This window comes from Synchiropus splendidus, chromosome 12 (genome assembly GCF_027744825.2).
Source record: "Synchiropus splendidus isolate RoL2022-P1 chromosome 12, RoL_Sspl_1.0, whole genome shotgun sequence".
Classification (NCBI taxonomy): Eukaryota; Metazoa; Chordata; class Actinopteri; order Syngnathiformes; family Callionymidae; genus Synchiropus; species Synchiropus splendidus.
The window spans coordinates 11,365,535-11,423,274 of NC_071345.1; the positions used below are offsets into that span (position 1 = coordinate 11,365,535).

Consider the following 57,740-nt stretch of genomic DNA (forward strand, 5'->3'; position numbering starts at 1 on the left):
ATGACATGCCTCTGCGGAGTAGAATAGTAGTGAAAATAAATTCGATTTGTGCTCAAGAATTAAAAAAAAAACGTACACAAAGAGTTATCATTGTATAACAGTGTACAAAAACAATTGTAGCAATAACTTTTAATACAGTTAAACAGTTGCTTCGTTATTATTATTATTATTATTATATATAATTATTTCACTGAAGAATAACATAAAATTAAAGCTCACCCGTTTCCAACTCACATAGGAGGAGCCTTCTTTTTGGCATTTCAGGTCATACTACAAAACAACCCTTGCATCAGGTGAAAAACCCGCGCTTTATTTTTTTAATGCTACCACCCCCTGGTGGGGAGAGACGCGCATTGCAACAGCGACCTGGTTTTGATTGACAGTCAAAAGTGTACCTCATCTCTATCAAAGTCGTGGTTCTGTTTCATCCACCAGGACGATGAAGAACCGACAAAAGATGGAAACAGTTACTAGTTTCATGATAGTGTAATAACGTTATGCTTCCATTAGGAGGCTGTGTAGTTGATGTAGGACCAGGAGGGGATGCAACCAACACCCTGAGATAAAATTCAATAAAATCTGACAAACAAAACATTGATTTCATTTTTTTAATTCATGAACTTATTTTATTGTTAATTAAACAGCTGTCAGTTTGACCTCGATATGCAGCTGCTTAAGAGAAAGAGTGAGATGGTGTAATTACAGTGAGCAGAGGCAGAGCACAGAGAGCTCTTGTCCTCACTGCATTCTTCTTCACAGTAACTTAACACCACTCAGCTGTTCCTGGGGCGACATGTCAGGCCAGGAGCCTCGGCCTCGGACACAAACACTCTCTGGCACACGCTGAAGATGAGCAAATCGCCTGGTGCTATTGTAACACAGCAGCTGAGCGACTGAAGCGGAGCAAATTTAAAGATTTATGGGCTTTAATCCATCATTGAAATTACAGAAAAATATCTGAGAAACTGAACGGATGTCATTCTAGACGTGAAGAATTCCAAGCATCCACATTTGCCTGCACACGTCCAGGGATAAACGTCGAGGCTACTTGAGATCTCTGCTAGATCTTTCATGCGAGTAACGTCTGTCAGTCCGTCATTTTACAGTCGTCGCAGTGAAAAGAGGTGAAAAGAAAAAAAAAAAACATTGATGAACAGACTCGCGAGCAGGATGGAGAGAAAGGAAACGCAGAATTTCAGTCAGACCACATCAGTTCCGATGCATCTGTCTGAGCTGTGAAAGTTCTTCTGTGTTCGCTGGAGGATGTGGTGAGCTCGCCTGCACGTCTCATGCCGTAAGGCTGAACTCACAAAGCCTTTATTCTGCGCACTGGTGTGCATAATGCATAGGTTGTGGTTATATGTGGAACACAGGGGTGACTTTGTGCAGGATTCTCCGAAAGCAAGCGACGGCCGACTGAGCAGGGAAAACAGTGTCTGCCTGAGAGCTCACAGTACTTTGCTGCTGATTAATTATTTATATGCGCCGTTGACCCAATGAGGGAGAAAACCACTGAGAAGGCCTCCACCCATTTCATTAAGGCATTATGTCTTTCCTGTTCTACACCGCTCAGTGTTACGCCAAGGTGCCACGATCTCTACAGGTCGCTACAGTCTTCTCTGCACAGAGGGATGAGGAGACAGACAGAAGGTTCCCAGTTCCTATCTATCTGAAAAAGACCTCTGTTCTTCCAGCAGGTGTGCGATGTTCTGGCCTGGTGGCCAATACAGTTGTACCCCCTTCAATACATTTTTGTTTCTTCAAGAACTGTGCCAGAGAATCTTCAACAGAAAGACGACCGTTTCCTTTAATGTCCTCCAGAAATAATGTTTTTGGAGCACAAGAGACACTTTCCAACAGGATCCAGTTTGAGTATCTTGGGGTCTCGTTCATAAGTGAGGCAAGGATGGATTGTCGTACCTTCCGTCAAAAACACTGCAGTCTGTGCTGGCGAAGAGAGAGCTGAGCCTAAGCACAAAGCTCTCAGGTGAACAAAATCTAGACTTCAGAAGCAAGAGCTGTGTTGGCAATAGTGGAAAGCATGCTCTTAGCTCGGAGGGCGTCTGGGCGTCTGCAAAACATGAAAAGGACTATTCCGGTATATGTCGGCATCTGGTGGCCTAACTAGGGTCGAGAATCTGGCGTCCATTTTTTCATGTTTTGCAGACGCCCAGACTCCAAGCTAAAAACCATGTCATCGCCACCAAATCCGCCAACTTTTGGAAACTGGGTCTAGAGTGGGAACTTTGGTTGATGAAGCTGGCATCAGTGCCGTGAAAATCTGCCACTGGAAACAGTGCCGACACCAAAGAGCTTGCATACCTCAAGTATTCATTTTTGAAACTTTGAGGCGGGCAACAACTTTGCTGGTTCAGACAGGCAGTAGAAGTACTGAAAACGTCAGCTGTTAGAGAGCATACCCGCATTCCTGTAGGGGTGCAGCAAAGTCAAGTCAGGGACTACAGATCTGTTGGGCCTTGATACAGTATGTACGTATGTATATACATATATGGAATACACTCGGCATCCATGGCCAATTGCCAGTTGCCCCAAGCCTGATGTCAAGGCCATACCAGGGCGCGCTTTCTCAGTGGTACACTCCAGGTACTGGAGGCTGTGATACTGGCACTGTTAGAGCCCCTGTGGCTGAAGTTGGGCTGGAGGAGGTAGCTACAAAACTTCCTTCATGCCCAAATGTGTCCCACCACCCGTGGGGTGGGGTCACAGGCAAGACACCCGCATCCAGGAGAACGGCAAGTCCGAGCTTCTCTGTAAGCAGGAGAACACAGACGGACCAAGATGTTCACTTTGTGGTTCCGTAGTGTTCTTGAATCCCACGAGTGGCGGGATCTTCTTGTTCCCGAGCAACATTCAATGCTGCGTCTCCACAACGCATCTGTCAAGCAGTTTTTAAAGCAGATGAAATTAACGCAGAGCTTTGGTTTCACTTGCAAGCGAAACTGAAAAACAACAAATGTTGGTGGACGACTGTCGAGACGCAGAATTAGATGTTAATCTCTTTGTTTACCACCAATCAAGTAATTAAAACGCGCCGTCTGATTGAAGCTCATTAATAAACAAACACACTTGCAATCGCGGTGACTTTTAACCGGTTTTAATTAACCCTGATTACAGCGTAATTACAAGTTTTGGAAAAAAATAAAATAAAATAAAAATAAAACAACCCACGAAAAAAGTGGAGAAATTCAACATTACATCATGGTATTAACTCTCCGCTCGCCATCTGAGTGTTACGTAACTGCTGGGGTGGAGGGGGGTGGGCGAGGCACCAAAAAAAAAAGGAGGGACAAAAACAATACACGTCTTTTTCCTTTTTTTCCTTCTTTAAATTGACCCCTCAACCTCCAACGAAACTTGAAAAATATACAAGAGTAAGAGGATAAACAGAACATTACAAAACAAAATGTACAATACATAACAAAGAAGATAACATCAGTTCCTCTCTAACTTAAAAAAAAAAAAAAAAAAACCCTGCGCCCCGCCGCGTCCCTCGCTGTCCACAACGGCTGATCTCGAAAAGTTAAATTACACATTTCAGTTACATCACATTGGTAGAACCAAAAAGACAGAGGGTGATTCAGGGAGTTGAAGGGAATGGAGTTACTTATTGGGGGGAGAAAAAAAAAATCACAGAAGGTGATGTACACAACATAAAAAGCAACAGCCTACAGAGCGAAGGAATATAATTGTAATAATAATGCCATGAGGAGGGCAAACGCTGCGGTGAGAAGAACAACAGGGATCAGTATCAACACCAGCAAGAGATCATTTGTTGCATTAATATTCATATTGAAAATCAATGACTTTCTTGTTTAAAAAACGTCTAAGAACAATACGTGTTTTTGACCATGCCACAAAGGAATGTGTCGACTTCTTTGTGTGTCGCCAATTGTAGTTAAAAATGTTTTTTCCTAAAGATTGAAAACTAATGTGGAGCAAGTCCGATTGAATCCTAAAAATGGTGATAAATGATGGTTGTTTTTTGGTTCTCACATGAATATTAAAGGAACAAATGACGAAAGTGACTCAAAGGAAATCAAGGCAACCTAATTCTTCTGAGGCCTAAAAACACCTGTTCCCTCCAGTCAGTTCGGGTCACGAGCCAGCAGAAGAGAAAAACATTCCTTGTCTGTCGTCTCATCTTTTCTGGAAAATGAAGAGTTGTAATGAGGCAGCTGTCAGTTTAAATGTGGACTCAGGAGTGTGGGCCCTCATGTCAGGACATGCTGTAAGTCCAGACTGCAGAGGTCTGATGAGGAAACTCGATCAGTGCGGCTGCGCGCATCGCCCGGGGGTCGTCTAGTCTCGGTCCGGTCGCTGGCTATCTGAAGCTGCGAGGACCCATCAGACCCCCAGGGCTCCAGGTCGCAGTCACTATTGATGTGCGATCATAAACTGAGGTGAGGGCATTTCAGGACAAGCGTCCACGTGTCATGTTAAAACGCATTACGCTTCACCTCAGAAAGATTATGCTAAAGGGCCTAAAAGAAGAGGCGGGATTATTAATTTACCAATAATCCTGTTAGCACACAGACGGGATGTGCAGGCCCCGGTGGAGCAGAGGGCAACAGAATGGAGCCACCAGGAGCAGTCTGGACTTTTTTCCTTTGAGTCCATCAAACTACAGTGAGCGAAAATGGACCCCAAGCACTGGACGCCAATCTCCAGTGTTCTTTGATCGGCTAAAAAAACAAAATCTGTCGTTAAAATGCTCTTTGAAATCTTCTTTTAATAATTCATTTTTAGAATATAATTCGTATAAAGATACATCTGAAGGTGTGTTAGAGCTCAGTTTTGTACATGCTATAAAAACAAGGCAGAGAGAGGCAGTGTGTGTGTGTGTGTGTGTCTCAGTGGACCTCTGCTCTCTCAGGCTTCGGACCAGGATGACATCATGTAAGAGAGCTAAAGGCAGTGTGTGTGTGTGTGTATTTGCTGGTTTAGTCTAACACCATGATTGTTATAGCAGCGTAAGCTGGTGAAGAAGGATTTGTCGCTGCCCAGAAGTGTGGTGGTGGGTGGGGTCCAGGGGTTTGTATTTTCAGTCTTGTGTTAGTTGAGGTGAGATGGCTAGTTAGCTGCTGCTGCTGCTGCTGTTGCCCCACTGTGGTCCGTGTTTTTTTTTCTTTAGGCTCCGCAGCTCTTTCTCCTCTGGTTGTGTCGTCAGTTGTGTCAGTGCGGGGACTCTACAGGTGGTCCGCTTTAGAGAAAGAGTTGCAGGTCAGGAACGAAAGGAGTGAGGTTTCTTTTCTTTTGAAGAAGTTCTAGAGAGAGGATACTTTCTTTTTATACATCGCGATATCAGTTTTCTGCTCACGTGTGCACATCAATCCGACAATATACAGCTATAAGCTTCCCTGAGCAGAGCGGGCCAGGTTTAAGAGTTAAGTTATCAGTAAGCACTCGGCGGCCCCTTCCCTACCCCCCCATCTCTGGAGCCCCCTCCTTATTCTTTTGGGATCTTTCGGTATAATATTTTAGAACTTCTTCATCAGGTCACTTCAGGGCTGTGTGTCGCAGGTACAGGCACTTGTAGAAGTCTCTTCCGGATTGAAGGGAGATTGTGCATTCAGTCTTAGTCGAGTCTCCAGGCGAGGGAAAGGGGGGATCCACCAGGGAAACGTGAGGTTTGTTGTGCCCAAACGCCCAGTATTCCCTTGTTCTTCTCTTCTGAATGCAGCACTATTGCTGACACGGCTCGATCCCTCATTCGACAAAAAAATAAAAAACGTCTCAGCAGTCTTGTGGCGTCGGACTGGTCAGAGACTTCAGGGCTCCAGAGGGACCTTCATTTACACACTTGTGCCACATCCAGATGTGGAGCTTACGAGTCCACTGCCATCAGCACTCTTTGTTTTCAAGCGACAGCTGCGCGGTGGCACGATGCAGCTCCGCGGTCACCCTGCGATGAGAGGACAACGGTGCGCTCAAAGACCCCTCGTACGCCATCGGGGGTGGGCTTTCACCTTCTCCGCTGCCTGCCCCGTCTTCCTCCATCTCCATCTGTCCATTGCTTTGCCTCTCTCGCTCCTCCTGAGGCCGAACTTTTTTGTCATCCGACTCTTCCTGTGAGGCCTCCATACGCTGGTCTTCACTCCAGCGTCTCTTGAAGCGCAACTTGAGCGGGATACACTTGGTCTGAGGGGGAGGCGTGGTGCTCTCTGCCGCCTCCACAGGCTCCGTCTTGAGGGTGGACAGCCCTCGGGACACGCTGGAGTATCCGTGTGGTGAGGTGAAAAAGGGCATGAGGCCAGGGGGAGGCGGCGCGGGAGCTTTGAAGACGTCCTCGTCCAGATCCTCATCGGGATGAGGCTGATGCGGGTGAGCTGCGGAACCATTGGACAGATGGTGGTGGTTGGCAGCTTTGGAGTGATGTGGATTGAAGAGCTCAAATTCCTCGTCTCTCTCGTCTGGGTCTTCTTCACTAATGTCCGTCACCTCCACCTCCTCTTCCGACTCGATGTCAGAGATGGGCTCCACCTGAACACAAAAGAAACAGAGGGATTTAGATTGGAGACATTTTTAGAAATACAGGCTACAACTTCTTCTTTTGAGAGTTCTAGAGAATTCTACTGTTTTGGCTCTCGCCATTCTGTTGCGTAAGACTCGTACCTTAATTTTGGGAAGTCCTGCACTGTTCAGGGACTGTGTCGAAGAGGAGGCAGAGATGAGACCGGACCCACTTGCCGAGCTCAAGTCGCTGCCGAACGACAGCGAGGAGCCAAATCCCGAGGTTGATGACATGGACCCAGAGCCTGAGCCCGAGGAGAGCGAGCTCTGCCGGGCTTTGCTCTGACTGTCTCTCTGCTTCCTGCCCAGAGGCGGAGGTTGGAGCTTGAACTTGAAGGGGGACAAGTGAGGAGGTTCTTCACCGAGGTGGAGAGGGTGATGCATTGGATGGGAGTGAGGGTGCGCAGAGTGAGGTGGGTGTGGGTGATGGTGCGTGGAGTGACCGAGGGGCGGATGGTGGTGTCGCTCCCCACCCCTCTCGCCCCTCTCTGCGGCTCCTCTGTCTCCAGCCAGCGCTTGCTTGTCAGCGGAGGGCCGGTGAGGCTGAGGAATGACGATGTTGGGGTACTGCAAGAAAGCCCGCGGGCTCAGGCCGTAGTTGTAGACTGACTGTGTGTGGGCCTGCAGGTAGCGTTTCATGTCCTCAGGGTTGAAGGAGAAGTGGGAGCCGAGCATCGGTGACAGAGTTGGAGACGGGGTGTACGGTAAGTGGGAGGTGGGGGTCATGCTGAGAGCTGGAGACAGAGGAGGAGCGAGGAGCCCGGCTCCTCCTGGTCCTGGCAGAGGAGACACAGGGAAGGGGGACAGAGGCTCCGGGTGAATACGATGTCCAGAGGGACCGCGAGAGCCGGGGTGAGCAGCTGGGTTGCCTGGCCCACCGTAAATGCGGAACAGGGACTCGTGAGATAGACGTGGATGAATGATGCTCCGGTATCCTCCGCCTCCTCCGCCTCCACTCACACCTCTCTCCCCCCTTTCCTCACCCCCTCCCACGGTTCCCTCCTCGATCTCGGAGTTGACGGAGGTTCCGTCGCTGCAGTCGCTGACAGAGCCGCGGGCGATGCGCCGGGCCACGGAACTGAACATGCCACCCGGACTCCGCAGGTCCTCGTTTGGAGACAGAACTTCGGACGGGGTGGATGGCGGAAAGCGGAAATGGGTCCCGGCGCCGGTCGGAACTGGTGGAGCGCTCTGAGGGACGCTGCTTCCTGGAGACAGAGAGTGAAGATATTAGAGCGGAGGTTGCGCTATGGTAGAACTGTCCGCAAACAGAGACCAGAGCCCGGTGCAGGACGACTCAGACCAGGTGTGCAGGTTCAGGTAGTGCCCACTTGGTTTTAAACTTGGCTGCAGTTGGATCATTCCAGAGGCACTTTGTTACTGCACTTTAACTGCTGGGTCTGCAGTCAGACTCCACCACAGTGCCAACATACTAACAGAGTAGCGCCCCCCTCAGGCAACACATTTGACACCAGCAGTTGAACCGATGAGAGCTTAAATGGCTGGTAAGTCACGTCGGCATTATTGATAAAGAATTGAAGTCAGATCATAGACACACATGCAACGTCACAAGACACACTAAAAATAGTCAAACACACACTCACCTGTGGAACCCATGTCGATGAAGGGATAGTTGACCAACACAAGCTTGTTGAAGTTGAACTTATAGGTGAACCTCTTTCCTTTGGTCTTATGGAGGATCCTCTTGTTGTAGTAATACCTAAGAAAAAGCGAAACACAATTTAGCACGTCGGCCAGAGTGAAACTTAGTGGCGCGCACTGAAATGTCAGAACACACATCTGACTCGACTGCTGGTGCCGAGGTCAGGGAGGCGCTTGACAGTGGCACTCAAACACACACTTTAATAAGCACAGCTCTTTCATGTCAGCTCTTTTAATGACAGATATTACAGAGTGTTGTCTGACACAAAGCAGACACGTTTGGGGGGAGGTGGGGTGGATGAGAAGCAGTGGACGGACAGAGGAGCTGAGTGACGTGCAGGCTTCCGTGGCGGGATAAACAATCAATTAAGAGGTCGGAGTTCATAACTGCCGCATGCTATGTGTACACAATGAAATCTCTGTTTTTGCGTGTTTGTTTGTGATGCATTTCGGGTATTTATTCTAAGGTCTCATTGCATGACACATTCCATTTTTTTTTCATTTTGCTGCATTGGTCCATCTCTTTATGTAACACCAAAGCAAAGCCACCAATAATTCACCCATCTTTATCTGTTTATGTAACAGCCATTCTCTCTCCCTCGCTCTCCCTGACTCTCTCTCTCCTGCTGCCTACAGTACAAGGCTCCATTTTTATTAACCTTTGTCCAGCTACAGCTCTTTATGTAACATCTCTCTGCTTTCTTCCCCAGATCCACATTCACTTTATGTAACCTTTGACTGCCAAACCGCCTCACGCACGCCGGTACAACTGAGGAGAGGAAGATGTGCAGATGAGAGAGTGACAAACAAAATATTGATGCAACCAAATAACTGCCTTGAGAGACAACTACCAAGACTCTTGCTGACAGCACATGTTTTAAACTGAGCATCCCCACAGAGCTGCTTATTTCAGGGTTAAAGTGACCTTGAAAATAGAAAGGACCACGCAGCTGTCAGCAGGGAGACAAGGAAGACAGCTTTCTTGTGTTGTCATTGGTCACAACAACAGCAAGCTTGGTTGCTGCAAAATGTCATCTGTCATGTTGAGTTCTACATTTGTTTAACATGTTATGATGTCAGTGAACTTAAGTTGACTCCCACAGTTCAAAAACATGCAGCAGTTAAGAACAGCGTAGGTGTGATGGTGTGTTGGTGATTGACCCTCTACTGTTCCTGGGTGTCCCTCACCGTCCCTGCCAGGTAGCTGGGATGAATATTATGAATGACATACGAATATTATTGCCTCTAAATCTGGAGTGTTAATCACATCATTGTGAAAAAAGACAGAAAAGCTCAGACAATTTGGCACACTTTAAATCAGTATTCTATTTGATTTTGATCCATGTGACTAAAACTCTTCAGCACACAAGTTCTAGATGCAGATAGCCATCTTGGTGATCTCTTGTTTGAGACTCTCAGGAATCGCCCGCAGAAGGGACGACCAAGGACCAAACACACAGGTGTAATTCCTCTATATATGAATCACTGTCCCCTTCTGTTCCCTAACACTCTTCTTTGGTGCTTCCTCCAGTGAATTATTGATTTAGTGTTTGACTTAAAAGTATATATTGCTCCCAATCGTGAGTCTAGTCTTTGTGATGCACAATAACTCAATGACGTATTATCATCACTATTTGACACATTTGACACCACATTTTCCTATAATTACATTACTATTATTATTATATGACATATAATAACAGGACAACTAATGAGGTGAGGTTTCTGGTTATCACGTTCCCTTTATTTCACGCCTAAATCCACATTATTTCAAAGCAAATATTTTGAATGATTCGTTCTGAGCAAAGCCGCCACCACCACAGCTCAGCTTCCACAAAGGACAAACCCATTACTTATCCACACCAACACATTCAAGTTGACTCTGCTAACAAAAACGTACTTGGTTCTCCAGAGCGACAGAGGCACATGTTCATTTGAACAGCCACCTCTTTGCCCTCCGGCTAATAAACACCAGGCTCACTCATCATACTTGCATGTCTACCTGCTTTAATGGCTCGGCTGTTTTTCTCTTGTATCCAGCATGTGTCACTTGGCACAAGTTTAGAGAGAAGTTTGCTCTCAGACCATTGCTGGAGGGCACTCAGGTAATGTGGAGTTAATCAGCGACCTTTGCTATCATTAGTCTGAACGCTGGTGATCCAGGCCGCAGGGGGTGCGTGCGTGTCTGTTGATGGGGAGATGTTGCTCTTCGCCCCCCTCCCCTCTTATTATGCTTATTATACAGACACGTCAGGCCATTTCATTGCTCTGGGAACAGACTGTTGCTCTTTTTCACTTGTTCTTCTTAACCCTCCCCCTCTCTCCTTTATTCTACTGATACCTTTCACTCTTTCTCTCTCATCAATCCCCCTCCCTCTATCTCAACTCTCTCCCAGTGCTCGGCACTCATCCCCCGAGGCCACTGGGGAGGGAGAGACGGGCCGGCCCTGTTGAAAACATTGTTTACGCCAGGCACAAAGCAGCATGTAATTTCTGCTCTAGGGGAGACACTCGCAGGGGGCTGAGCAGGAGGGAGTGAGGCGGGTGAGGGGGGGGAGGGAGGGTCAGAGCAAGTAGTCGAGCAGAATGACAAGCACCTCAGGATAGTGATCCAGCTAACGTGTTAAAAGAAACGTTTCTCATATGCAGATTGACTTGGATGAAAGTCTCTTCAAACAGCTCTGGAACAAACAGTTAACACAAACAACGGACAACTTCACACGATAGTTGTTGACAACTCAAAACAAACATGTTTGTTGTGAGCCGTGCTAACGGCAGCAGTGTCGCACTTTTCTGATTTTGAAGTTCAAGTTACACATTGATTTCTATTGTGAACTTCACCCTAGATTCAGACAAAGCCAGACACAGCTGATTTACTACACAAAAAAACTACACATGACTGAGATTCAGGATCTATTTCATGGATGATGCAAGACTTTACTTTTAACTATTGCAGTGCAGCATGAGATTTGCAGTAGCAGTGTTGGTTTCATTATGTCGCGAGCGCAACATGGAGTTACTGTTCTACTGTCCTTCTCCCTTTTCTCTCAACATATTATTGCTGTGTATTTATTGAATAAATGAATCCTTTATAGCATTTGAAATTGTCGTTAACAGCAATGAGCTAAATGGGACAGCAGGAGGCAGTAGTGTTCCAGAACTTGCATGCACAACACACACGATCGGGAACTGGAGCTTGTGCCGCAGCACCTTCTGCACCACTGAGAGCCACAGATCTTCCTGGATCACCACCAAAATACAATCATCTGTCGCATGAGCCATTATCAACACTCCCTGAATTCAGTTCATTGAAATCCACTCATCTATTTTTTTAGCTTGTTTGCTAACAGACGGGCAGATGGCACATGCTCCAGTTTCCACTTATGTTCAATCTTAACAAGTTTTTCTTGGCCCTCTTCTGTGTTCTCCATAAAAAAAAGTCATCCAAACAGCGGCCCAGACATGTGTGCAGAAAATAATAAATAACATCAGAGTCAGCGCCAACGAGAGCCACGATTCCAGGTCACTCATTCTTCCTGGATGCCCCCACCTCCAGCGCCATCATACAGGGCAGACAGACTTTGAAGAGCAATTGAACTCACTTCAAACGAGAAGAAAGAGATTCTTTGAGTGCCTGTGTTTAGCTGCCCACCGCACATACTCATAAGTGTACACACACACACACCGCTCCGCTCCGTTACCGCATTCTCATTCAGGCATGAAGGACCACGTGTGCGCACAGTCACTGTAGCAAAGGCATCAACCAGGAGATGCGGCTTAATCCCACTGCCTGCCGAACCAAAAGAGTTTGAAGAATCAATGCTTGCAGGGATTGATGCAAATCCTTCAGGGAAACTGTGGGGTGGTTTTCTATCATGTCAGTTGTTTCTGTGTGTGATTATAAGCGAGGGATTAAAGCGCAGATTACACAGACTAGCTGTGGTCCAAAATCACTATCAAAGCAGAGAGCAGGAGGAATCACATGAGCTCCTGAGATCAATGGAGAAGGGTTCAGAGACATTTGTACCAATATGTCAGTCTGATACAGTGACAGCTCGGCTAAATGTATACTTGAATTAATGTGCCGTAACACGCCGCATGATCAGGACCAAAGTTATTGCTGGATGGCAAACCGATGATGATTCAGAATGACCTGTAAGTTTTGGGTGCACGCTTGCATTTCAGATTCAAAGTTATTGGTCCCATCTTAACATATTAAGATCACCAGTCTATTTCAGTCCATGCACATAGTGCGCGTGTGTTTGTACAGGCTGCCCATTGTCAGGCTGTAAATAGGCCCTGGCTTGGACAGGAAGTTGGGATTACAATACTCCGCATGACCACCGTGTTTATTTTCTGCCTCTTTCGTCAGCAACGCTGGTTACACACACACACACACACACAGAGCGAGTGTTTTGTTGGTGCACACGTGACGCGGCTTTGTGCGCTCACCGGGTCGGACCAGTCGCACAAAAGAAATCAAGTGTGTGTTTGGAAATGAGGGCCATGTTGGAAGTACGATTAGGGAAAGGCACCTGATCAGAGTGGGTTTGTTAACGCACAAGGAGGGTGACATTCAATTGTATGTTTATTTGTGACAAGGAAAATCTGGTCGGGGTCTGATGAGGCTGATCACATGCTCTGTGGGTGCCAGTACGTGCTCGAGTCAACTGGTGTGTGTGAGAGCGCATAAAGGCCTCTTTCAGCCGGGGACAATGGAATACACACATCACTAATATATGGTGTACACATACACGCCGTGGATAGACAATGGAAAGACAATACTTTGGAGCATACAAGTGGTACAGTGCACGAGTGCTCTGTCTGCTATTTCCTTTCCTCTGGCACCAGGCGTTTCCAAACAGTGAGCCACTCTGGAAAGAGGACCCAAAAACGGGCCTCGCCAGCTCATAGCACAACAGTGTTTTGGTGACTTGAAGATGTATATATGATTCAGTCCTTTGAGCGACGCACATAACTGTCATCCTTGGCTGTAGTTGCACAGGGAGAAGTATGGTGGACCGGCTAATCGTGAAAGCAGGATGTTACGGGTCATGCATGGGACATCGACATCATATGATCATTATGCAACATGCCTGGTCTTCATTCATTTAAACCAGTTATGACCCTCTAGAGAACTATTACCTTCTGAAGGCCGCTACAGTGCTCTTGCTCTTGTCTTGCCGCCGCAGCACATGAAGCTTGGTGGTTAGAAATGTACTTTATTCTAATAAGTAATCATGAAAAAAGACCTGCAGTGTGATAAATATGCAATTGAGAAATCTTTCTTCAGTGCATAAGTCAGTTTTAGGATTGGAAAAAACTTAAATCTGGACACATAGGGCAGCAAAAAGTGAGCCAAAGCTCATTAAGTCATGAAGATATTTAAAATCACAATATTGTAAATGTTGTCAAGAGTTCCAAAATTGTGGGTTTTTTTCCACCCAATATTCGTTTTGTTGACCGTAGCGAGCAGGGACGGCAGGCGGCAGTGGCTTTCCGTAACTTGCTCGCACTACACACACACTACACTAAAAGATGCTGCAACTCTCTCCTGCTACATAGAGAAACAGATTCCTGGATCCGAATTCAGTTCCAAGTTATTATGCAAACAAACAGTGAGAGGCCAACCACCACCAACCCCTCAGGCAGACGTAATAAACGACATAAAAGCAAGGGCCTCCAGGGATGAACAAATGGGTTAAAAACACAGCTTCATTTTTTGGAAGCCAAAACATTCAGTAAACACAAGTACAATAGCTTTTTGACTGCTGCTTATTTGTATTGCTTTAATTGAATAATGCCTCCTCGTCTCCCATTATTACTTTGGTGATCATGATTGTGCAATTATATTCAGCACAATCTAAATCTTTTATGGGCCAACAGCAGCCAGATTTATGACCTTTATATATCGGTTTCTGGTTGAAGCTCATGGGAACCATATCCAAGCTCTTCTCCAACACGGAGTCAGCAGTTGCGGTGGTCCATCACAGTGAAATGAATTTTTGGAAATGAAGCAAACACTCCAAACATGTGTGCGAGCAAGCATGACTCTTTACACAATGGTGCATTTGTGCATGTGAATGTGCACATGTGTTGGGTTGTTAATCTTTGCCAGCTGTGTGTGGCAGTCCCCCTGACCTTTGACCACCAGGCTGGAACCAATGTGGGCTACCGACCGTAACACACAGGGGCTGGAGTTGCTTTAGCAGCTTAGCGTGATAACGTCCACGGAGCCGGCGGTTCGCTGTGACTTGTTGCTTAAACCGTGTGAATGACTTCAAGCTTAGAGGATTGAGAAGAAGGAGGTTTGAAGTTTTCATATCCTCAAACATGATCAATCAAGGGGACCGTGACCACAGCACCTGTTCATTTTACACTTCCTTTTTCCAAACTGGACACCTTGGTCAGTTTTCCAGAGAGGAAAAGTCCGAGCGGAGTTTCCATCACTTGGCTGGAGAAAGCTCCGGCATCAAAGCGCTTCCTCGTCGGTGATAATGTGACAGCAGATAGCACATCACTGAGGTGGAATACCGACTTAGAATGTAAACTGACACCACGGCCACTTGATGCCAGCAATTTAACATGTGACCGGGCAGGAAAGAACGACGTGTGATCTATCGAACTGTGATACTCACAAAGAAAACAACAACGAGCTCAGACAATTGCAAGGTGTGCAGCAACTCACACAAGTGCTGTGTGTATACAACCACATTATGGCATGCAGACCTTAGTAATAATACCTTAATAAAACACATCAAGGACTTTGCAACACGTTTTACTGACAAGGGTAAGGGTGTTTTGCACTTGAATATGCAGTATTATGGTAGAATTGGGGTATAAAGTGACATGTGAAAGTGTCAAGTAAGGCTGAACAATTTTACTAAAAAAATTGAATTGTGATTTTTCTGTAAGTATTTTGTTTTGATTTACAATTTTCTTCAAATCTAGCATCATTGCAATATTCACAGAGGTGGCAAACAAACTTGCCTATGGCAAGAATGATATCAAACTTAATTTTTTATTTGATTTAAAGAACACGGATGCAGCTTCTACATAAGTAGGGAACTGAAACTTCTATGGTACAGCAACAGAAATTGCAATGCAGATCAGAATGCGATCAATTTATTTAAAAAGCCCATTTGTTTTTTTTTCAAACTGTTACTTGACTGCAGAATTAAAATTATTACTTACTATTACACTACTATTACTACTATTATTACTTTCTATCATTATAGTATTCATCATTGGCACTTGTACTCACCTCTAAATACAGAGAATTCCCAGTGGTTACCACTGTACAGTGCCTTAACTGGCAACTCAACATTCTGTAAACTTGTGTACGGAGTGAAATGACTCATGTAAAGCCAATATGAAAGCACGTTCCTTTCTAACACATAAAAGCTAATAAAGGGACTTTCCAACATGTGCATAGCAGACGGGAAGCAATAAGATCAAGGTAGAAAACAAAATCACCAAAGCTGGGTGATAAAATGAACACTTCAAAACATATGTGCTTTTTCAAGTGCACATGCTTGTGTGTGGAGCTAATAGCCACATGCCAACTGTGGTCTTCATCACCAGCAGACTTTTTCTTTTCTTCAAATGAAGGTCACAGGTTTCAACACATTGGTCCATATGTGGCTTGTTAGCGAGCACACATGTGCCTCTTTTATAACTTCATTAATCTTTAGTGCCATTAATCCTCTCGCCACATAACTATTGATGAGAGTCTTGAGAGGGTTCAGTTCCAGTGTCTCCTTCGGCGTGAGACGGACATCAGATCTGGTGTCAAATCGGGTGACAACACGGACGTGTCTTCTCTTCTCCTTCTTAACCTGACATGGCTTTTCTAAATTCATGTCAACAGTAGCAGACAATCATCCTTTTAGTTCAGTACATCAGAGGGCACTAAGACCAGCTATATATAAGCACTTACTGCAGCTTAAAGCTCAAAATCTGTCACAGCTCAAGAGGATGGATGCGCTATAAATACTCACCCTGACCATCGACATCCACATTCTTTGCCTTTCTAATTCAGGAATTTTAATTCCAGACTCATGGGTTAAATGTGTGCAGTGCATCCCATTTAAACGCACATCAACACTGTGTCTCTGCCTAATACAGACGTTATCCGTAACTCAGCAGTGTAACTCAGAGCCTACATAAGCTTCAGCATCCTAAATTAAGCAATTCAGAGCTTTTCCTTCCCTTAAAGTGCTTATTTCTAATCTTGTCCTTGTTTGGCTGTAAATAAACTGGAAGGGGGGGCGAATCAGATGGTTGCTAGAGCTGCTGTTGCGCATGATACTTGACTGTTGCGTTTCGGTCGGCCATGTTGATCCAAAACTATGATTTTCTTTGCTCATGAGGAGCGAAAAAGAAGTGTGCTCAAGAATGGCAACAAAAAAATAAAACAGCCATCAAAGGATTATTCACTATTAGGGCGAAAATAAATGGACCAGTGTGTTGTAAGCCACGGCATGTCAATGCCGACTGAAGGCATGTGGCCAGAGTCGGTCTTGCAACAGTGTTAAGGACTTGGGTAAGTGCTATTTAGTGGCTGGACAGACATGACTAATGGAATGTCTGGTTGAAACAGAGCTACAGTGTCAAAGGTGTGACGATGTGGGGTCTGAATGAAACACTTCCAGTCAGGTGCGTTCTGAGTAGTGGAAAAAAAAAAACACTTCTCCTATAGAAGAGTGAGGTCTTCCTTTCCATCGTGAATAGCCAAACATCTATCATTTCAAGACACACAACTGCGCTTCAGCTGTTAACAAGAGGTTTGAGAAAGTCCTACTTTTAGATCATGTGAATCGAATCTGTACCATCCAAGTATATAATGCTAAATAAGACCCAGTGTCCTAGCTAAAAGCATCCTGACCGATGCATAAGGAAAAACCATGCTTACCAAGCTGCCCAAAGTGAGCAGTAAAAGAAGAGCTCCCCGTTCATAACCATAGTTTTGTTCAACTTATTTGATGTAAGTAATGTGAGCAAGGTGTTCTGGTGCGGTATTATGGACTGTGTTTTTGGAAACGGAATTCTCCCGATCACGTTTCCTCACATAAGACTACCCTGAACAGATTGACAGAGAAACCACCTTTTACAACAAGTCTTCCTGAAACCTTACCTTAGAGCTCGGCTCAGCTTATCGTAGTTCATTTGGGGTTTACACTTCCTGGCCCCCCACAGGCGAGCAACTTCATCTGGATCCTTGATGACGAACTCGCCATAGTCTCCCTGCCAAGCGATGACATCATGATACTCCTCTTTCCTCAGCAACTCCAGGATGAAGTGCCACAACTGGATCTGTCTGGATCCCGGACTTGACTCAGGTTTGTAGGCCCATTCTGGGAAGGCAAATCCTGTAAACCATGGAGAGGGCAAGATTAGCGCTGACCTCTGATGGTCAAGACCTGAACCATCGAGAAACATTAAGGTCACTGATGAAACATCTCCAATTAGGCAGGAGCAAGTCTAGCTGCTCCAGGTGGAGCCTATAAAAGAAAAGAGGATTATGGGTGTCTGGCCAAGTATAGATCACTTTATACGGCTCCAGCTCAGATGAGCACTGAGTGAGTGGAGTGTACTCATTCATATTTCATGCTCCACATATACGTCTTCCTACTACCATTTCCCATCTACCCTTTATTCGTTTCTCCTTTCAAGCCTTGTCGTCGGCGGTACAAGATTCTTCATTTTGAAACCAAGTTGTCAACTCAGATCCAAAGCAATGGTACGTTGAGCGTGCCCATACATGCTCTGAATGAAGCATCAACCACATTCCTCTACTGTCATTAGGTCACAACCTCACCACAGACGGTTGTCACAGGAAACACTCATGCAAATACCAAACGTGCCTCATTTTGTGGGTCTTGTGGGGCAGTCACACAGCAAATCCAGCCTTTCCTTCGCCTCACTCTTTCCGATGTCGGCGGGTAAACAACCCTGTCAGTCATCTTTCGTCTGCCCCTCCATCTCTCTACCCACGAAACACAACTGTGGGCGTGGATCTATTTCTGTGAGCATTTGTGACCCGGTGTGCAAGCGGTTTTATAAGACCACGTTACTGTTTGTTTATGCACGTCTCCCACTTACATTCTGTTGCCTGGGTGGTAAAGAAAATCTGACATAATCGCACACAGCGGACTATTTAAGTGTGAAAATGAGCCAAATTTGGATCACAAGAGCTCCGGAGAATAACTTCTCCCTTGAGCCTCCATGCAAAAGAGAGCTAATGCCTATAGAAGTACCTTTAATGTTTCGTAACAGCACGCAAAGTAAGTGAACATTCCTAAGGAACAACACAACCATTGAAGATAGAAGTCTAAAAAGCAAACTAAACTTTTAATAAGTCCTTAACATGGAGATCGACTTCCTTCAGAAAAAAGCACTTTTTGTTTGCTTTTCTCCTTGGCTTCATGACCACGTCCTCTTTTGTAGGCTAATAAGAAGTCAGTGTTTGTTCAGTATTTACAGCAGAGCATGCAAAGGACAGCAGAGGAAATGAGACTGGAAATTGCAAAACAACTGGGCCCAAAGCATCAGATTATGGATGCACACGCCTGTCTATGGATTTACTGGATGACAGCCTGCAGCGACGTTGGGATAGCTCTGATAATCTGTGCTGCACTTAGCCTGCCTTTGCCATTTGGTCCGTGTTGCATAACACTAAATAACGTTTGTAGCATAGCCGCAGGGCATCCATGAATCAGAAGCCAAGTGTTGACCATGCAGCTTTTTGTCAACATGATTGTGCACTTTCATGTTTGCTCTATTATACGTTATAAACAAATTAAATCATGAGCATCTCCGAAAGAAAGTTACATATGTTCTACCTCATCGCTCTTTAAATATATATATTTTTATTATTGATTAGCTATTTAATTTCATGGAACATTTTAAAGTCAACTCCATACCGACTGTTTAGGCACCAATATATCTACCCATTATCTATGCACTGAACCATATAAAATGTTGCAACAGGGCTGATATAAAAAATTGAAGGTCCGGCTCCGCCACGACGATCCCGGTGTTTCAGAGCAACCAACACTCCCATTTTCACATATATGATTAAGGAGGGTCTATTTTGAAAAGGTAAACAGGAAGATGATGTGTTGAACCACGAATGACAAGCGTGCTTTGTGAAACAAACACAAAAGAATTAAGGAAAATTTTCATTTGTAAACACTGATCTCTACAGTGTAGCACGTGCTGTCGGATTACTTCTTGTCTAATGTGTCTCATTTGACGATCAAACGTATCACTTTTTCATCATACAATACATATTACATAAAATCCCCACAAAATCTAAACTCCAGACAGGCGCTTTAGTGTTTCACAGTACAGATTGTGGGTGGATGATATGCTTGCCAGCAGGCAAAAATACAGTCTTGAAAAAAAGATATCAAATGACTAACAAGCATTACTGTGGGAAAAAAAAAAAAGGGAAATGTTTTTGGCTGTCTAAGTTCTTACTCACACGTTTAACACCAACACATGTAGGAAGCTGTTTAAAGGTAAACAGAGTCACGATTATATTGTTTCCTTTTACTTCCCTGCCATTTTCTCTTCACATCCTCTTCAACCTTCAAAACAAACACCTCAACCCAATGAACAAACATGGGTGTTAGTGAGGCGTCTCAGCTAGGCTTTGGCTTTCCACAGTGAATGAAAGTTGGTGGGACTTGTAGGACAGGAATCCTCAAAAAAAATGATGAGAACAAAAGCAGAGAAATAAGTTGTAGTGAGGTGGAAATAGCCACATATGCAAGCCTCCATATGAGATTTTGGTTCTGCTTCTTTCACACATTCCTTTCTGTGAAGCACTGGTTTCAGTATGAATTTGCCCAGCTGCAGACCGCTTTGAATCATTCCATTAAGTTTTAGAATGTAAAGATAAGATTGATAGAAGCCCTTTAAGAACAGGCCAAGGTAGCCCCATTGTGCTGGCAGAATGAAGACCACCATTAAAACCCTGCAACACTATAAACGCTGAATGAATACCGCTGTTCGTAATCCAACGTCTTATAAGTACACCTGTCTACTTTGTCTATAAATCAATGTACAAGCACAAGGTTATGGATAATAGCAAAAAGAGGCTTTAGCAATGCTAATGCAGTTTAAAGTTACACACATTATTAAAGACAAAATAAAGCTGATGGAGGAGTGTTTTTTAAATGCAAAATTGACAGGTTTTTGATCATAATGAATCTATTTGTGGAGGCCGTTCCCGAGGTCATCATCAACCGAAACTAAGTGTAATGATGGCTAAAGGAAAATAAGAAGTGTATGCTGATGTTTTCCTGTTTGAGCATTTCAACAAAGAAGATAGAAAACATTAGACAGCAGATGAACCCTCAGGCTTCTGAGGCATTAGCGCACTGTTCTCGTGCACGTCCGCCAATCCAAGGCTGTAATGATCTCTTTGACTTTGGCATGGACCTCAGAGGTCATCATCATCACCCTCATCATATTTCAAAGTGAAAACAGATCCTTTGTAAATACTTAGAAGACTGGGAGGCCCAGCTGGGAGTGAAAAAGATCAAGTGGACTTTCTTTACCTGAAATGACTCACTGTCATCAGCTGGTTTATCAGCAGCAGCGGACATCAAAAACAGCCATTAAGATATTAGCAGCATGTGTGTGTGTGTGTGGGTCGTACAGGCCCGCGTACAGGATAAACGCTGGAGAAGTGTCAGGTATTTTGTATAACTCATCCTCCAGCCTGTCAAAGTCTGCAGATCAAAGAGCTCAGATGTGTCCTCTGCAGCAGCAGCGTACCTCCGGTAACTGACCTAGAGTGTGTGTGTTGAGTGCGCGCCAGGGAGATGGTGGGGATTATGTTTGGAAGAATGCTCAGAGCGAGAACAGGTGTCTTTGCCCTTCTATTCCACCCTCAATCTAACCCAAGCTGCGCTACCTTGACTCACACTGTGCACACACACACAAGCAGAATCCAAGAGACCTTTCCGGAGAGCATGCAAGTTTGTGAAGACCACCTCAGCCAAACCCTTGACAAATTGGAATGAAACGTCTTAGTTCAGCTGTTCCTTGTCAACAAGCAAAAGTGTGACTCACAAAAGACACAGCGTTGTTATAGTAACTTATCATCATGGCCTATTCATGGGTCATTTTTTCATGAATTTCCTTCAGTAAAGCATTGGTTTTAGCAATCATAAAAGTGTTCATCAAACAACTTCTCTATAATTTGAAAGAGAAAAAAGAGGAAATTACAAACCCGGTGGCACATTGACATGCTCATTTCCGAGCCTGACAGGAACCTTTGATTGGGGAAGTCTCTTTTACGACCATTCTGACGCATATTCAATTAGCATTTACGGCCGTGAAGATGTGTCCGCTAATCTCTCTTCTATCTCCTCAACTGAAGGCTCGTTTCCAGCTCTGAACCTTCGCTTTGCCCAACAGACTCCTGGGTATCAACCAGTCACATTTGTGCCAGTAGTGTTGTGGAAAAAAATATTGCAGACGTCAATAACTGAAACTTTATGAAAGGCTTTTTGTGCACATGATTGTTAGCCACGTCAAACTCATGAAAACGTTTTGATTTTTAACAGAATCTGTTTCATCGCTTAAATTCATACTTGATCTAGCGTAGCCAGCTTGTTTGAAGGACCTTGACTTGGTGAAATGGGGAGGGAGAAAGTTTAAAAGTATTCTGAAATACAACAATACAACCTAAAACTGCTGTCTAGGTAAGTCGGTAAGGTAAGGCAGTCTGGATCTTCCATCTTAATGTACAGACAAGGGGCAACAGCGATGAGGGTGACCTTCCCCCTCCACCCCTCTCCACACTTAACCTCTATGACCTCAACTCTGCCTCTTGTTGGTTCCTCTGCTCACTCCATCCCTCACCTCCTCCGGGAGACACCAGATAGCCATTACAGCATGCATGCACAGGGCCCACACTTTCTCACTCACACTTGGCATCAATAATGTACGGCCCGATGTGGAGACTTGAAGACATGGGTGCGCCCAACCTCTGTCCCGGGACAGTGGATGAGTGCAAGTGCAGCGAGGAGCTGTTTCAGCAAAGCTGGGACATGGCAGGTGAAGTGGAGTAAAGGGGTGAAAAATAAGGAAAGCAGTGGACACTATAAGACAGAGAAAAGAAAGAAAGAAAGTGATAGATGGAGGGAAATCAGAATGAGAAGAGAGTAAAGCAGAGACAATGCATTGACAGCGAGGGGTTGAAAGGAGGGGGAGATTAAGCGAGGGATGAGATCATAGCTCGTCTGGTAGTCTGTTGTCATCCAGGTCAGATTGCTTACCCCTCCTCACAACACTCCCCTTCTTCCCTCCATCCTCATCCTTCTCTCTCCCTCCTCCTCCCAGAGTGCGGATGCCTCTTTTCCTCTGTGTGATCTCAGTGGCTGGCCCCTCACAGACTTCTAACACCACTGCTATTCCAGCTATGTGCACCACTCAAAAGGTCCAACAATGACCTTCACTCACTCGCGCGGCGCGAGAGGGGCTGCGCGGAGATGAAAGAAAACCAAGACGGAGGAAAGTGAAAGAAAAGAAGGAGAGAATGACAAAAACCCGGCGAAGGAGATGAGGAATGCTGCAGAATTGTAAAGAAGCAGAATTCCAGCTGAGGATAAGCTGGCTGCATTTCAACACACTTGAGACCTCAGCATTTTTTCTCCTTTATTCAAGAACCGGACACGGAATCGTAGTTTCGATCGGCGAGATTTGGAAATCTTTTGGTGGCGCCATTGCATCAATACTACTTGAAAATCTTGCATTCACCATTGTGTTTCAATGGTGAGACAGTTCATGGGCTCCCTGATCTTTTATTGAGCAAGTTACATCAAGAAAACGCCACAACTTCATAATGAGACAGCTGGCCCTTAAAGGAGAAAATTGAGCCTCTATGGAGAATAAAGCTCAGATATGGATGAAGACTTGATTCACATGGAATCCATCTTGTTATAAAAGTTAGAAAGCATAGCATAATTAAAGAATTTAGGACCATGTCACTCTCTCAAAGGAGTTCTGGGACATGCTCAAACTGAAAGTATTGCACCTCTTTACCCATAAAATAGGAGATACCAGACATGGGCAAACTGTGGCCCTGGGGCCACAAGCGACCTTTCACCTGTACATACACGGCCCTTGTGAGGTCAATAGTTGTGTTACTGAAACATGCATCACCTGAAAAGCTCTTCCAATATTTAGGATTTATATTGACTCTCTCTAAATAAAATTAATAAGACATGATCAAGTTTAAGCATATCATGCCATAGCGTAACAATTGACCAATTTTTTCCTTGTCTTGCTAAAATAAAAATAAATAAATAAATAAATAAAAATCAGTGTAACAGAATACTGCCAATCAATAACTCTTAGCAAAACAAAGGGGAACATTTTGTCTTTTACAGAATGGGTGGATGAAAAAAACGCTTGTTTTTAATCATGAGAAGGAAACGTGCCAAACAGGGTGAAAATGATCATGTTCTGGGCAACCGCCATGATGCGTTATCTGTTTGTTTCGATGTTTCCACTTTGTTTATATACGTTTGATCACGTGAGATTTCATTTTCAAAAAGAGATCACTTTGGGCTGCTCTCTTTTAAGCAGTGGCAGTGAGCCACGCTAGTTTATATATGGCAGAAACCCTGTCCTACAATATTTTTGTGACAAAATTAAAGTACAATTTGAAACCTTTGTTCTTTCTTCTTTATGACTGATGGCCCCTAAAAACGGATATATTGAATTACCCACGCCAAGGTTATACTTTTATTTGTCTAGAATGAAAGTGAGAAAAAAAGTGTCACAAATCACACTTAATTCCAGGGTGACAGACATGCGAGTCGACTCAACAAGTCGGTTGACAGTCCCATGCCTGATGAGGACAACTGTGACCCTGTATGCTGAAACAACGCATATTTAGCACAGTGCTTCAAACGACAGAGTTTAACTGATGAGGCATATCAACCTGCCGTGAAGAAAACGAGGGGAGGAGAGCTGTCGAGAAGGAGGAAGACGAGCCAGACAAGCAGCCAGACAAAATAGTAGAGTGAGACAGAGATGAAGAGAAGAGATTCCCAAAGCTGTGAATCCGACTCAGCAGCAAATCAACTGACATGCTTGTGTCAAACTGGCAAGAGAGTTGCAGACTCCGGGTTTTCACTCAGGGCTTCTGAACGGCTATTAGTGGCACTTGGCTGGTATTCAGCTACTTTAATCCAACACTGCTTTAGCATAGATGTGGGAAACGGTCCGTGCGTGTGTTTGTGCATGTAAGTGTGGGCGAGGACAGTGAGGTCACCGTCGGCTCCTTGAGTCTGTAAAAACACTGCTGTTTGAAAGTATTACCCTGTAGCACATTCATGCACAAGTATACACAGTCTTGTCTTTGTCACAGCTGCTTGGAGGAAAGAAAAACACCTCGAGCGCCGAGCAGAGAACAGAGATGACAGACACACAAGACTGGGAGGTGAAGGGAAGGCAAGGTGCGACAACGAAAAACTTACTTGAATATGAGTAAATGGCAAGAAAGAAACAGGACTCTGAATGAAAAGAAGAAGTTGACTGTTTTTTTTTTTTTCAAATGCATCCCAAGGAGTTGAGATGAAAAGTGAAACATGATCTAATCCTCTAATAGAAGGCTGTCAAATTCAGCTACAACCACAATATCCACTTTTGGTTTCAGTTTATCTTATTTCACAGTGTTTTCAAAATAAAATGTATACAGAATGAATAGAAATCAACTTCAATTTACTGAGGTGAGAATGTAAACAGTTTACAGTACATTTCACTAGCAACAGTAAAACATTTTAATGTCCTTCAAAAGTCACTTCAACAAGTTATGTCATCTATAAGACAAGTCATTGATGTATTTGGAGTTCGAGTTTCACCATTCACCTGACAGGCTTATATCGAAATCAAGACTGCAGGTCTCAGCAGGTACAAGTGGATCATCATCCAGTAGGTGGATCTGATGCGGCAGATGTGATTTCACATTTCAAGCAAATGAAGCCATTTTCCGGGAAGAAGAAGTCACTCCTTTGATGATGAAAGTTCTGTACTTCACTGCTCTTTCTGCCACCTTGAGCGTGAGCAATTATTTCTTATGCACTAATCCGCATCCAAATGAATCATTGTTTTTCGAGAAACGTCAACACGCAGCTATCACTGCTGTTGCAACTCTGAACGCTGCATGAGCGTCTGCTCATGTGAGGCTCTGATGCCGAAAACCATGTTGGCATTGCACAGAAGATCTTGTCGACACTAACCAGTGACTAATACTAGGGCCCTCCACTCCATGTAAACAGAGGGTTAAGCCATCTCGCTGACAGAGGAAGAGCTGTGTGCCGCCACTTTGCCATGGTTACATGTTTTTTAAAGGAGGGGATGCAGTCTGCATAGCAGGCTTCCAGAGTAGTTTCCCGGCCCTACATTAAATTTCCCAAAAACACAAATATTGAGTTTTGCTCAGTCTTTCCTCGGACAGATTAAATTAAAAAAAATGTAATCTGAATTTATCCAGAAAGAACAGTTCAAGCATTGCTATGGGCGCCCACCAACAGGGAAGACTATTTCCTACTTTGACGTAAATGATGCGCATATGGAGTAAAGCGTTGAGACAGCAGTATCTGCCTCGTGTGTTCAATAATTCAAGCAGGGAAGTTAATGTTCCGACTCAGCAGGGCCAGTTTTGGTTCTTAATTTCACCTGCATGCTGGCGGGGTTAAACTTACATTACACACACAGAAACATGAATGCCTAGAAGGCTGCTCAACTATTCTTTAGAGGTCACCGTATAGTCTGCGTTTTCTATACGCTATTAGGTGCTGCCATGCAGCTGCCTGGGAGTGAAGCAGAAAGGGAAGCTTGAAGGTCTCCAAAGGGACCAAAATAGAACCACATTTACTTCACCACACTGAGGTTATTGTTCCACAGTGGGTGCGTAACAGAAGGAGAGAGCACACACACATCGCTGTAGAAGGATACGACGCAACAAGAGGAATATGATGTGAAACTTCATGTCTCTGCTGATGCTCAGTTTTAAGTAAACACACAAGACTGTTTTTCTGGAAACTGTAGTGGAGGTTGATCAAGAAAATGTGTCGAAAACTTACAGAGCCAAGCGCCTCAACGTGACTCTAAATTAAACTTGCACCCGTAGAGTATAAAACGCCTTAAACACAAAGCCTCTGACAAAAAAAGAAAGTGCATAAGAACATCCTCTAATCTCATCTACTTGGACAGCGTGTGTGTGGCCCCCATCACTGTCTGGTATTTTGCGGCAGCAAAGTAATGCAGCACTTTACCTAGGAATTAAACTAGGAATTGGTTTGTTTTCACAGGTAGACTTCCTGGTCACAAAAATGCATACTGTCTAATAGTCAATCCGACTGCATGGCACCCTAAAATAGCATAAGCAGGCTGATCTCCAATTCACAGTCTCCTGTGACCTTCAGTTTTGGTTCATTATTGATCCATGTTAACATTTTATTTACTCAATCTGATTCCCTCATACACACACCTCAACATCACAACTTGTAAATGAGGCCAGGTATCTTTTTTGAATTAAAGTAATGAAAACAAATACAATATAATATAATAAAATATGGCTCTAGAGGAGAAAGGTTGACTTTATCCTCCAAGTCTGTGAGAATCATGTGGACTTCTACCACTGGGACACTCACCATACAGCTAACTAGCAACATGTACACACAACAGGTATGGGTGCTCACTTGGGACTGCCAGGAAAAGCCAGCCACTCCGGTACACACATCAACGCTCGGATTTTTAACGTGGGAACCAGCAGTGAAAGAGGAAGACCTCTGTGACCAAAAACACAGTGGTGTTTGGCCTGGAGGCTCCACATCAGATGTGTGACATCAGGTGTTCTGGTCAACTGGACTTCATTCTGTGTAATCAAGCCAATAAACAAGCCTGTTGGGAGTGTGTGTTTGTGTGCAGATGGGCTCCCCGGGGTTTTTAAGAACAGCAGAACAATATTGTGTCACTGGGAGAATAGCTGGGTCTTGTATGATGATTTTCTCCCTGGCTGTTACCATCTAGTCTCAGACACAAATGACTTGAAATGGGATTTATTAAGGCATTCATTGATGACAACAATCCTGTATAACATTTTTACTATAAAACTACCAACTATATTTTTAGCCCCAGTGACAACATTAATGCAAACTACAGACTTTCTCCTTTAGTTACACTTTTTCCATGCAGTAAAAAAGACTCACAGATTAATACTGTCCACAACATGATCCAGAAACTACGTGCTACGTGGCTCACACTGACAGGTAACACACAATACAGGCGGCAAAATAGAGTGCTTCACCGACCGCTGTATGATTATGTAACAATTAATATGGTTGGTTATTGAGAAGAGGCACTGAAGAGTGGTGAAGGGAGCTGTCATCTGAGAATGAGACAGCACTCAAACATAGTTTCTATTTATGGTGCTATGGAGAGTTTGTTTATTAAAAAATAAGGTATAAAACAGCCACTGCAGCGATTGTCTGACTAATAAACGTAAAAAACGTTACCACACGGCCCGTCAGTAATGCGGTGACTCCAGGGCCCTACACACATGTTAATTCAGTCACTATATCAGAGTCGAAAGTAAAGCTCAAAGTTGCATTATGGAAAATTCTCATTGTCCATGTTATAATGTTATATATAATGAGATATTTTATTTACAATTTGTGAACAACTCGTGTCAAGTAAATGCCACGTCTATACTGAACACAACCAGTCATGAGAGCATGTTTGAAGACAAATACCAGAGAGCAAATAAAGACACACTTCTGTTCTATACTGAATACATGAGTTGTTTACAGAAGTGCTGCTCATGAGTTAGAAAGAAACAAAACAAAAACCTGTGTTGATACATGATGGTGTGTTTAACATCAAAACATTTTTCTCATTAATTCATATTCAGCCATTTGTAAGAGTAACACTTCTCTCAAAGCTTATTGACACTTACGTTTTCAAATGAAAAGTCTTATTTCTTTACCCATAAAAACTAAATAAAAAGATGATGTAACTTTTTAGGATTCTTTTTTCATCTCAAGTTGCAATGCGCCGCAGTAGACTAGATGGATTCATAACTTTCTTCAAAGTAACTTTTAGGTGAAGGCTGTTAAAGCCTCACACAAGCATGTTAGAAGCCACAGGCGCCTCTGTTCCCCTTCACTGTGTGTCTCCATCTCACAAGCCGGTGTTAATGTACTTCTCCAGCCAACAGCTTGGCAGAGAGCTGCCAGTTGACACTTCACCTCTGGTTCAACAACACACTGCCTACACTCACAATTGCCTGTACTTGTGTGTTTGACTGTGCACGTACTACACGTAGAAGAGCAACCACATTACAATAATAATGGAGGCAAACACTTGATCTTGACTAGAGCGTCCTGGAAATACCTCAGAGTACTTTGAAATTCTCATCATTCTACCATGTTGGAATATAATGAAGTAAATATGGGAGATCTTTAATACCAACAAAATCAACTTTTTCTTGACTAATTTCACACCGGCTTGCACTAAGAAAATATTTTTGTAGTCAGGAGCTAATATTAAAAAGCTAATTTGAGTATTCTGGCTTAACATACCCTTAGTATAATACGTGATTTGACAGTAGCAATTCTGGAGGTGGGTCAGAGAGGGGAGTGGGGTAGGGTGGGGGTGGGGTCTATATAGCAAAGGAAGTCCAAAAACTGTTCTGCACATCATCACTATCACTTGCATGCTCAATTTAAAATGAGGATCAAAGGTAAGTGAGTAAACGCATTGTTGAAGAAACAAGACACATCGGTGAGTTCCAGGAATGTGACACTTGAACGGGACAGGAAGTAAGCAAATGTTGCACACCACAACAACAGATGCGCTTCCTGAGTGTGCACTAAAGCAAGGCATTTCAGATTGTTGAGTTAAGTTAAACTTATTCTGAGCCTTAGAAATACATTTAACATCGTCACCTCACACTTTCACTTTGTTGCGGTGAATCGTATTGACAGGACGAGTTCTTTCGATGTGTTGAGAAATTCAAAGAATCGTGAGCGCGGCATGCCTGCTATCGCATATGTGCAACAACAGGTCGGGATGCATTCAGTACACGACATCCAAGTTAAAGTGACACTGCCACACAGATTTCCAAGCTAAGACTAAACAAGAAAAACAAGTCACAGACAAACACGTTGAGTATATTTATGTGTGCCAGTGTGCGTCAGTGCTGACTCAGTGCGTGAAGATCTTTGTAATCCGTCTTCACAACGCAAACTCTCCTCCATTCTCCTGCCTCGGTCTCTCGTGCCGTCTCCAGGCAACCAGACATTTACAGCCTAAAAATAACCCATCAGAAAAGAAGAGAACAAAATAATAATGCAAAAACGGCAATTAATTCTTTCAAGCCAGCGATGTGGACTCAAATAAATCGGTTTTACATTATTTGCAGAGCGGTGGTCACAACCACTAGCTGGACACTGTAGAAAGACAAGTGGGAGGATGATTCTGTCAGCAACAGGTTGCTGTCAGAAGTCATCAGTGTGTGCGTGCGTGCATGTGCACGTGTGTCCGTGTGTAGTGGGCAGACTCTTCAGCAAGGACCCAGAAAGAAGTTTTTTGACCCTTGCTTAAAGCAAACAAAGCTCAGACTAAAACATGGAATTAGGTGCTTCATGTCAGAAGAATAATGAGGCTGCACTCTCTGACTGCGAGCACATTTATTGTGACTTTTTTTTCCTCCCTTCAATGTTATGAAAGCCAATGTTATGAAACAAAATGAATGAGTCATGACAACAGACAAAAGTCTGAAGTCTGGCATCAAAAGCGGCACATTCAAACTTGCGATGGCAGTGATTTCAGAAAACTTTTTTTGTTGCACGATTTGCAGACAGTCTTTAATGACTTACAATCCATGGATTTCAGTCGCAAGAGCTAAATAATAACTATAATATTATGTTGAAATAGATAAATATGAAACCGTTGAGCCTTTAAGGTTTTCAAAACAAGAGTCAATAATCTGTCAACATTACTGGCATCGTCAATTAAATGTCATGCAAAAACTCTATTGGCGCAATTGAAAGCTCGAAATTTGACTGCCAAACTACTTCAAAAAGTCACAAAATAACACTAGAAATGCTTGCAAAGTGTGTTAACTTAAATATTAGTTTTTATTTCTACAAATATTTGTACCATTTTCTCACTAAGGTAAAATGTTTCTGCCTCGAATAAAGGGCTTTTCCCCCTCACTTTCAGTTCAGCAATATATTCCTCAGTAGTTACAACGTAATAAGCAGTAATTCATATCATATCAGACAATTCTGCTGTCTCGTGCAGCCCATCTGGAACACCAGTGGTTGATTTCTGAGAAACTGTTCAGTTTTACAAGGATTTCCATAAATAGGGTCCTGTGAAAATCAAGAAACCTTCTAATGGCCTGGGGCATGTTGAGTACGAACTGTAGTTTTTCAAAAGCCTCAGCTGAGCATCAGTTCCATTGACGTGAAACTTTCATAGTAAAGTACTGCGGTAGTGCAGCCAACAATCTAGATCTTTATGTTTTTTACAGCGCCAGAACAAAACAGTCTTTAAGTTGCACTTCTATAAATAGATACACATGTGGTCACGATCCACTTTGCATTTCCCTATTCAAATGAATGGGTAAAATAAAAATGTCAACTCCTCCAAGAAACTAAGGCACATCTTCTCTGCCTTCTGCAACACCTCCTGCTCCTCATAGAGAGACCCCTATGCTGGGAAAACACCATGTGGAGACCTGTAGTTTCAAAACATTCATCGACACAGCACACACAGCCCTATTTAATTGTAATGCATATCAGCCCTACATTTGTTTTCGTGTAAAGCATTGAGGCCAAGCAGGGAAAGGACAAATCCCAGCACACAGGTAATGTGTTATGCTTTGCCTTTTGTTATGTGCCACTTCTGTTGTTCACTCTGGACATGAGACCAGAATAGTTAACTGACCCAGGGGAGTGGTGTTTTTCTCACTGCTAGTTCACAAGTTATTTACAGTGCCGATACATTACACAAAGGCTTTCCACAGGCCTTCCACAGAAATCCTCCAAACATGTTTAATAACAGAAGTTATGTATAAAACAAGGGCAATGTGGTATTCGCTGAGCAAATGATCCGACACTATTACACAAACACAGTTGAATGTGTGATCAGCAAGGGAATGATGGATCCAAATAAAGATTGTGCCACAGGGCTGGTGGCTTTCATTGGACATGGGGCCCTTGGGTGCTGAGTTGACAGGGGACATAGGGCACTTGCCAACCATCACTGTTGTCCTTAGCACCTTCCTTGCAAGAGCCAGCATTGAAGCCGTGAACGACAAACATCAATGTGCTAAGAGATGTGCAATTCACATGCTATTCAGGATAACTGTAGCATCCAGTCAAGGAGGGTAGATGTTTACATGTGTACTATGTCCCTATAGGGATAAATGATGGCCCACCATTCACTCATGAATGAGTCATGAACAACAGTACGTAAAAAGCAAAAACCAAAGTCTACTTGCATAGTTTCTAACAGAAATAACCCCTCATAATGTTCATGTATTTCTGTGAACTGCTAATGTAGTTCTTCATCATTCATCATCATAAGTGTTAGTTGTAAAGCACTGTGGTGTAATGATGAAGGTTAAGACCTGAATAAATTACTGCACTTTCATAATAATTATCATAACACTGTATATTCTATAATGTGTTCCCAAAAAATGCATTTTCACAGTATGATACAGCAAGAAAAAGCGGTGGAATTACAGTCAGACAGGCAGGTTTTACATGCACTCATGCACTTCCTCTGCGTCAGTACTATGGCAACAGCTCCAAAAATACATCTCCAACAAGACCCATTAACCTATTCCTTCCTCCATTTCAGTCAATCAGTTCCTCGTCCCATCCCCTAAACTTCCTGAAAGTCTGCGTGTGCGATCCTCTGTGTTTTCCTGCCATTCTTCTAACGCCGCTAATTTTAGCAGGACTGATAGTCATGCCCAGCGTATTTCAGATTTTAAGAATTGTGCACAAAGTAAATACAGTAGCAGAACAAGAGCCGAAGAGGAAGCCTGTTAAACAACAGGCTGACGTCACCGAAGTGTGAATCATGATTGAAATATAATTATTTAGGTTCAGAGTGTTTTGTTTACTCGGCAGCGGTGGACCGCAAAAGCACAAAACGGCCATCAAAGAGAATGAACAAAACATTATATATTATAATTTGGCTCATTTGGCCACAGTGAATTGCAGAAATCCACAGGCAGATTGCTGTGTGGTGGTTCACTGTTTCATGATCCTAAATCATTTAAATGGGAAAATGTGCAGTCTGGAGTGAAAGACGAGAACACAATCATTTCAGCATGCAGACCACAGGAGAAGTCAGAACACAAGGAAAAGGACCTCTTTGGTGATCAGGAGGTCACCAGGAGCATTGAGTCACTGACAAAAACGATGATTATTTTAGTAATAACATTCAAAAACTGACCCCAAGAATTGGAAGCAAATTTTTAGAAGGCCAAAAATTCAAACTCTCTGTTTTGACAGGGACATCTCAGTGAGTGTAGACCAGGGGAGGGCAATTTAATTTCCTGAGGGGCAACATTCGTCCTTGCGACTAACATGAGGGGTCGCCCACCAAAAAACGGTAAAAGTAAAAAATCTTAAATGAAACTTTTTTTGGGACTTACATGTTGTACAAAAAAGAAAAAGTGTAATTACACTTTTATTTAATTTTTTCTTTTTCCAATAATTTATTTTAATGAACAAATATTATCTTCCAAATATGCATTACATACAGGGGTTGGACAAAATAATAGAAACACCTTAAAGCTAAAAAAGCTTTAAGGTGTTTCTATTATTTTGTCCAACCCCTGTATTAACAGTACAATTCAGATATAAAACATGAAAAAGAAAAATTGATTTATTTAGAATTTAAATTGTGATTTTTCTCTGGTCTCACAAGGACCGCAGAATGTAGTCAAATAGCTACATGTGGCCACTGGCTTGCACTTTGCGCACCTGTGCCACATTGACAGCTTACTCGTAGTTCCATCTACATTGGCGTCAGGTTGTGGCAAGACCAGTATTCTAACCATGAAAAAAAGTCAAAGTACAATACGCACCAACGCTGTACTGGTTTGGTTAGTTTTTCCATGTTTACCAGATTAAGTAAGGAATTTTTTTGTTGGGAGCCCTCTCACATAGGTTGTCCGCACTTCCATATTCCATACATTCATTGCTAACTGGGGTATTAAAGTCATTACTAGTATCGATAACCTTGTTGAACTCTTTCAAAATCCATCACGGCAGACGGAATTAGCATCAATGTACAATAAAACCTGTATGACATTAACCAGCACCAAGAGTTGAGGCCATCTCGCAGCCAGGCAGCACATCGTGACTACCCAGCAGAACTCTCTCTCACACCTACAGACATATACGTAGGCACACATGCTGACAAATATACACTCGTAATCAGGCATGCAAATGGACAGATGCACACGCACACACGCCATCCAGGCAATCATGGTCGTGCGTCACAGCGGCGAGAGTGGGGGTACACAGAGGCCAGAGCGCAGCGTGTTTATGTGTGCGTGTTTATGTCGTCGTAAACAGGGCGCAGAGGGACGTGTCACCGCCTGTCACCACTTTCTCCGCGTATGCCAGCGCACTGGTCCCAAGTTACTTTTGTTATCCCAGAAACCCTGATACCTTGCCAGCGCTGTTGCCTTATGCCCCCCTTCCTTCCCTTGCCGCCTCATTCTCCCCCCTTAACCCAACCCAGTCAGCTTGTTAAGCATGTCTCCCAAAGCTGATTAAGTAGCGTTGATCAGCCTTACATAACACTTACCTCGCACAGACATCGCTGCCAGCCTGCAAGCATACTGTCTTTGTGCTTCTGTGAATGTGTTTGGGAGAAAATGAGACAGGAAATGTGCTTGAATGAATGCGGCTCTGCATGAAAAGTGTACGGGTGCATGCACAAGCACGCTGGTGCGCACATGCTCGATTTTGACCGTGGCCTTCATCATAGAGTCAGACAGGTATGCATGTGTCTTGGGAGTACATGAGGATGGTGAGTGGATTATCAGTATTTATCCCTCCATTAACACAGAGGAGCCAAGGAACATGCCTGTAGAGAACATCTGACATTCAGGGCCGGGAAAATATTGAATCATCGAATTGTCATTCAGAGTATTAGGAGGCACTTCTTATAGTTCATGCTAAAAGACCAATTTTTGCATCAATTGGTGTTTGACAGATAGGGAGATCTGACAGGAAGATGAAGCCGGTGCCATATTCTAGTTCCCGCTCCAGTGGAGGAGCCATTTTTTAAAATGTAAATTTGACGTTTCATCTCAGAAAGAGGGAAGAATTGTACAAAGCGCCTGCACTCTAGTGGAGCTTTTAGTGTCTATATTTTCCTGTCCCACATGATTGCCTAAAGAAAAAAACAAATTGCTGTTGAAGTGCGCCGTCTGCAGTTTCCCCTACTGCAAGCACCTCTGTGATTCCTTCTCTGACTTGACATGACGAGCATGAAAGCAAACAGGAACACACACTGGTGCCTGTAAACAAAACCCAGCTCCAGATCTCATTAATCGGTGAAGTGATTGAGTTAACAAGGCAGCGCACCCAGGCAGGTTCGAGGGGGTCAGGTCGTCCGGCTCATCTTCATTCCTCTCCTGGTTTGCTCTTGCAGCTGCCTCGTGGGAAAGATTAGAATCGTCGGTTGGACAAAATAAAGCTGGACATTATGCAAGAGCCTAGTCGAGGTAGCCAGTAAGAGCGGCCGAGCAAGACCGCGCGAGAGAGAGAGAGAGAGAGCGTCTGCTGGTGATGTAACTCATAAGAGAAGAGCAAAAATGTGTTAATGGATGGAAGAGAAAAATGCTAAGTACTACGAAGGTGTGCGACTTTAGAAGCATGCTGATGCTGACCAACAAGACAAGCAAGTCCTGTTCTTGACTGCTCCCTGTGCTTCACTGTGCCATGTAGAGCCAGTTACTCATCTAAACAATAGAATCTGCATTAGTGGTAACTGAGCAGCTGTCGTACATGAGCAGAGGCGAGTGCTCATCGCCCTCTCACTCCCCTGCCCTATAAACACACCCACGTTGCTCCCTCATAATCTAAGGTCAGTCACAACAGTTGCACACCAAAAAAAGTACAGTCTTACAAACAGTATTACAGAATACTGGGTCAGATGAGTTTTTTGAACCAAAACTCCATGAGTCTTTATCTGAAAATTAGACTTAAACAAATAAAGGAGACCCATTATCAGACATAAACCTAAATGATTAATGCTATTAGAAAAGAGCTGAAGAAACATTTTATTGGCCCAGATTGTACATTGTTTTGCCGCAAAACACCTTGGGAGAAAAAGCTATGCAAAATGTTGGCAAAAAAGTTGAGACAGTGAGATCAACTAAAAATTAAAAAACAGCACAATATTAATAATTAAACAACAGCAGTATCATTTCCTTCCTGGTTTGTGTGATGAACTAGTGACCTGACCATGATGTCATCAGACCGTGGCACAATGAGAGCTGAGATGAACGAACTACTCAACAAATAAACAAATGAAATTACGAACCTAGTTAAGATAAGCTAAGTCAGTGAAAGAGAGGACAGATAGGAAGGAAGCGGCAACAGAATACCACGAATGAATGAGAAAAGGAGAAGGAAGTCCAGCGAGATAAAACCAGCGACACAGAGAGGGGTGAACTTTCTACCCTCAGTCAGTGCTGCTCGGATGGTGTTATGTAAGAGCTGAGTGTACACACACACCAATTACCTCTGCTTCGTTGATCGCACAACATGAGGCGCTGCCATAATCTTTGCGCTTGTGTGTCTGCGTTTGACTGATGCGCGGTGTGGGTGGGATGGTACCAGGGTACATGCCTGCGATTGTACTCATGTGATACCTTCTCACTTTCACACACAGCCCAGCACACACACCGTTTAGTCGGCATGTACACAAACTATTGTCCTGACTTGGAGTCGCCAAAGCTCAGAACACCCCTCCTCGTTTATATGGTGGTATGGGGACTTTCCCCAAATATGGGACTCTGTCCCTTCATAATCCAACTAAACCAAATGACCAAGAGAACATTTAATTCCACTTTTCGCAGAGCATAATCATATTTATGTGCATGTAATTTATGTTAGTGGTTTGGGCCAGGCTACAGCTTTGAAGTGGTCGGACTGGCACGTCCAATCTCTGAAATGGATGTGGCCTCTTAAAAGGTTTAAAAGTTCTTATGTTACTAATAAATGGATTAAACTAAGCCTTGTTGATTTTGATTTTAAATGTACTTGTGGTGGTAACACACAGAGCACACAGGAAGTTAATGTTCAAGCACGAGAATTACAGAATTGATGAATACTAACAGTGAATATGAGTGAGTAAATATGAATTGGCTGGCTTGAGCGTAGCAGCTGATGAATGAACAACAGAGGTGGCTAAAATGCAAGACTGACGTGGAGATGAGAAAAAAAAAAAACAGAATCTTCATCAAAAGAATGAACACGAGATGCGAGACAAGTCATTGGTATCAACATGTGACCGCCTCTTTGAAGAAAAGGAGCCACAGTCCTATGTTAATATTACTCGGAATACTTTTTCAGCCTCTCCAGGTGAGGCAAAGATCCCTGCATGGAAAAATTACAGCATTTTAATGCAAATAGTTATACCTTTTTTATTTCTGATACTAGTAGATCTTCAGCAAAATGTATTTTAATTTCACTAGGCGATACAGTTCATGCTCTGTTTGGCCTTAAATGTTACTGCTGTTCTTCACCATGCTTTTCCGGGGAAAAGGCACATGTACCCAGAGATGTAGCCAAGGCAACAAAGTACACAACATATCATTATTGGCTACAGGTAACAAACAAGAACAAAACGTGTCCAGCAAACACGTTTTCCTTTAAATGTCATCACAATTTTATTGCTTAGACAACCTTGACACTTAAACGCTATTCCTAGAATCCCGATCGGTAAGCTAGATTTTTCTAGAACTCAAGCTCAGTGAATCATTCCATGTTCTCTCGAGTCCTCACTCAGAATATCTCCAGACAAACCTCTCTTCCGCCCTGTGAGACTGCTCAAGAGGTTCGCGCTCTGTTCTCATCACATGGTTTCCCGCAGAAAATCAATCAGTCAAGGTGGTGACTAGCTGGCGCGTGGGGGATGGCTGTCGGTGGTGGAGTGTGACCGGGGCGGGACAGCCTCGCAACTTTATACAAAGACAAAGAGCCGTTAAAGTGTAATAAGTTCGCCATAGAGAAGCACTCAGTGAGCGCAAACTCTTCAGTCCACCCACAAATCTACCAAAGACGAAGTATCCTTCAAAAACTGCTGGATCCAGACAGTGATCCAGATCACTCCCAAAATTGAATCATGTGTTTCGTGATGCGTCCTTAACTTTTCAAGTTCCATAATGTGCAAGAGCACGACACTTTACACAGGTTTAAATGATGTAGAACATAAACCAGTCCAGTAAGTGGCAGTAGCGATCTCGCCACCATTGAAGACGATCATCACGATTGTGAAGGGAGCATACTGAGGAACATTGTTGTCCTTGCAATGTCAGACTCACAGTTCTGTCCGTTATATTTTGGGTTAAATATTGTGTGTGTTTGTGACGGTGAGTGCAACAAGCTCTAAGAACAAACAGTGCCAATGAAAGTGATAACAAAAAATATCTATAATAATATCTGTTGATGCTGTAAAGTGATGTGCTTCTTTTCAAGGCAACGTTGATCTTCAAAAGCTTAAGCCCCTAAAACAATGACCATTCGGCAAGAGCACTTGCACGCACTTGTCAGCTAATATGAGCATCATGCTGTATCCACATGCGACGTTTTTTTAATGATGCCATTTCTAGACTAAATCTAGTTTTTAAAATGGGTGAAGTTAAAGTGAGTGTAACCAAGGGCAAGGCTTCTGTGTGACTGCATATGCAGGCACACATTATGGCAACCAAACAATGCAGTTAGTTGACATTTTTTCAAGTTCTGAGTGAGGTTTGGTCACAAGGTCATATGGATAAACTAAACGCCCTATTTGACAGGGAATGTCTCAAGATGAAAACCCTCATTAGAATTCCTTGAAAAGCAATGGCTAATTAAATTAGACAAACATCAGTTTGCGCTTCCACCCATAACATGTTCAATGCAAATGAAGTGTTAGTGGTGTTGGTGGTTATTTCAGCCCATGTCAAGTTTCCTTATGGTAACAAGAGATGCCAGAGACTACAGACTTGGGATTCTAAGTTTGCTATCTAATGGAACAATCAATGTCCACTGTTCTCCAAGTGCGTATTTTTCCTCCATAAGCCCTTAATATGCTTTGGAAAAGTACATAAGCATTACATTTTGACTTCAACACACAAATACATTTTCACCCAAAGCCGTAACTTAATCTATTTAGTTGGAGATCAGACAAAATAGAAGACCTAAATTTAGAGCGACAAAATGGCAATTGGTAATGGAAAACCCTTCCACGAGGCATACAATATCTTCGAGAGGAAGAGGATATGCTATATGTTGTGAAGTACTGATGGCTGGCTCAGTCATGAAACTTTAATCGCTCTGCTTTCCTATAAATATCGTTCCAATGATCCAATGCATTATTCAGCTCGTCTTTGGCCAAAGTACACAATTACACGAGCAGAAGTACATGCACACCGCGCATACAAAGACACCCGCCAGGAAAAACTGTCTTGGTGGAAGCCTTTTGAACACTGACGAAGATGATGGCCAGCAGACTAGAAATATAGGCAGATGCTTGTCCAGCGGAGTGCTATCCACCACTTTGTTCTACCCATGAATTCCCAAGGCCTCCTGCTTGCATGTATACATGTGTTGATAATGGAACACACACAAAACAGGGGTGCCACACTGCCATCGTTCAACACTTGACTAATGAGGCGTTAGAAAACAAAACACCCCGAAAGCCTGTGTTGCAAATACTGCATAATCCGACTCTGAATGCTGGAACATGAATGTTGATTTGAGTAATGTTAGAAAAGGCAGAGCAGTTACCGATCGTCATGTCAGCTGGTGAATCAGTGCAAGGTGTCCAGCTAAAGATAGACAGAGAGAACAGAGTGACAGGAACCAAAGGAGAATGGAGGAGAGAAGGCGGAGGCTAATGGAAGAAGAGATGCCACTGGGGTATTAGTGCATGGATTGGTGACACAGAAATGATAGCGAGGGGGAGGAGAGGATGGTGGGATGGGAAGGTCAATCGATGCTTAAAAAGGTTTCACTTTCCTACTGGGACCTGTGCATATGTCCGCGCGCAGACGCACGCGAGAGTCAGTCGAAAATTAAAACAACATCTCGGTCAGCTTGCACAAACATCGAACCTCATCCTGCTCCAAAGTCAAGAGGCTTTGTGAAGTAATAAAACCTCAGTGAATGACAGAGAGAGAAAGGTGTATTAAAGCAACAACAAAACTTGTATGTGGTTTATTACGGTTTACAAAAGTGCAGAAATCCTTCTTGGAAAAGCAACTTATACGATGAACTAATTTAATTAACTTACACAATAAATTCAACTCATTTTTAAGTCTCTGAACAAAGACATAGGCACGATTCTCAGAAGATAGTCTACCTCGGGCTCCACATTTAACTCGTCACAGCTGATACATAAAGGATAGTATTCTCATTCCATCCATACGCCGTTTTGTTCTCCGAACAGTTGCTTTTGTTCGACACATGCCAAGTATGTCAAAAGATTCAGCTGTTGTTATGCAGCGTGCAACCCTGCTCAGATTCCAAAAGGCCCATTTGTCATTACGTCTTGGGTAAATTCTTAGTACATATGATTCACAAATGTGCAGAGGACTGGCCACAGGCATTTTCCCACACAACAATACGAGAACTTTTGCTCCCACCTGTTGAACCTACATAACTTTCTCTCTCGCATTCTGTACATGAGCGTGGTGAGGAGCTCAAAGTTCAGCCAGCACACTTACACACAGGAGAACAAGTTTGAACATGCACAGTGGACAGAAACCAGATTAAGAGATGAACAATGCACAGGCAAGCAGGCAGACAAAGAAGACAAACTGGTTAAAAGGAAAACTCCGAACGTGAGGATGCATTCCTCAGACAGGGTGGTGTGTCCGCATGTGTGTGAGGCAGTCGACAGCGACACAGACACAAATTCACACACACAATCTCGCCACTATGCAAGTGGTTTAGCGATCCTTTTGGTGACTTCCCATCATCTGAAATTAGATTAGATACTTGCCCTCCACCCTCCTGGCTGGGTCCAGCACAGAGGCAGATTCCCAGATAAAAATAACCAGAGGAACTATTCAAACACTGCTGCCTTTCTGCAGGGAGTGCCTGCTGACTCCACTGGACATTAGGGTGAGACAGGGGTTAGGATCTCCTCTAACCACTTCCACATACAAGTAGGTCTGCGATTGCAGGCCTGTCTTGATCTCCCACACACATAAAGACATCCCTTCAGTCTGGTCTGGTTACAGCGTAAAAATGACCGCTTATCTCGCAACTATTGACCGAAGTAAGAGACTTCCAATTGGAGAAATGCTCCCTTTTAAGACTCCATTGAGAATCAATTCTACTGACACACAGGAAGGAATGTGTTCCTCAAGAAAGTTTGGAATCAAATGAAAAAAAGTGTTTCGTTTTAAAATGTCACCTACACAGATTGACACTACTGGAGGTCATTAAGCCGATTTAGCAAACAACAAATACAATACGAATGGACTCAACATCCAATTCCCGCCATTGAGCGAGTAAATATTCAACCTGATAATCCAGATCAATGTTGACTGTTTTGTGTTTGACCCTAGGGATCAATATGGTGCTAATGTTATGCTGTTTAATGCTGACTCCACTCGCACAAAGGACATTCAAGTGAAGAATAAAAGTTTACTGAACATAATTGTATTCAGCGACGGTGCTGTGCTGAGTGCACATTAGCCGCCTCGGTGTCCGCTGATCCCTCACTCTGAAGACGCCCTCAGCATGACCACTATTATTGAGCTTAATTTAAGAAGATTAGGGGTATAAATTACACCAGCGCTTGGACCTGGCTGTACCACTGGCAAAGAAATAGCTACTGTCGGGCGCACCACCATCACAGGAGGATTATGAGAAACAGTGTGCGGTTGTTAGAGGCCCAGGCAGGCTCAGGTAGACCTGGTGCGGTTACAGGTAGCGTAGAAGATCGCTTTACCAAAAGTCAACCAGATGAAGTCGCATCATACCGTTGGTCACGTTGGCGGTTTACACATTGAAAGGGAGGTAAGAATGGTTTAGCCATATCCCGAATAAATGGAGAGGTACATGGCAGATTAATAGTTAGTAGTGGCCCAGGGCAATGAGGTCCCCCAGAGACCCACTGTCCTGGTGGCACAATCCTAGAAGATGTCACCTGGTAAACTGCATAATATTGCAATAACAGGGCACACAAACAAGAACAGCTGCAGAGCCCACCATGCCAATTACCTAAACCCACTTTTTCTCTCCACATTTGAAAGGGCCGTTGATATAACAGTGTTGGGGGTTGTATGTCGAAAAGAACTACTTGCATTGTTTTGCCAAACAGTTGTCATCTTAAGTCCTCTGAGGATAAAAGGATGTGTCTTTGTATGAACACTTGCACGCCTTTGCAAGACGCTCTGAGTGGGTACGGAAAAGGCTTGCGGAGATAGTAAGTGTTGTGTTTTCCCCTCAGTGTAATGCAACACAGCCGGCAACTATTAACCTTCTAAGCAAGAATGTGGGAGGTCCGAGAATTCCAATAAAAGGCAGCAGTGTGTGCATGTGTGAGTGTGTGTGTGAGTCCCATGCTTGTGTAGCTACACATGTGTTTGTATGAAAGTGTTACAGTTGTCACTCAACAGCCTCCCGTCCAGACATGCAGCCCATTAACATGACCAATAACCAATAGAGTCAATCTGGGGTCACAGCACCGCTACAGCCAATTGTATCATAGTAAAACTAGGCTTGACTGGGATCACAGACATGCACACCTCGCCTGGAGGCATGTTTAGTTGTCCAGCGGTGTCAGGGTGTGAAGTTCCTACAACCAACCACTGGATCAAACGGGAAAATGATCCATTCAAGTCGATTCCCTGATCTGCCGTTAATGTGTTTGTCTCTGGGGCAGGGAGGAAATGGCCAGGAGCATGGGACAGCGGTCAGAAGCTCCCATGCCGTCAAGGGTAATGCAGCCTCATTGGCAATGGTCTCCCTGGTCTCGGCGGTCAAGGGCGGCACAGCGCTAATAGTGGAGAGGTCCATTAGTGTCGACTGACTGAGCATATTGTTCCCTTTGGTCACATTCCTGGCTAAATACAGACTTTTTCTACAACTGGAGGCTCCCTCTTCCTGAAGTCATTTGTCAACCAAGCGTCACTGACGACTGTAAAAAAAAAAAAAAAAGAATTTGTAAGAGGAACCATTACGGCGACAATAACTTAGTCCTGCCTCTATTGACTGAACCAAAGCAATTTTGGGAAAAGCATTTTGGCATCCAATGCAGAGGCAGGTCAAGATACGTAGTGCAATATGGTACAATATTTCTGAGCGTTTCCATTTTAACGATTGATCAAAACATTGCCACGCCTATACTCTAGGAACATACTTACAAGCGAACATCTAGCATGTTGTCTGTGCCTGATCAGAGCCGCACACTGTCTAAGAATAAGGCCATAAAAGTGGAAGGGTAATGGGAGGCGGTGGTTTTGCATTTGTCAGCACAGTTGGAGAGTTTTTACAGATAAGGCTAATCGCTGTGTTTATCATCGCAGTGGTTGTCTTGGGATTGGAAGGCATATGCTGGCTACAGCACAGCAAGGCAAAGGGTAATATCTTTCCTTTAACACGATAATCACAATCTCAACTTTTATCTCCTGACAGGGCTCATCTGAGGCAGAAATGGACTAATATGTCAGACAAAAAAAAAGAAAGCACAGGAACGAAAAACACAAATCACGTAATTCAATATTTTCAGTTATCAATCTTTAGTTCCACGCACATATTCAGAGGTGCCGTCTCCGCACTTGTCAAAAGCGCCACCAAACTATGAGCTACTCCACACCATTATGAGTACAATGAGAGGTCCCCGGCCCCACAAGTCCATACACAATCACCCCTAGGGCCTGCCCCACTCCCACTATTGTCCCGCACTCCACACACACACATACATATACAATGGCCACTCTCGAGCCAGGGATCCCACTAAGCAATTCTATCACACAAAGACACACACCAGTCCTTATCCCGTCAAAGAGGAAGAAAAGGAATGATGAAGGGGGCAGATGAAAAAATGGTAAATCTTAAAGACGCAGGATAGAGTCCAACCTCAATAAATCTTATCACTTGGTTAAATTTGGTAAGAAAGTACATGACCAGAGATAAATGGATGATGTATACGGCCATTATGAGACAACCCGAGGCCCACAGAAGCTACTTGTTTATTACTTTTCTAATCGGTTCGACAAAATCGGACTGACAAAAATGATTTTCTGCCAGAATTAACTTGACATGATTACATCACCCCTTTCAACGCTTCAAGTCTGCACTACGACAACACACAGAGGACCAGTAACAATTTAACTGGAACTTCCCCAAATCAAATTGCTTTTCTAAAGTGTTCAGCTGCAAGGACATACAAGTGTGGTTTAAAAAGAGACAGACTTTCATTTGAGTCGGTCTCCCCAATACAGAACAAATGCCTTTGTGATTAACGTTTTGTTAAATAAACGTCGAGACAGAGAGACAGCACCTCAGTCTGTCACCTGCCTGTTGCACCAGACTCTTAAATTACATGTATCATGGGCTTCAACTGACATACAACACAAAAATAATTCCACGGCAGCTGTGTGTGTGCATGCACTGTTGACTGATTAGAACATAGTCCTCGAAATATATGACAGAAGTTCAGATCATAACAATGTGAAACATTAAACGAATTAACATAAAATCATAGGTCATTGTTGAATCAAATCCTAGATTGACATTACGTCTGAAACGCACAGCTGGATCTAATAAAACAAACTCCAAAACAGATCCACAGTTACTATTTACATGACTATTGAGAGTTTCTTGTACTACAAATGCGCTGCAGAGGTGAGACCTCTGGGGACGCATTACTTTCACACATCTAGCACTTGAGTTCTGCATGTTCTTGGTATCTCATGCAGCATTGAAGTGAGCATGTGTCAAGAGAACCTAAAAAAACATAACCTAGCTGTTCATTTTGGTGGAAGTCCTGTCAGTAGGAAACCAGAAGGGGAAGGTGTTTATCCACTGATTGAGGAAGAAGGAAGCAGGCTTCAACAAACCAGTGGTATTAAAGTACCTTCTACATATCTAAGTGCAGGGGAACGACTATAAGCTTATCCCTCAGAAAAGCGAAGAAAACCGTCCACAGGGGTGAAGGGTTAAAACTTGTGTACTGATTGCAGCAACAGCAGGAGATCAGATGGATGAAAACAGTGGCGTAGATTAACCGGTTCAATAACAACAGTGTCTGGATGGGAGGCCAGGCGATCAGATCGGGGGTGAGATCTGAACCTCTCAGAGGCACTTTCTGACTGCGCGACACCTCACTAACTGCTGAAAGGATTAATCAGTCACTTGGTCAGAATTTGATGAATCAGTTTTTCTTCCACGCTTGCATTTGTTTTCCAGAGTTAACTACATAACAGTCAAGGATTTGTTGTCAGGCACAATATATTTTGTGACATATATAACAGTGATCACCCCCGGATGTTGCGAGTGTGGGGCTGTTGTGTCGTTTTAAATGATGAAAGTGGAATTGGCGGTGACTCTTCACACATTCAAAGGAACAGACGATTCTGAGTCACCTTTGTGAACTGCAGGATGGAATGAAGTCACTGCTTCTGATGAGAAAACAACTGGCAGACAAGTTCATAGAAGGATGACTTGTCATGGGACGTGAGATGTCAGGATGGTGTGTGTGTGTGTGTGTGTGTGTGTGCGCAGGAATGTGGAGGGATGAGGGGCGAGGATGGGAGTTGCTCAGAATGGGACATAATGGGGGAAGGGAGGCCCAAGTGGAAAAGACAGGGGCTGGTGCCAAACTTAAAAGGTGAGCACCCATTCATGACAGCATGGAAAACAATCCGGTGGTGACATCTAACCAGTCAGCTGAAAATTGATAAGCTGGCACTAATGACAACACTTCTCCTTTTCTGCTCTGGTTTTGAAAGATGGGGCAAGAATACACTTATGTAAGCATTTCAGGAATGAGACAAACAGGAGTCCTCAGCTGACTACTGGAAAGCCCCGCTGCTCCACAGGTATCTGGAGTTAGGGGTGAAGTTCGGTCCGTGCAAATGTGGTCATCCCAACAATCCCACCAGCACAGGTAAAGTCGTCCCCCCCACACCCCCCGCACACCCAACTGTCATTTCAAATTCTCATAAAAGAGTGTTGTCAGGGTGACACTGAGGATGTCGCTATAACAACTGAGCATGAGCTTTACCACTTCCTCATCAACTAAACTCCTCGAATTCACTGGCGGTTTGGAGCAAATGTGCCACAAAACAACAGGTTTCACGCGTTCTGGTAGAGAGCTAAAGCTGCTAGCCTGCAAATGAGCGACAGAGCGACAACAAAAGTGAGAAAAGCGATGCGATAAACGGGCACTTACCGCTGTCCCCTGGTGTTTTCATTCTTGCTGCTTAGGCGGAGGAGAAAGTGACTTCAAAGTTCACCGAACTGGGTGAATTCCTGAAAGTTTCTGGAGGAAAGTCGAGCGAGTCGGCCTCTTCTTCCTCCCCCTCCCCTGTGCTTCCCAAATCTGGAAAACTAGGTGAAGACACACGGGAAAGTTTTGTAGCCGCGGCTCGAGCTTCTCCCGCCGCGCTCTCCGTGCGCTTCCGCGGCGCTTCGCCAACCGTCCGAAGCTCCCGGCAGGCTGCACACGGAGCGCTTCTCACCTCGCTGCTGGGCTTTAGTCTGGCTGATAAATGCACTCAAGTTAGAAGCAGCGCCGAGCCGATGCAACCGTCGTCCAAGAACTTCTTCAGTCAACTCGCGGCGAACTGTTTACTCCGCTTCGAGCGCATCCTCGCCGCTGGCCGACATGTCTCCTCCGCAGAGCTTTGTTGCTACTTCTTTGACATGGATTAACGGTAAAAGATGAGCCTCGTTTTCTTTCCACACTTTTTTTTTGTCAGTCGCTCGCTCACTCACTCACGCCACTCCGCTCTCTCTCTCCTCCCCCCCGCGCCTCGCGCCGTCCTCGGGGTGTCGTCTTTCGCTCGCTCTGTTCCGAGCGGGGCCCGCCCACACTGACGTGGGAGGGTGGAGGAGGAGGAGGGCGCTAACGTGGCGGGTCACGCCCACTTACCACGAGCCTGAGCCCGACTGGCGTCACCGCAGCACGCGGCGTCGCCTTGGAGACCGAAGCCGCGCGCTGTCGAGGTGACATCATATCCGAGCGCCTCCGACTGCAGAGGGGCTCTGAGGCGGCTCGGCTCCCGGTGTCCGCGTGCGTCAGTCTGGCGGTGATGGTTCTTTTCATCGGAATAATTACGGTGACTAAATGGACTAATTGAACATGGCGTCAGTGACAGGGCTGAACAGGAAAAGTCACTCATCTGTGACACGTATTCTCGACATTCACAGATACTTGTTTTACGCACAGCGGTGAAAAGTTAAAAATAGTTTTTAAAAGCATTGCTTGGTTTGAACAGTTTCAAGTCACATTGCACTCTTCAATAATGACAGAAACATGAAATATTATAGTTCAGTTTGTAAACACCAACAACAGCACAAGATATATTAGTATATCAACCTCAACATTTTATTCATTTAATCTCATATATTAATCAAAAATAACTCTCACTTTCCTTGTCCGCAGAGAGCGTGAGTTTGTGTTTGAACTAAGTCTCATCTCTCCAGATTCACATGTATTAATTGCAAGTGACTGACTGTAATATCTTTATATTATTAGATATATTAATACAGATTAATTAGATATATTCATAGATCATGTACTCGCACATGAAAGACTAAACTATCAAACCCGTCATAATCTATTGGTCTCCGATCTGATCGAAAATGTTCGCATGATAGTTTTTCAATTCAAGTTCAACAGCAATGTGTTTTCTATTAGAAAAAAAAGTTAATATTTGTGGTCAGGATTACACATATTTAGTCTTCAAATAACACACATACATAACCAGGTACTCAGTACACAGTCTAAAGCAGTGATTCTGGGTCGGGACCCAAAAGTGGGTCACAAAGCTGCTTACAATGAATCATGAGCCTTTTCATGGTAAAAAAAAAATCATTTGTTTCATCAAAATATAATGAAACTGCAATATTGTATCATATGTGAGGATAGAACTGCATATATATTTTTAATGGTGGTTTCCAAAACCTGAAAATTATGTACTCCTTTAATACATAAAACCACAACAGACAATTCCAGTCATGATTGTAGCATATATAGCATCACCATGTTTTGATACCGTTGAAGAATTCATTGAAAATGTGAGAAGCGTGTGAGTGCGTGACAGAAACTAGGTAATTTAGATGAGATTAATTCACATTATCGCCCAATCGTTCTCAAAGTCAGCATGTGTTGGCGCATATGAGAGACAGGAGACATCCGGCTCGTGGTTTGTCAACACACTTGCTAGAGCATGTGTTCATTTCAGCTCAGCTTTGGCGTGAGCACACAGGAACAAGCTTTGACTCGTGTTTTCTCACCTCAGACACACTGACCTCCGACTGACCGACCTGACTGACCCCAGCCACAGATGCAATGGTGTTATCAATAAGTGCATGTGGTTGTGTGACATGACCCACATAGGAGGTGAAGTGCTTCTCCACTTCTGTCCACGTGGAGCAAAGGACTGAGGTGTCTGCATGTGTTTGTTAATCTTTTTGACAATGCACTTGCTCTCCCGTGCCTTGTCAACAGGATAAGACAACAGTGGTAAAACAAAGTAAACAAAGTCCCCTGGCAACAGCCACTGATTTACGCAGCAGGGCTTTTTTCCCTTCTTTTCTCTGACCATTCTCTGACAGGCACCGAAAAGTCTGTGCTGGCTGATAAGCGAATGGAATAAAGGTGGATGGTGAGAAGACAGAGCAGCTAGCATTAAGTTATCTCTCTTCTGAACTCAGAATTTAACTTACACAGAAAGAAAACACAAATCAATTGCGCCACATATTGATCCACGTCTAGATTAATAAATGTTTATCTGCCCATTATGGTTTCAAATACTCTCAGTCAGAGGCAATGTGTGGCTTGTGGCCCTTTCACTGGCCCGTCTGGACCCTGAAAAAAACCCATGTCCAACAAGCAATATGGCAATGAGCGTGTTTAAGCGTATCTATCCTAGGGCGGTCCAATTTGGGGGAAAACACCGCCTTGAGGGGCCTTCGGGGCATTTGTGGGGTTCTTCTGCCTGACCCTACATCGTCGCAATTTGAGGATGAGGGCTTCAAAATAATTTGGTTGTTACTGGTTAAGTTTTGAGTGAGAGGCTAGGGAAAGCATGATGTGTGGACTCTTTTATACTACTTTAAAACTACTTCACTACTTTTTCTAAGCTGGAAAATGACGTGACAGCAGGAACATTAAAGGGGCCCTATTCTGCATTTCTTTTCTGACTTATGTACATGCTAGACACGGTTAACTGTGTGTGTTAATGCCATATCAAGAGGCTGGTGAAGTTCAGATATTATCAATGTTTTATTCTTTATTTACGGTGAAATCTCAGGCACGGTCCAGATTTACATTACCAAGTGTGGTGACTTTACATACATTGGTTCTGTTGCAGTGAGGCAATCTGGCAGAATTTTGTTCAATATCATATATTTCAATGTATTTTTATTAAGAGAAAATACCATTCAAAACTCAAAATGACAGAAGCAGTGGTTACTGAGTCTATGACTTTGGGTTTCCAGGCGCAACCTGTTCAGTACTTTTCATCTGCAATCTTCAAGTGCTGACACGTATTTGTCATTTCCATATTTGATAATATATTTACAAGCATGCCTGAATAACAAAGCAATAAACAAAAAGATGCCACGTTTGGGCGCCGCTCACTTAAGAAGGCGGGAGGTGGAAATAAAGTAGTTGGTCTAAGTTTCCTGAGGACCTTGAGTCACAAGTTTGTGGAGTGCTGGGCTGTGGTGGGACAGGGTGAGTACATCCAAACATCATTGCCTTGTTTTAATGAATGGCGGTTGGAGGGCACACTGTGGTGGAGGCGAGGTGGAGTCCTCCCCTGGCACAGTGACAGTGGCTACACTGCTGCTCCGTCACATCATGTTCTGCAATCGTGTTTATCTCGGGTTTATCAAACAGATCAGACTTCATTCCAGATGAGCATCAGACCTGTCATCATGGTAAGCTTTGAATGTCACGAGGATGAGTGTTTATGGCTTGATAAGGACTGTCAGACAAATAATCGTCCTTGAATAAATAGTGTAGTTGGAACCCATAAATGCATGTAAAGTATTGGTGTCATTAAATCGGTCAAATATATGATGCTGAGACAGCACAAAAGTAACTACCTATTCGAGCACACGTTCACAGCGTGGTTCAAGTGTTCAAAGGAGACGGTTTTCCTTTGATTCTCCATGTTAGAACATCCCTTAAAGAAAATCACTGTGGGTCTTGGTCTCCCCATGCACGCACGCAGGTGCTGACCCTTAACTCCTGGCCAAAGCGCTGACCAAAGAATTGCCCTGCCCACAGTCTACAGATATGTCTGAAGTATTTTATTAAAACCAACTTGCTATGGAGCTCCACTGGGAGGCAAGATATATCTACCCCCCCCCCAATAGGGCCCTTTCACGTGGCTTCCTGGGTAATTCAGACTCTTCTATACCTGTTCATTAACTTAATCCATCATTTTCTTTTTACCGTTCTTTCCATTTGCCGCAAACAATTCATGAATACGAGCAGAAATGGTGTTAAAAGTAGGAGGAGAGGAGAACAACCGGCTGGCAAATTAGAGTGATTTAGCAGTGAGGTGCGACCAAATGGATCCTTCTCTTTGATTCTTCTCCGTGTGCAACTCTATTGTTAACTCAAGCCGAGGAGCTGACATTTACAGGAAAATCTACAGCACAGTACATTCTGAACACAGATAAACACAGCACACTCTCTTCCACCTCCACCTCCCTCGCCTCTGCCGCTCTGCCACCTCTCTGGTTTTCTCTCCCCCTTCCCTCTTTATTTCAAACTTGTCCTGCGCTCTTTCAACACTTGCTCATCCATATGTCTGTCATTGCACCTTAACTCTCACATCAATTCCACTCCTCCTCCGGCTCCGTCCTCTGCCTCCTCGTAACTCCTTCGCCTCTTTGCCTCCTTCACACTCATTACTCACTTCCTTTCTGCGGGTCATTTCTGCGGCCGAGGGTTGATTGGCTCATGAATTGTGATCATAAAAAAATGGTTCATTGCTTCTCGCTGCTTGTCTTAATCTGAGAAAAATGTTTACGAGGAAATCAGGCTGTAATTGTTGATGTTGTTTTCTCGTGCCTGTACTGAATAATGTGTATTGCCATGGTGATGCTTTAAATAGTGTTTGATTCATATGAACGTAAAAGGCGTTTTATGCTTTCATTTTGTTACATGTTTTGTGAATTCATTTTTTATGTTTATAACGTATCAAATTAGCAGAATAGCTACTGTTTTCATTTTTTTAAAATATAGAATTTCTAAAAAAAATAAATGATTGAAAGGCGATACAAATGCAAGTTAATGCTGTTTGGATTCTCCTTTCTTCTCAGCTGTTGTAGCCAACAATTTAATAGCTTTTACATGTTAAACTGACAGGAACATGGAGCCTCTAAACCACGCCCCCTCACTCAGCAGGCCTGTCATTGGTTAAAAATGTCCAGACCAGGGGTGACTTTCTTTCTTTTTCAAAGCTTGTGTGCCCAGAAGAGGTGCTGAGGTTTTTGTCGAATGTCTTAAAGTGCTATATCATTTGATATTCTAAAAGAATTATTTATTTATTTATAAATAAAAAAAACATACCTACTGCAGCTTTTAAGGTTTGTAACAGGATGAGTTTGAAATTAACCTCAGATTACAAATGTAAAACATGTTTATGTACTTACAAACTGTTGCGTATTCATACACTCATACGTATTAATATTTATATTTGATCATGAAATTAGTACGCAATACAAAGATTCGTCTGGAATACACCAACCTGGTTGCCCATCAGGACAAGCGCATATACCAGAAAGACCCAAACATGACTGAAAAAGGGGTGCATCTAAAACCTTATTGGTCATCATAGTAGATGTAGGAGACCATGGCAAGTTTGTATATCTTACTGGGTGAAATGAAAAGATGTCCTATTCTAAGATACTTCCCTGATATTGATTCTGATACTGAGAAACCAGATTGTTTGGAGAAATGTGGGACATGTTGGACGAAGAATCATCGAGATGGAGGTTCCAGGAAACTGGAGAGGAGGAAGACAACAAATGATGTTGCGGACATGGACATGGAGAGTATAGGAGTCAGGGGACTTGGGGGAGGCAGTACTACTGTGGCCTGATGGGAGAAGGGGGCAATTGAAAAGGAACTTTGCCAGGGAACAGGAAATGTGGACTTGTAGGCTCTTTATTAATTTTTAACATTTGGTTAAGATTGAAAGTTTTTGTATTGACCCTAAGGTTGTCCATTACACCGACTCATCTTGTTTGACATGCAGCATGTCACAGGGGAAACCTTGTCCTATTGGCTCCTCCTCATCATCTGTAAACTCCCCATATCTCCCATCCCGCCCTTTTTCATCCCCTCCGAGCTTTATGTGACTCTGTCCGTTCCTAATCGGAGTGACAGACAGACGCTTCGCAGAGAAAGACAGCGGGAATGAAAGGAAAGACTCTGTCACTGGAGTGTTTGTGCTCATATGAATGCTCCCAGTTGGGCGGGTGCGATCATCCCCACATATGGATTCGTACCCACCCCCATACATTTGTGTCACCCGGGCGTTCAATGACGTGTCCTGTAATATGGAACCAAACTAGTCATCAACAACAACGCAGATGGCTCACCTGTGTTTAAGTGCTGACGACAATATGTAGTAGGTGCTACCCAGTGTCGCCACATGCTTGAACTATTCCGGGTGAAGTTTCTTTAGCCTGGCGTGCGCGACAAGTCGCCATGGTTCCACTCAAGCTGGCGGCCGTGTTTGCTGTCGCAGCGTAGGCATAGTGAGGACACAAAGACTTTTGTCAGACCTAAGCTTTGCCAGTTTTACAATCAGAGTTACAATCACACTTTCAGTCAACTCTAAATCTTGTTTCGTATGAAAGACGACAAGTCGAGTGCTGAAACTTGCATTGTGCCAGGTCGTAAAACCAAGAGCGGAAGGAAAAGAGCGGGTAGATGAGGGGACAAAAGGTGAGGCAGGGTGGCGGTTATGTCTCCCCCATGACACACTCCGCACTCACCCTCCAACCTCATCCCTTCCAAGAGACGATAGAGCAAAGCTGTGTAGAATGAGGAGTGGGAGAGAGAATGAGAGTGTCAATGGGTTCTTTGTCACCAAGAACTTGTTTATCTTCAGGCTTGCCAGTTCAACGGCCATGACGGCCAAATATCCCTCTGCCTCTTTTATCCCTGCTTGTCCTAGAGGTCGTCATTGCTCATAAGGTATGTCATGATTTGTGTGTCTTTAGAGTGGAACTCTGGACCAAAGACTATGTCCACGATCTCCCTCCCTCACCGGCGCTCTTTCCCAGCTGGTATTCACACATGAGTAATGGGATTACCACGGCGAGTGGCAGGGCAGCAGTGTTGGGGCGGGAAGGGGGGGTGATGGAGGAAGAAAGGGATCAACAAGAAGGCAGAAATGATCCACCTGAGCAGATGAGCAGGAAGTGGTGTCTCAGTAGTGAAGGTGAAGGTTTACACATGACTTTTGTCTTATTGGTACAAATGGAAAATTGTGTGAACAAGTGGACCGATGTTGCAGTTTTTCTCTGTCAGGGACACTTAAAGAAACCCGTCGTGACTTACTATTTTCATCCACAAGGCCCTAGACAGAAAACCACACTCCCTCTCCGTTGGATTACCATGGCAATGAGGGAGCTATTCAAGAACAAAAAGCTCCTTTTTGTGGTGGGTAAAGTACGGAAAAAGCAAGCGCTAGTGCCCATATGAAAGCAGGGTGGTGGGTGTTGGAAAGAGAGGGTAATGTGAGAGCGGGTGAGGACGAGGAGAATGCGTTATATTAAACCAATGTCTGGCAGGGTGTCAAGTCTGAGTAACGGGGCGGGGGGGGGAGTATAGGAAGGGAGATGGTTTATTTAGATCCGGGGACATGACATTGATCGTTGGGGGGAAATAGGGGGCGAGGGGAGTGTGACCTGTGCAGATGAGTGGGATTGACGAACGTGAAAGTGTTGGGATTGAACGGAGAGCTCCAGGAATGCTTGGCCCAATGACAGTTGCTATATTGGGCGCAGCATGTGTTGACACTGTCTCCTATATCTCAGGAACAGACTCTTCCTCCTGGCACGGTTCGGAGCTTCCTCTCGCCTCTCTGGTCAAGTGCACGCACTTGCTCTCCGGTCGCCTCTCACGACTTCTTCATTTTACGTACAGCTCCTGAGACACGTCTGCATAAGATCCTCCAGCGTTTATTTACTTAGTGTGTTTATACAGGAGCTGACGTGAGACCATCTCGCTGTCTCATTTAGCACAGCGTGCCAATGTTCTGCCTCATAGACGGCCGGGTAAACACAGCCGTCTCTGATATTAACATTGGAGTCAGGTGCTTGTTTTACCAGGGCGCCAGTAACGTGATCAAGAGACCAACATCCCCTGGCCTTTGAACACTGACAGTAGAGGGGCAAGGAGGTACAGCGACAACAGGAAACAAGTGCTCACTGAAGCGTATTTGGACTACTATGTGTCGTTGTCCATGGTACTTTTTATAAATCAGTCTCAAGACAACCAAACACATTTGTCTTCCAAAAGAAGCTAGAAAACTACGCTTCTCACTTGAGGCTCAATTAGCACATCCATGCTCATTAGATACTCACCATCATCGCGAAATAAGAATCTTTGGCTTCACATGAAAATCCATGAAATAAGTATCTATCATATTAGCTCTATTTAGCTGCAGAGAATAGTCGAATTATTGTAAAGCAGTTTATTAAACTAACTGTAGTCTTGCGGTGTGTCTGAAAATATGAATCACGTCTTGATCTTGTGAGAAATTAGCTGTACCACGATCCACAACATGGCTGGAAACACGTCTGTCGCTCCTGCACAGATCCCCACAAAGATCCAGACAGTTATATACATGACATTTTTTTGACATGTGTTTAGACACAATGGGAAAAGTTATGAGTTCTAATAATGTTTTGGAAGAGTGTGGCTAATTTCGCCGTGATTTATTGCGCTTGTTGTCGGATGAAACATTTTTGTGCTCCACGCTACCTCCAGAGAACTTTACTGCTTCTTGGTGCTCATTATTTTTTATTAAATGACAACTTAACTGTTTTGCTTCTCTCACGAGCCTGTCATCGGCGTCATTTCCAGCAACAGCAGCTGCTGCTGCCAAGGTTTCAAACAGACCAGGCGCAGTGCAGACGGAGGCGATCTGACCGAAAGAAAGGACACAAGCATGTCTTATTTCAAGGCTTATGTACAGTCTGATCATGTTTATCTAATGAATGTAGGCTTGTTATTTTTAGAAGGAAATTATGATGGCATGAGCTTTGTTTTTTTTTAAGATGACATCATCCTCATCATCATCCCCAGGGTTTTTGGTGGATATAAAAAAGAAACCCAAAACTCAATACGACTATGGTCCTCCGGGGTTAAAATAAAAACAACCCATTATTTGTGGATGTAATGTGAATGTTTGCAGTAAATTGCAGGCAATCAATATCGCCTCTGTTAGTCATGAAACTTTTTCCGAAAATTATCTTGGTGCAGGAAGCGAGAGAAAATGCTCTATTTCCTGCCAAATGGACTCCTAGTGGTCTGAAAATAACATTTAGCTTTGACTGAGGGACCCAAAAAGCCCAGTCCTCCTTCCTCTATTCCTGCTGGGATATTCTAGCTATGGACATGTTCAAGTTCATGATGAAGATAAATGCAAACAAATTGCCCTGAATTAAGTAAAAAAAAACTTGGTTGACCTCTAACTAAACTAAGCAGTGTCTTACAGTCTTTGAATGTACGTTTTGGGCTCCAGTTTTTGGTCCATACAAATATTGTAGGGCATGAATTTTTGTCATCAGAATCAGAATCAGCAACATTCGTCAGATTCTTCTCTTGAACAGCATTATGAAAACAAAAGTCCTTCGGTAAAGTAAATACAATTTTTTTTTCATAATAAAAAATAAAACATGATGAATCAAAATATAGCACATATTCTTTCACTCGCGTGGGATGATGGCTAAGCAATAAATCACAATAAAAATGAAGCTATTCTTCATGGAGGAAGGGAGGAATGAGAGTATGTGCTCTTCAGTCTAACAAGGGCACACTTTATTAGATTTTATTTTATTTTGTTGTTTTTACTTATTTATTATGTATTTTTACTGCGACTATTTTGAGTTTTTTTTATCTGATTTTTGTCTTTTGAAATGTTTGAATGTACTTGATAAAATGTATGAAAACACAATGTATTTTTAATTGAGTTTATTTATTTAGATTTTAGGTTTTTACTTATAAAAAAGGTAATCCTTTTTTTTTTTTTTTTTTTTACTATATTGCTTATGTTCTAACATAAAAAAAAGACTGAAGAACAAACAGTAAATGCACCAGACAGGAGGCGTGGCAAGTCTGAAGAGAAGTGATTGGACTTTGACCTATTACAACAGTTCTTGATGCTGGCCGACATGTATCTTTTCTTCAAGTTGGAATAAAAGAAACAAACTGCCGTAGTGTTGAAGAATAAATGTGAGCGCTCCCTTTGTAGTGGTGACTTGTTCAGGATATCATCAGTGTGACATTTCAATTCCAGCTCTGGCTGGACATGTATAATGTTGTGGCGGGATAAGGATAACTATGGCAAAAAAAAAAAGACTTAAAATACTTCTAATCTAATCTTAGGTACATTGTATTATGTGTGTTCACTAGCAAAAAAAAAAAAAAAACTTCACGGGTCACTCATTCATATGTTATGGTCCAGAAATAGATGAGCGTTCCTGGGTAAAGCCCTTCCGTGTGAGTCTGAGGCATGCATGGAATAGGAAGAGGGCTCCTTCAGATCACGTATCAGCCCCCTGCTTTCCTGTCCCCTATTACTCATCCTCACACAGGAACCAGTCAGGGTCACAAGTCTCTGCTGGGCAGCGGCGCTGGATGACAGCAGGCTGCGTAGGCTTTTGCGACCAAAGCCTCCCACCTGACACAAAATACTCGTGCAGCACTGGGACCAAACAGTTGCCCGCTGCGGCCACATGACTCCCGCTCCGGTTCCTCACATTGGACCACTGTTGGAAGTACATGCCAGATGCCTTTGCCCCTCTAATACGGAAACTTTGGAAGTGGAGAACGAACCAAACACTGTCTGACTTTCTGTGGGCAGAAGACTCATCTCTTGCCACCAATTTAAACAGCCCCTTCCTCCCATCTTCATTATCATCCGCTGGGCATGAAGACAGCTGGCCTGTAGGTGGTTCGGCTATGTGTCATACATTACATGCCAGTGCAGGGGAGGAGGACTGACACAGAGCATGTGTTACACTTGCTCAGTTTGATGTGCTCTGCCCTCGCACAGGCACTGTTGTGGGTGGCATAGCTATGTGTCATAATCACCATCATCCTTTGCTTGGTCCCAGCTCTCCTCGTGCGTGCCTGCCTCTGAGTGTGATGATTGTTTTGTTGTTCTAATGCACGTCTCTGGTGGAGGTGCAGCGCTGTGGGCTCATTCACAGTGTGGGTGATCGTACTGATTCAGTGATTTTCTGACCCGTGAGTAGCGTTTGTTATAGTGGCGCTCGGAGTTTTACATCACGAGCGTTGCTGGAGTCTGAAACGTTCTGGAGCTGTGAATTGTCGGCCATGAATTCCTTTGTGTTACTAAACATTCATTCATTGTTCCTTGCTTATCTTCATCTATATGTGATATCCAGCCCCCTGAAGCCCTTTATTTTCTATCAATATTAAGTGAGGTGATTCCGTGGAAAGTCTCATTCAAATCATGCCCCATGAAAACTACTTAAAGGATCCTAGTTTGACCCTCTGTCCGATGACACAATGTGTTTCGGGCACCAGATTAGATCAGGATACCAGGAGCAGTTATGATACCTACCTTTGCCTGAAGGGATTAAATGAATTCATATACAACAAGCAAATGGCTTGGACCAGTTTGGACTGAACTTTATGGCCAGTTCTCTTCATATTTTTTTATAGCCAGGTGAAGGAAGGATTTTGTTTTGATGGGGTGAAAATTTCATCTATATTTCTTAATCTCCTCACCATCTTAAAAGTGTCTTTCCTTCTGAGAAGTCATTTCGAGGTAGACATTCAATTCTTCTCCAACT

At 43.7% G+C, this 57,740-nt stretch overlaps 1 protein-coding gene across 1 annotated transcript; it reads right to left on the reverse strand.

The window, feature by feature from the left end:
- Nucleotides 1-3,080: 3,080 nt before the first annotated feature.
- Nucleotides 3,081-46,498, reverse strand: erfl3 (Ets2 repressor factor like 3). Its single transcript, XM_053880908.1, has 6 exons — nucleotides 46,175-46,498; nucleotides 45,886-46,043; nucleotides 17,330-17,564; nucleotides 8,136-8,251; nucleotides 6,634-7,739; nucleotides 3,081-6,501 (listed from the first exon to the last, which is right to left on the reverse strand). The coding sequence occupies exons 2-6, from the start codon at nucleotides 45,905-45,907 to the stop codon at nucleotides 5,863-5,865; spliced, it is 2,118 nt and encodes a 705-aa protein (XP_053736883.1). The 5' UTR covers nucleotides 45,908-46,043; nucleotides 46,175-46,498; the 3' UTR covers nucleotides 3,081-5,862.
- Nucleotides 46,499-57,740: the final 11,242 nt, after the last annotated feature.

Coding starts and splice junctions, on each gene's coding strand:
- erfl3 (XM_053880908.1), bottom strand. CDS start 45,907: ATGAAAACACCAGGGGACAGCG. Junction 8,252..17,329: donor AAGCTGAGCCGAGCTCTAAG/GTAAGGTTTCAG, acceptor GCTTTTTCTTAG/GTATTACTACAACAAGAGGA. Junction 6,502..6,633: donor CAGGACTTCCCAAAATTAAG/GTACGAGTCTTA, acceptor TTTTGTGTTCAG/GTGGAGCCCATCTCTGACAT.